Consider the following 72,089-nt stretch of genomic DNA (forward strand, 5'->3'; position numbering starts at 1 on the left):
GCGCGCGTACATCAGACAGAATAAAACCTAAGTAGGTATTCAACGCGTTTTGTTCCAGGGAAGGGATCAGAAAAAAAAATAATCACGAAGAAGCCTTTGGCGTGCATTGTTTTCGCAACGTGCATCATAAATGAAAACGGGAAGAAATACTCGGTGCGCGGTCAATTGCCGTTGGTGTACGAGGCGTTTCATACACGAGTACATGAAAATGCCACAGAAAACAAGTCCGATATATTGGTTGGCCATCATCGTCCGTAAAAGCAGTTTCGCAGCAGCATGGATAGTCGTTCTGGAACATGTATCTGCAGTAACTCTGATGTCGAGGTTCTAGGCTATAATCAACATCAAAAGAATGCTCGATGACAAACGTACTTAAAAAAGCGCCTTCGTAAAAAAAATATGCGGAAAGGTCCTGTGCAACGTGTTTGCATCAAAATTTCAGTAGACGTATTGTACACAATGGTATTTGAACAATTTCTTTTCACCTGGTTCCCACCGTTTCAGTACGGGGGCAGTGGCTCAGAAGTAGAAGGGTAACTGCGCTTCTCACCGTAGGCATTGACCGGGACGGCTGTCATGCCAACTCATCCATTTGTTGGGCTTGTAAGCCACCTCGAGTAAGCTCCTACAACGGCGGCTCCAGTTATGATGTAAACACCACAGCCGTTTAATAGGTTGCGGCAATTAGTGCTCTCTTCGCTGAAAACATTGTCTGCGCTGGAGAATGACGACGGAATGACGGAGCGTCTTTATATAAATTTAATTCTTACCTGTGAACTTTTGCACGTGCACAGATGAGCTTCACGTAAAAAGAAAGCTTGCCCAATGTCAATAAAATTTCCGAATGTTTAAATGAACGGGAATGCTCGAGAATACACAATGCTATTGGGGCCGGCAGCTATAGGTGCAACATGGTTTAATTGTGTACGACGAAGCAGAGTCTTTCAATGCATTGAAGGACTCTGGTTGAAGTTTGCATAGCTGGAAAGCGCGCTTAGACCGGACAGTAAATTCTCGGTGCTGGCCGGTATTTTGGTTGCCGATAGGTGCAATCTGTGCAGATCGGTGCGACAGACCGCTATGCATATTTTCGACCAGTCGCAAGCCGCATTGTCGGCGAAGCGAAGCTGGCGAGGTTGGAGGTTAAATTCAGCACTACCTGACGCAGTGCGCCGCCCCTACACAGCGATTTTTTGGCACGCTGTCTCCTACTGTCGCCGGCTGCTACGGGCTGGTCGCTATCTGCAAAGCCGGTCCTGGGGCACTGCGGCGAGCCATAGACGGTAAGAAAGTTGGAAATACCGTTAACTCGATGAAGAGGTCAGTTATAATATTCAGGGGAAAAGATTACTTTGGCATCGTAGTACTGAAAAAGCTGGAGTTCTATACAAAAGGCGTCGTCCTGTGGTGGACATAGGTATGACGAGGGGGAGTAGAAGGAGAAGGATGAGAAGGATGATAGCCAAAACGTATCTAGAACCGAAACAATCAAAACAAAAGCGCCCTTTACCATGCTTACACTTTTCACATTAACCGACAAAGTTTCCAAGTTTTTTTCTTAATACCAATGTAAATCACACGTACCATAGTGTTTGTGAAGCGGGCAGAAATCGACGACTTCCCTCAAAGTGTCGGTGTCTTCTGATGAAATCCTGCGACTGTCATCTAGTTGGCTTGATGCCGTGTGTTCGAGATTTCGGCGCGCGTTAAAGATCCACAGGTGGTCAGAATTAATCCCGAGCCCTCTACTACAGCGCGTATCCTCGCCTGTGTAGCGCGGCGCGTTAAATTTACGCTGCAATCAATGAAAGAATATTTGTCTTTATGAATATTGAGAGACGATGGAAAGCGTGACCTGTTTATTCTGACACTCGGACGAAAGAAGCCTCCAAGTGGTCATGATTATTATGTACAGGTGATGATGATGCCGAGGCCATGGGAGGCCATGGGAGGCCGAGGCCATTCATGATAGTGTGCTGATTATGAGAAAGTGTCCGTAACGTATTAAAGAGCACGGAGAGTGTGGTCAGAGTGTCTCACAATATCATAACAATGTTTGCTGACTTTCTTTACAAAACAGAGGCCACCTGTTGCATGTATCAAGTACTGTGCTTTGCAAAAGGCATGTTATTGCGTTATGACTTGCAATATCGTCATTTTAGTCTTGGGAACTTACAGTGCCCAGTATTTGTTTCGCAAAGTTGATGCCCGGCCATAGGAACTTGTTCACAATTTTGACAATAAAACGTAACTCACGTAACTCCTCGGTTGAGCAAAAGCTGTAACTTGGATGTTTATGGCTGCCGCATAATGTCAATGCCGAAACAGACTCAGTGGTTGGATGCGATAACAGAAGCCGTGAAACGAGGTTTTCGTGAGTTCGTATGCAACCTTGTCAGCATCAGCGCTTAAACGCGCGTGTGTTTTATGGCGTAGAGTTTTCGGGAAACTACGCCTGGCTTATACACGTATGGAATAGACGCTCCTGCTGTCTGGCACCATAAACGCGGACGTTTAGAAACGACGTGAAATAGCCGTGCCAGCGATAGTTATCGTTTAGTCAAACATGCCCAAGCGCCAGCGGTCACAGGATCGATGCCGTGCAGTCGACACGGCCTCCCCATTTATCAGCGCAGGTCATTTTTCACGGTCCCGTATGGGGGAAGGCAATAACCCTGGACACACTGTTTTTATTTTATTTTTTCTTGTACCCTGCAAATGCATATGCTCAATTTAAGCGGACGTTTTTACAACTTCTGTTTCCCTATAATGATGTGTGTATGTTTGAAGCTTTTACGCTTTATCTCGTTTCGCAGCTTCATTTTTAATCTTTGACAGGGCGATGCCTGCATGGTAAAAGTCAACAACAAATTATGCCCGCTAGTTTTGTTATGTACTTGAAAAGAAAAAAAGAGTTTTAGTCGGCACATGCCCGCATTTAATTCCTTTCGTGTGCACGCTTCCAAATGAACTCACGTGATTTCTATCATAGGAGGCCCGTAACATTGACTAATTAGGAGGAGCTTGGGCGGAGCCATTGCCGGCATATCTAGACAGGCTAACCACGCCTGATCCTACACAACAACCACCACCACCCCCGCCATCCATGTTATTATCAGCTTGTCCTCGTCTTCTTCAACTCTTTATGCCTCTTTACGCCGATATGGGCTTATCATATGCGTGCACAAACAATAATGGTTTTGGCCCGCAACACTCGGCGACCAGTTGAACGTTATCTGTTTAGGACCGGTGCTCCAAATATTAAAAGTCACTCGTGTACTTGTTTCCAAATTAGTGCTTAGAAAATGCAGCATAAGTGCCAGGAAGGCAATGCTTCTTCATTGTGCCTTTTGGGCAGCATTTTACCAGGACACTTGAAACGCTAACACGAGTCTTAGAGAAAATCTAACGGCGTTGGGAGGTAAGTGGATGTCGACATCGAGATAGACCGCGTACGTTTAGTTCAAGATCTGTCGCATACGTGACTCGGTGTAGCCCCGAACAATACGTCACGACGTTCAGGGCCTTAGCACGCAACCTGACAGTGTGGTTAGAAATCACCAAGATGCTGCAAAAATAGTTTCCACCCTGTGATTAATACAAAAATCGACCTATAAGCAAGTCTACAACAGATCAAAGTGTCTTACGAGACAGCGCCGTAGCAGGGTAAGATATGGCACCCTACAAGCGGGCTCAAGACGTAGCTCCAGTCTCTCCAGCGGCGGCGCTCGCGGCAAATTGCTCGTTTTGCCGCTTACCGCCCCTTCATACCACACGACTAGATTTTCCGACTGGCTGCTTAGTTATCCTGTATGCTCATCATCACAGGATTAAGACAGCGGCTGCCAGAGTGGTTTTTTCTGCACCAAAAAAGCATGGTAGTCTCTGACGTGCCGTGAATAACAGCGAAAGGGACGCGAGTTGCAACAGTAAGCATGTCAAACATGACGTCAACTTCAGCATAGGTGTGGTGTATGAAATCAAACTGTCATGCGGCCGGTCCTATATCGGCCAGACACGACGGTGAATGAACAATTGCCTAATGGAGCACGCGTACTGTCTAAATGAGGGCACGGGCACCAACGTTGAGGCGCACTGTTTGAAGTGCAGGGGTTGCACGCTGGCCTATGAAAAAGTCGCCATTCTAAGGCGTTGCCAAGACCAACGCCCGCGAGAGATATTCGAAGCATTAGTCATACGGCAAAAGGGAAACGATTGCATCAAGAGTACATCCTTTGACTTTATGAAACAGAAGATTAGCTATCTCACTTCATATTCACCAGTACTGTTAATATTTGTTGTATATACCCTTTCTGATACAGGTGTTTAAACCCCTTTCTTTTCAATAAATCTTTAGTTGGAAGTCAGTGCGTCGTGTGTCGAGTCTTCCCTTTGCTCTGTCTTTAGCGCTGTTTTTCTCTTGAAGCATTACGTACCAACGTGCCAACACTGAACCGAACTGAATTGAAGTTGCTGAGACCGAATGTGTTCAGTTAATTACGAAGACCGGTCTCGGCCTGTATGATGCAGGTACGTGATGCGAGCATTTGTGGCCCGTGAAGCACGTTTGGCACACGCCCACGGGCCTAAGACGTCCTTCAGGTACCAACGACTGCCCCTCCAGTACGGTTCCTGCAGAATACGCTGACACAAATCATTTGTTATGGACGAAACATTCTCTGAATACAGCGAGATCTCGACAACTTCGCGACCGAGGCCCCGGATCCTCAGCGATGGCGCTGGGGTTCCCACTTCCGCTCTTAAATTTCTGCCTTTCACAGGGAAACAGAAGCGAAGTTGTATATCTATGTCTGTGTTAAGGTATGCCAAAAGGCGTGTTATCGCAATGAAAAAAAGCTGATCTCGGTAGAGATGTGAATGGCGAGCGGAGCGGTAAGAGCCATTTGTATAAAATATTAACCTCCGCAATGAGCTGCCACAGAACGAAGGTGAGCTTCCATTTTACGCAAAGAACAGACATTTAGACAGACATGCAGTCTTTAGACCAGTTGGGCAAACAAGTGTCCTTAGTGGAAAGCGGAATATTGTTATAGTAGCTTCAAGCCGTTGCGCTATTTACACGAGGCGTCTAAAAATTTGGAGAAACAGGTAACGAATGTCGTCTTTGTGATACTGGTAAGGCGGTGCTCAGGTAATTTTACAGGGCCCAGCCAAGACGCTCATGGCGGCTTTCAGAGCTTTTACCACCCTTGTTCGTTCGCCCCGCTTTCTGATCCATGTTTTACGTTGCCTGCCAGAATATTTGATCCAACACATGCGTTCGAACAATTGGAAATAATCACAATAAAGAAGAAAAATTAACTCGTGAAAAAACACTCTCCCGGCGTTATTTAATGCTTGCCGAGGATGTATTCATCACTGAAAATAAGTGTCTTTGGGAAACGGCCATTACAAGCCGAAGAAAACGTTTCATTCACGAAGCTGACTTTTTGCGGCGGCTAGCACGATAATCCATCCATCGCCCACGTTTCCGCATTTTGGTCCGAAGAACTCCAGAGGTATTTTCGCGGGTCTGCAATTCTAACCAAAATTGCAGAGCGCAAAAAAGTCACCTAAGCTTTCGTTTGGCTAATTCCATTTGCAGCATCTGGAGCTTGGCCTCCTCTTGCTTCTGCTTGACGTCCAATATCTTCAACTCTTTCTCGTGCCTTTCCTCTAGCAGTCGCATTTTTGTCTCCAGCAGCCGCGCCCTAGCCAGAAGCACCCTACGGCGCGTATGGTCAAGATTTGATGCCCTCCCAACATGGCGCTTCTGCGACGGACGACTGCAGGGACTTGAGTGACGTTCGTGGTCCGCCACGGAAATTGGCGTCACGCCAGCCTCCGGCATTGAGAAGTTGAACGTAGCAGGACTGTTGTCTTCGGACACGATGCCCCTTTGCTCTCCAAGTGGGAACGCTTCGTTTTGCCTTGCCTCCTGAAAGGAAAATTGCAAGTTACTTTGTACACGTAAACGACAATGCTTGGAAACGATAAAGTTAGGGCACCCGATAAGTTAGCGCACGCACCCGGGGCGTGAATCGGGAAAAATACAAGAGCATTGAAATAAATATTCTGCTCACCCCTCTTTCAGTGATTACAAGTGAGCACCCGCCGCGGTGGCTCAGTGGCTAAGGCGTTGCGCTGCTGAGCACAAGGTCGCGGGTTCGATTCCCGGCCGCGGCGGCCGCTTTTCTGATGGAGGCGAAAAGCAAAAACGCCCGTGTGTACGAGATTTCGGCGCACGTTAAAGATCCCCAGGTGGTCAAAATTAATCCGGAGCCCTCCACGACGGCGCGCCTCATCGCCTGCGTTGCGTCGGAGCGTTAAAACCCTACAATCAATCAACAATCAATCGATTACAAGTGAGACATTTTTACGGAATTACATATAAACACCCATCTGTGGTCCCTCAGTCGTTGTAGAATATAGGCACTATAAGAGCCTCTTATAAGGTGGGAGTAAGGGTTATTGGAGAATACCTCAGTAACCTCAGATTTGCTGATGACGTTGCCTTGCTAAGTAAATCGGGGAACGAATTGCAAAGCATGCTTTCCGCACTGGGCGAACAGAGTAGAACCGTGGCCTTGAAAATTAATATGCAGAAAACTAAAGTAATGATCAATAACCTCGGGACAGCACAGCAGTTTGAGATAGGTGTCGAGGCAGTGGAAGTGGTAAGAGAATATATCTACTTAGCCAAGTTGTGACCCCAGATCCCAACCATGAGGCAGAGATAATTAGAAGGATCAGAATGGGGTGGGGTGCATATGGCAGACATTCTCAGATAATGAATAGCAGCCTACCATTGTCGCTGCAGAAGAAAGTTTATGACAGCTGCATCTTACCGGTACTCACCTACGGGCAGAAACTTGGAGGCTCACTAAGAGGGTTCAACTTAAATTGAGAACGACTCAGCGGGCGATGGAGCGGAAAATGATAGGTGTAACATTAAGGGACAAGAAGAGGGCGGAGTGGGTCAGGGAGCAAACTGGTGTTAAAGACATATTAGTAGAAATTAAGAAGAAGAAATGGACGTGGGCAGGGCATGTAATGTGAAGGCAAGATAACCGCTGGTCATTAAGGGTAACAGAGTGGATCCCTAGAGAAGGCAAGCGTTGCAGGGGGCGGCAGAAAGTTAGATGGGCAGATGAGATCAAGAAGTTTGCGGGGATAAATTGGTCACAGTTGGCACAGGACCGAGGCAATTGGAGAATAATGGGAGAGGCCTTTGCCCTGCAGTGGGCGTAGATAGGCTGGTGATGATGATGAGGAAGAGCCTCCCCCCTCCTAACAACTTTGTTAGCGGTGCTACTTCAATCTGCTCGGTGAAATAAGACAGAAAATAAGGGTTGGCAGCCAACAAAACCCCGAAACGCAAAGGGGAGGTTGTGGTAGGTCATAGAAACAGATGAAGAATTTTTTAAGTCAGAAAGGAAGTGGTGAAAAAATGCCCGCGGGGTGGGAGCCGAACCCACGACCTCCAGAATACCGGTCTAGTGCGATAACCACTACGGTACCGGCGGGGCTGTTTCCCCGCACTTTCTCGGGTATTTATGTTAAGGTATTTTTGTTTCCTGGACTTGGGAGTGGTAGCCAGCGCCACTCGAGCTACTCGGGGTGAAGGGGACCTTCAGAGGCCCTCGCTAAGCGAGGGCTTCTGTTCTGGCAGTCATGGTGCCAAGGGCAGCTTAAGAGCGTTCAACGCTGGTCGACCACTCTCGCCATGTCGTAGACACTCGAGTCTCCACCCGGGGGTTAAAAATAAGGTCCCCTTCACCCCGAGTAGTCCGAGTGGCGCTGGCTACCACTCCCAAGTGCAGGAAACAAAAATACCTTAACATAAATACCCCAGAAAGTGCTGGGGAAAGAGCCCCGCCGGTAGGGTAGCGGTTATCGCACTAGACCTATATTCTGGAGGTCGTGGGTTCGGATCCCACCCAGCGGGCATTTTTCACCACTTTCTTTTTGACTAAAAAAATTCTTCATCTGTTTCTATGACCCACCACAACCTCCCCTTTGCTTTCCGAGGTTTTCTTGACTGCCAACCCTTATTTTGTCTTTTATATATATATATATATATATAGCGAATCAGAATAGGAAATGAGGGACTCGTAGAAATAACACAGAAATAAGAGTTGGCAGGCAAGAGAACCTCGGAAATCAAAGGGGAGGTTGTGGTAGGTCATTGAACAGATAAAGAATTTGGAAAGAAAGAAAGAAAGTGGAGAACAAATGCCCGCCATGTGGGATCCGAACCCACGACCTCCAGAATACCGGTCTGGTGCGATAACCACTACGCTATATGTCAATGTAATTTTTTCCTGCGCTTGGGGTTGGTAGCCAGCGCCACTCTCACTTCTCGGGGTGAAGGGGACCTTTTTTTTTTAATCCCCGCGCCGTGACTCGAGTGTCTACGACATGTCGAGAGTGGTCAACCAGCGTTGAACCCTCTTAAGCTCCCTATGGCACCAAGACTGCCAGAACAGAGGCCCTCGTTATGCATGTAGCAAATCAGAATAGGAAATGAGGGGCTCGTAGAAATAACACAGAAATAAGGGTTGGCAGTCAAGAAAACCTCGGAAAGCAAAGGGGAGGTTGTGGTAGGTCACTGAAACAGATAAAGAATTTGGAAAGAAAGAAAGACAGCGGAGAAAAAATGCCCGCCAGGTGGGATCCGAGCCCACGACCTCCAGAATATCGGTCTGGTGCAATAACCACTACGCTAGCGGCCGAGTGCTTTTCACCCCCGCTTTCTGGGGTATTTATGTCAACGTAATTTTTTCCTGTGCTTGGGGGTGGTAGCCAGCGCCACTCTCACTTCTCGGGGTGAAGGGGACCTTCTTTTTTTTTTAATCCCCGCGCCGTGACTCGAGGGTCTACGACATGTCGAGAGTGGTCAACCAGCGTTGAACTCTATTAAGCTCCCTATGGCACCAAGACTGCCAAAACAGAGGCCCTCGCTATGCATGTAGCGAATCGGAATAGGAAGTGAGGGGCTCGTAGAAATAACACAGAAATAAGGGTTGGCAGTCAAGAAAACCTCGGAAAGCAAAGGGGAGGTTGTGGTAGGTCATTGAATCACATAAAGAATTTGGAAAGAAAGAAAGAAAGCGGAGAAAAAATGCCCGCCAAGTGCGATCCGAACCCACGACCTCCAGAATACCGGTCTGGTGCGATAACCACTACGCTACCGGCGGGGCGATTTTCCCCCCGCTTTCTGGGGTATTTATGTCAATGTAATTTTTTCCTGTCCTTGGGGGTGGTAGCCACCGCTCCTCTCACTTCTCGGGGTGAAGGGGACCTTCTTTTTTTTTTATCCCCGCGCCGTGACTCGAGTGTCTACGACATGTCGAGAGTGGTCAACCAGCGTGATAGAGGCCTAAGCGTCTGGAGTGAAGCCGACGCCTTAACAGGGCCAGCCGCCGCAAAAGCCGACCCCACCTTCGTTTATACTGCGGAAAGGAAAGTGGCGGAGGAGAAACGGACGGGGGAAATTGCTAACATATGTACTTGAGAGGACGGATCTCGAAATCTTGAAGGCTGAGTGAATAACCACGTTGTTTTAAGATGGGATTTTGATACAGTCACACTACGATCGTGCTGGATTGTGTTCCACCTCGCTTTCTAACCATCTGTCGTTAAAGAAGGGGCTTTGAACTTTCATCTTCCGTGTCTTCTCCGGCTCCATCGCAGAGCACACTGGCCTTCAAATCGATGAAGTTCATAGCCGCGCACTGGCGGACCATCTCTGTAGATAAGTAGGCGAGATATTAAAATACCAGCGGCTGAAGTATTAATCGTAAGAAGAAAAGGTGTTGGCAAACCTTCTTGGCGATCACAGGACAGAGACTATTGTGTTGTAATTTGTTATCAAATAGGCCTTCACTGATACTCGGCGCCATCCCTAAAAGTCGTCATTACTCGCCCTGATGCTAAAGTTGCTATTGTCGACGTATTTGTGCGTGTATAACCGTGTCATTTTCCCTGGCATGCTATCACGACTCCTGCTATGGTGCCGAAGCCGACGACCAGTAATGTAACTACAAAAAAAATTTGACTGATCCGCGCTCGAAGGAGGAAAGAGAGCTATTTTAGACAAGCGATCGGGGGTAATTTTCTTACAACAGCTCGCCGACTTATGCGAGAGCAGCAACAGAATTACAAGTTGTGTGGCCATAAAGTAGCATTTTCGACCTTTGAAAATAAAGCATCGCTAAAGCAGACAACACAGCCAAAAGGGCAGACGGGAGGAATACTGAACACGACGATCTGCGCCCGGCCGGCCAGGGTTTCGTCGTGTCCGTTTGCTTTAGCGCTGGCCTTTTTAAAAGGCAAAATACGTGCTGGTTCGAAGCTCCCACATTATGTGTTAGCAACCGTTTATACGGAGAAATGCTCCGTTCCATGCTACATCGCTGTACACTAGTTCGCTTCGTTAACAAAAGTCAACCAGCACGCTGTACACGTCTTGAGAAACCAGCGTCACAACAGGCCCCCCCGAGACCCTTGCTATACGGCACATATTAAACTTTGAAAGTTTTAACAGAATGCTTGTAGGATGTATACGCACTGGGCTTTCGGCCCCTCGGCGGCGCTGCATGCGTGGCGGCGCCGGCGCCATACGTACGGTTGCACTCTGCCGACGCCGAGCCGGCAGCGCGTTTTCCGACGCGAAACGTGGTTTGCGGCGTGATGTTGGCATGAACGTTCGTGTGGACGGTGTTTTTTTCTGCGCGATTTGTGTGTTTGAGAATGCGTTTCCGTAAGGAGTAACCAGCATTGTTGTCGCTTCGAAATTACGTTCAGATCATTCATAAAAGGCTCAAATCTCTATGTTTAAAGCACGCGTTGCAGGGTAAAGAAAATAGATGGAACGAAAAAATTACGCCCACCTCCCCTCGCGGGAACCGTGGTGTGATGCGACGCTGAGGCGGGTTCAAGCGCAAACGGAGAGCAACCGTCGGCCGAAAAGGCCGCCGGAGAGCGGCACAGCGATTATATGCGGAGCGCACCCGAAGGAGAGGAGAACGCGGAGAGAGAGAGATAGTGCCGCGGCTATGACGCAACACAATCCAACGCAATCCACTTTAATCGAATCCAATCCGAATCCAATCCAATCCAAGTCAAGCCAATCGAATCCAATCCAATGCCCCTCGCGAGAGAGTGTTCGCTATCGGAGAGGAGAGGGGGAGAGTGGCTGCGGACAACAACAACGGACGCACGCAGGAAGGACAGGGCCGCCGACAAGAGATGCTCTCATCGTCGCATCTAAAAGTTCCAGCTGCCCGAGCCGGAGAGCGTGCGCCTGCGAACGCGCGCTAGGAAGGGTAAACAGCAGTGCCGGTGGAAGGTGGACGCAGCACGCTCCGGGAAAGGGAAACATGCAAACAGCAAGAGAAACCGGAAATCAGAGCAGGCGGCTGCCGCATGTGCAATACGAGCCCAATTCAGGCGTGTAAAGTTACCGACCGGAACGGATTGATGCTCATGGCGATGGCTGGCGAGCAGAACGAGTTTCGGACAGTGCTTGCTGCCAGGGGGGCTGGTCATGTGATCACGGGCGAGCCCCAAAGTTCATCAGAAATTACTGCAGTAGGTAAACAGGGGGTTAACTAGGCTTTCGCTTTCATATTCTTGGAACGGTGTAAGCATCCCGCCTAATTTTTTTACGTTTACGCTGAGCCGTATTATACTGCAGCCCAAAATGAAAAGCTGCATCGTAAACACTTGTGGGGCAGGATTTGGTCGCGCTGTTGCCTCTATAAGGAGAAACATGTTGCAGGTTTGATTTTTCATGTTGTCGCTTTTTTAAAATTATTTCAGATTGGTGTCTTTCTGCACATAATCAAGCGCGGTGAATTGGTGCCAGTGAGTAAAAAAGGCGAAGGAAATTCAATACATAAATATCACTCTATAATTATACCGCCTCTCTTAAGTAAACACACTGAAAAATATCCTGTTATACGTCTCATAAATTGCGTGGCAAAAACTATTTTCAACACTGGGTGAACTTCTATTCCGCCGAGATTACTCCTACGAACTGCAGCAATACAATTACAGATAACAAGACACGATCTCTTCAAAAGGCCTTTTCACGGGAGCCCCGTCCCTTAGATAATCTCAAATTTTCCACGCTATGAGCCGCGATTTTCTATCTTCTGAGCTAAAGCCACTCGGACCTGGCCTTGTTATTTATGGAAGGTTAGCTGTCAAACCGTCGCCAAGCAGTGAAGTTCCCGTACATCATCTCTCACCCAACTACAGTTAGGCAGATTGTGTATCAAAGGTAAATTGTAAATTCTTTGCTCTCCCTCATATATGCCAATGGCTGATCTAACTGTCTGAAAGAATGTATTGACATTTCGCATGCCCATGACGCCACTGTATATTTATCGACTTCTAATACTGCTGAACTGACTTAAGATTTATTTAATAGCATTGTCCCCTGGCAATAAAACAAGCAATGATAAAGTACTTTTAAGTAAACTGCTGCCATGATTTTTGGTATTGGTACCCCCTGCTCTCGTTGATAACTTTGCAATGCGCCAAAATTTACGCGGTAAAGAAACCAAACATTTCTTGACGCTGTCCTGTATAGACAGGTAAAATTTAATCTATATCTTGCGGTTGACTATTTCGCGTTTTGAGTGAAAATTCGTCGTTATTTTATTATGCCTAAACTTTTTTATTATGACTACTCATTTAGTAATAACCACTTTATATTGCCCACAGCCTTAAGGCACCATGAGCAGCACACATCCATATTGGTTTTATTCCCTGCAAAACAGACCCCTTCACGTCATTTTCACTTCCTTTATATATGCCTTCTTTTGAGTGGTAATATTCACATTCTCTTAATGGACACTGAAGTCGAGTTTAAATTAGGGATGATTTTATTTCATGCGCGAAGTGACTTCCTTCAAATTAATTAAGTTGGCCTTATATGCATCCCCGTTATAGTAAATAAAAACCAAAGCCCCGTTTTTAACAGCAATATGGTTAAAATGCGAAGTTTCCTCCCGTGCAATCCAAGTCAAAGTGAAAGTCCAAAATCCAAACTGCTTCGATCGTGTCGGAATGATGCAATCAGACAGACGCCAGCTTCATAACACCAGAGACCCATGGAGGGCGATTCCGTCAGTGGGAAGTGTTCTTTTTTTTTTCTTTCGAAGAAAGCTTCGCGTTTCATCGTTTTCTGCATGTGCCCTCCCATTTTATAAAGTTGGCTTTCCTGCAGTGCGTTTTCACGTTGAACGCCACCGGTGAGGCATCGAAACTTTCACTTTAAGGTATGTCACCACCTTTTTCAAAATTTTTTTTAATTTCAACACCAAAACTTTTATTTTACATTGACCTTATGAAAGACCGTTATAAGTGGTATTTAAAAAAAAAAAAGAGTGAAAAAAATTATATTGGCACTTGTTAGTGACGAAAAATTGCTCAACCCTAGCTGTTACGCGAACATTCATAACTTACGAAAGCTGTGCAGAAATTGTAAACTATTCGGCACAGGGGTACCCAACTATCCAGGTTGTGCAACTAACTAGGATCTTTGCGACCCGATATGTGGGAATCAAGTTACAACAAAAATTCCGAAGAAAGCGAAAAAAATTCGGCTTTTTTTACTGGATTCTATAAAATAAAACTTGATTATATAAAAACTTACCATTAGTTTTCAATTATCCTAGTTCATTGCATACGTTGTAATAAAGAAACGAGTAGGGAAAGTTTAATTAAAAATGCTGCATTTATTTAGAAGTTACGACTGTTTGCGTAGCAAGAAAGTACAAAAAATCAAGTTTTGAGAAAAACAAGAATAAGGTTTTCCAGTCCATGAACAAACAAGAGAATCACATCGTAGAAAGTTAAAATCCATCTGGTTCATAGCTAGGGCCCTCGTTAGCTGCAACACACTCTCGTTTGGCTTTTGTAGCTGCCCATCTTTTTTTGCGGAGTTGTTTTTCCTCATCCGTTGAGTGACGCTGGGCCTTCACACGGTACCGGTCACTAGTGCGACATGCTAAGAGAGTATGGTGGCCAGGTTCGATGCCTGCTTCTCTCAAAATATCAGCTGTGCTTCTGCTGCCATTATTGAAGTGGCACACAGCGTCATATGAACCAAAAAGTAGGACAGGCAAGCCCACGTGGACCGTCTTTGGGTACCCGTTGCCAAATCATACTGTTGAAACTCTCATTGGCATTTCGGGTTTTTCCGTGCAGGCACTTGCTTAGGAGCTCCTCCTTACAAAGGTCAGCATACACTGGCTTCACTTGGTTGAGTACTTCGTCGAAAAGGCCTCCCTTGTGCTTGTAGCATCCACCACCGAGTGCTTTCTGTCGATTAAACCCGCACCAACTCTCGGGACCCAGGGGACACAGACCATGCCTTGGTGCTTCATCTTTTGAACTGCAATGGAACAGGCTTGCTAATGTTGCTTGCTTCATTGCGTGCAAGTCTCCCACATTCGCTCTGATGGCAATACCATAGTAGTTCTGCAGCCGGTCGATGAGAACATCGGTTAGCTTTCCTTTGACTCCTAGTCCACGAACAGTTGTTTTTTTCAACTTTCGTAGGCGGCACCCTACTCGCTTCTGTACATGTCCAATGCACTCCAGTTTCCGCGCGCTATTTGGCCCGTATATGTCCTTTACTGCCGCGTGGCTCTTGGAGTCGCCATCTCCATAAACGTCTACATACTTTAATTGACGACTTCTTTCTGCACGCTTGAACATATGATAAAGCCCTACGGCCTCCATGCCACCAGCACTACCGGTGTAGTTCGCCTGGCACTGGGTATGGTTTGCCTTCCATTCTATAAATTCAGCACTTGTTGGGTTCAACTTGCTTTTGAAATGGCATGCCCTACATTTACTTGACATACCTTCTACGTCAATAACTTTGCCAGTATCAACAGATATCAAGAAGACGCAGCCGTTCAATGAAGAATGTCCACGCCTTTGCCAAGTGCCATCCCCTGATACACCACAGTCAGTAGTTTGCACAACACAACGCACTTCAGCAGCTGCATTTGCCATTGACTCAGACGCAACAGTCTCTGCCGCTTTACAGAGCTTGGTAGATATCTTTTGGTAGGCAGAATGCCAAGGCGGTGGTGGCATGTTCATTACTTTCGCCAGCGTTACAGCTGCAGAATAACCCTTTCCAAGCTGCCGCATTGCGTAGACAAGACGCAGGTTATTCTCAATAGCACTACCAGCTTTTTTTGACGATTGAAAAGAATGTCCAAATGCGCAGGCGTCACAAACAACGATGTATGCAAAAGATATTACCTGCTGCGAGGATTCTTCCAATCGGAGTGACGTCGTCTTGCATTCTGGGCAGGCCAATTTTGCAAAAACAGACGACAGAACCTTCACATCAATAATCCTATTACCTTGCAGTAAAGGGTCTTGTAGGAGCACTTCGCAATTGTTGTCCATGTCCCCAAGCTTTGCAGCACTCGCCGAAACATTGACGTCCGCATGGTCTTTGGTCGGAGCATTCACCGTGTGCCGATTTCCACGAAACGTTCGTTTAGTCGCCTTTTCACCCGGAACTTGGCCATAACTTCTCATAAAAACGTTCCGCCAATGCTTTACTTTCGCTAGTAAAGAGAATCCCGATCAACAGGACGGCCCCGAAGCACTCACCGCAGTAGCATAAAGCGCGCGCAAAGTGAGCACCTCAGACGCCTCTAGCGTCATGCGTCCCCCTTACGGAAGTTTAAAGCGATGTTTAATAAACAGAAAGCATCGCAACTTTATTTTGGATTATCTTTATGTATTAGACCAGAACCTAACAGAAAGAATTCAATATACACCGCTGATTTTCACTGACTTGTCAATTTTTGCTACCACACCACATTAGTTTCGGTTTCGGAACGGTTCACCAGCTGTTAGAACTTTGGCTGTAACTTTTTAACCTGAAAGGATAGAAACATAATTCTTTCTGCACAACATTTTTGAATATTTGGGTATTCTGGAAATCTAAAAAAGAAAAAAAAGTCAGTTTTATAAAAATATGCCTTTTCAAAGGTGGTGACATACCTTAAAGAAGGCACGCACTGCGTCACGAATTTTACCTTATTACTAACTCATATGAAATGCGAGTAAGGGAGAAAAATCTCTAAAATATTTGACACTCCACGTTTGACTTGCTACCTTGCATCATTAAATAATCACAAAGCAAACGTTAATTGCAGTGCCAAGTGACAACATTGATATTCTTTCATTTTCACAAATTCAACACTTGTTTCTGTGTATGTTACTTTATATGTATTCCGATGCGTCCCTCTCACTGCCAGCATTGTATTTTGCTTTTCCTTTCTATGCGCTGTGTTCTTGCATGCTCTTTCTGGTTCAGCTTATGCCAATCCCGCTTATTAATGCATTTTTCGGATGCGGTGTTCCTCATTAAACAACGCATAAACGACGGCTAGTTGGTTGGAGCGGAATTAGCAGCGCCAGGCCACACTTATGGATTGATAAGTATTCTTTTTAGTACATTGGGCCCTGTGTTTCCCTCTGTTTTTTGTGTGTCAACCCATCTTCATATTTTATGAATCGCATACCCATCACGACATGCCGTGCAAGAAGCTGCTCCTACTTTGCGACACGAACTTATTAACCAACATTGTATCATTGCCCTATTTTTGTACTCTTCCCGTTTTTGGTGCTCCTAATATACACTCTATTATTTGGAACCGTCAACATACCGTCCTTTAGCAAGTCGTCTTCCTGAAAGGTTTACTTTCGGGACCTCCTTCTGCCTCACTTGCATAGCTCGTGAAAGTTCACCAGCAAAAAAGTTAAATCATAACCTTTGCCGGTTTTTCGATACTTGCCGGTCTTTGGAGAATACTTCGTTGTGGGCTGCCCGGTCTCGGCAAGATGGTCAGAGTGCATTCTGGATGAAGCGCCTCGCTATCGCTTTCCTGTTCCACTTTTGGAAATGCTAGAATAAAGGAAGAGAGAGCAGTATAATAATCATTATGAGCAAACTCCGCGTATACACAATACCTGTATAAACAATATGACAAACACGTGCTTCAACCCACGGCCATGCTTGCGTGTGTACCCGCCATTACGAAAAGGCGTACGGGAACATTGCAGAATTATTGTAAACTACATGCGCTTTACTTTATAATCAACATAGAGTAAACAGCAAGACACTTCTGCGCAAAAATAACCAAGCCAAGCAAGTCACGCACATAACCCCATAAAATTATGCATACGTGAGGAAGACTGCTGAATAATTCTGAAACGGCCATAGACTTTACTTTATAATAAACATAATGTTAACACTCAGACATTACAAGGCTAAGTTAACTCAGTGCATTTATCCATTCACGTCACCTCTCATTCCTGAAACGTCCGCCTCCGCTTCTGCGTTGGCGGTGTCGACGAAAAATTGGTGCAAGTCATCGCTGAGACCACCGGTAACGGAGGTAATAGTTGGCATCAATGCCATGCCGTTCCGCGAATCGGCTTCATTAGAATCCGCCGAGCCGTCTTGATCACCAAGCGCCCCTCCAGAGTTTGATCCGAGGCCCATCCGCTTTTTCAAATTCTCGTAGCACTTCCGGAGCTGCTTGCAGTCCCGCGCATTGGACGGGCACTCGATTCGAAACTGGCGCGTGATTTGAGCCCACGCGCCGTTCTTGGCAAGGAGTGACGCGGCGTCGAGGCTTCGATTCTCGATGGCGTCCCTATGCGCGTCGACCAGACTCAGCAGCACCGCCTTCTCGTGCGGCGTGAAGTTGGCGCCGCGGCTTCGAAATGGCACCACGGCGGCTGCCATGGCGACTGAGCGCCGCCAGCTCCTCTCGGCTGAGCGAAAGAGCCGCCGCGTCCACTTGTACGCTTCGCTGAGCCTCGCCTGCGCGCCGATCAGACGGTAGCAGCTCGCTCGGAAGACAGCGGTGATGCACGCTGCAGCTCGTTCCACTGGTAGGTTCCTCCTTATTTGCGAGGCTGTCGATTCGTAAATCACACCGATGAAAAGACTTGGCACTGCTCACGTCGTATTGTATAAGCGATGTTTCAAACAAGCGCACAAAGCGAATAGTCAGGACAAAAGAAAGGCAGACGCGGAAGCCACACGGACGAACCTCGCCTCCCGCTCAACCGGTCGGCAGGGCTCCCTCACCCAGCTGCCACAACGATGTCACGTGGACGCAACCGACGAATCGCTGCGCGGGCTCCGGGAGCGTCTGTTGAGGCCGGTTCTGGGAGCGCCTGTCCGCCGCGGCGATCTATTGCTTTCTTTTTTTTTTTTTTTTTGTCGCCGCGTAGGAGCTGAGTGAGAGCTGCCACATTAAGTGGCGCTTGGTCGCGCACTAATCAGCGCTTTTCAAATGTAGGCGGCTAGGTCTGTAACATCCGGCGCCCCAAGCTGCTACAATTCTACTCCTTTCAGCGTGGTAATCGACGGCTTTCTAGCTTGGGATGTTTTCACAGGATTTGTACCTATCTATCAACGCGTAAAATGTATTTTCTTTTGAAGAGAAGTTATGTCACGTCGGCCGTTTTTTATTGCTCACGGTTATCGTTTGGAGCTGTAGTAGCGTTAAGAATCACACGAGTTACATGTTGATCCTACTCATATCATTCCTAGTCCTCAGTCTTGCCCCTATGGCACTGTTACCGTCATGGTTGTGAGTTTGTGGCGACAGAAAAAAAACGGAAGGAGAAACAAACTACGGTTTCATGCGAAATCTGTTGAGCGAGGTATTATAGTAATTCTTTTTGAAGTACTTCATGGCCGCTGTAGCACTCTTTCCATTTTGTTCTACTGTTGAAAAGAAAATGGAGGCGCTTTGTGATAGGGCGGAAAGGAAAACAAGGCATGGGAGCGGTGGGATATAAATAAATCGGCGTTCAACATCGGCATTACAGGATCAAAGAGAGAAGTGGCTTCACATAAGCGACTTTGTTCCGAAAGGCACTCCATTCCTGCTGCACGAAAGGAAATTGCGACAGAGCGGTGGCAGGAGTGCTTTGGTGAGTTACACAGCACTTTGGAACTTACCGTGTAACTCACCGCGGCGGTTCTTCGGCTAAGTTCTCGTGCCGCTGAGATTGGAGGACTAGGGGTTGGATACTGTCAGCTGGTGCTGACGTTTGGATGAATGCGGGAAACAACAATGCCCCTCCGTCTTGATTTTGGAGTACGTTGAAGATTACCAGAGGGTCTAAATTCACAAGGCCTCCTCCACAACGGCACGCAACATAACCAAGGTGCAGCTTCCGCAAGTTAAGCTTCTTTTTAACAGTGCTATTTCAGGCAAAATTCTTGAGTAAAGCTTCCAAAACCTGTGAACAGTATGCTGGATTTCAAAACCTATGCATTGATGCAGTCACATACCTGAGATTACCAGGAGTATTTGACTTGGTCTTACTTAACATCCAAAGATTGATTTAATTATAATAACAACCAAGTATCACCTTTACTAATTTATCGAAACGATTTAGATGAAAAATGGGAGAACCGTTTTAGATATCAAGGTGCATGATAGGCAATTTATGTCGTGTAATGCAGCAAAATTGATTGAACAAATGTTCATGGCAGTGTAAAGAGGGCTGGAATTTGCGGCTTCGTAAAAAGGATATTGCTGATTGCTCCGCTCAAAAATCCGCAGCAAAAAAGTAAAACCCAGCTCACGTACGCCCGGAAAAAATTATCAGGAATATTTACTACTAAAGACGCATGGTAAACATAATATAGAAGAACCTCTGTGTAGAGGGCACGGAGTTTTCTTTTTCAAAAATAACATTAGGTGGAATTCTGGAAATAAGCTGGATTCTGGAATTGGTGACAACGTGGTTAGTTTCAAGAATTGGGTTGTTATTAAGGTATAATAGAAACGTGGGAACTCACCTAGTTAAAGGAACAATGAATCTCTTTCGAACTTTTTTTGAAATCCTGAATTCTTTCAGAACGTTGTCAACAAATACGCCCAGTACTTAGAATAAGAGACCAGAAAGTATATCAGCCAAATGCTACTGCTCTATGCTTATCACATCCTTTGAAACCTGCTCAAAAGGGCCTTGGCGTTCTTTCAGCGCTTGAATTACGTCAATAAAGCAGTGTAGCTTCTCTTGGCCGCTTCTTTTGTGCTGCAGCAATGAACGCGCTCGGTAGCCAAATTAGAAAAAAAAAAGCCACAAAAAAGCAGGAATGGAAGGCGGATAGTTCTGCTGCGACGAGCAATGCACAAAGTGCCGCTCCGTGCTGTTGATAACTAGATCTATAACAAGGCTTCCTGACGAGAAGGAAAGAGTGAAAGCGTTTATCGGAAGTGTTGCAGAGTTACTTTAATCAATTCAGTCGTATGCCACCAGTCACAACACTATCCCAAGCCGACCGACTCGGGCGAGAGGCGTGACAAGCTATTGTCTCTTGCGCGCAGATACCAAAAAAGTGACTTGGACCTGCTACCCACTCATGAGTCTGCGCCAGATCGGCCACGGGCGGGAGCAGTGCCGTATTAAGCTGGGGGCTGTGGGAGCTGCAGCCCCGGGCCCACCATACTTTATGAGGCCGGCTTGATAATTAAAAAAAAATGTCTGCTAGTGTGCGACATCGGCCACGGGGCCGCGGGCTCAATTTGAACTTCATATTGAAGCTGAGTAATACGTGACAGGCAGGGACGAGCGGAAAGCCCCGTGCCTCATTGTTGACAGAATTCGTGTTCCTTTTGGTGAAGGTCCCGTGCTCTGCTCCGCTCTTTGCGGTACGAGGCATTTAGGTACAGCCTTTTCTGTGCGCGGAAGTCTCGGCACACTGAGAAGCGCCGGCAGAGGAGTAACCATTTTCGGAAAAACATGAACCGTTTGTGCACGAGAAAAGTTCGATGTAATTATTGGCAACATGAACACGTACTAAGGGGCTTGAAAATGTGTGTACACCAGTTTCCATGGGCGTCTGCAAGGGGAGCAAGAGCGGCACTTGCCACCTCCCCCAAGCTACATCAGTCAACACCACCTAGTCAACACCACCTAGTTCGTGGCCAGCCCTCTCCCTCTACTTACACGGTGTAACGGGTTTGCTCCCCTCAGGACGAAATCCTGCCGACGCCCATGCCAGTCTCTGCCTGAAATTTCAGTGCGTAGCAATTGCCGAGGAGGTGCGCTGTTACAACGACCAGGTCAATCAAGCTAGTGGATTATTGGAAGTGTAGGAGGAGGATCTCCACTCGTATTTGTTTGCTGAATCGCGCCGGTTCCTTCACTACACGAAGAGTTGCAGCTGCCACGACATAAACGCGAGCTGTCTACTTAAAATATTAGAGTCAGGCGATGTTGTTTTTGTTTTACCTAATTGTTTGCATTGTCATAGGCTATGTATAACTATTCCTGCAACAAGACGAAAAACGGAGCGCTCGTTTCAAAACTTCCCTTAAACAAAAACTACTTGCACACCACTCTCGATGAGGAGTTGTATTCCTTAGACGTTATGTCGGCACAAAGGGACCCCCTGAGAGATACTTTTTTTGATGGAGCAATACGTCAATTTGCTAGATAGAAAGGCCCCAAAATACCGTTTTGGGTTTATTTGTTCATGTTTTTGCTTAGTGGAGGTTTTTCTGGTTGGCTTGTTTTCGATCCATGTACAGCTTCAAAGGGACCCCCTGAGAGATACTTTTTTTGATGGAGCAATACGTCAATTTGCTAGATAGAAAGGCCCCAAAATACCGTTTTGGGTTTATTTGTTCCTGTTTTTGCTTAGTGGAGGTTTTTCTGGTTGGCTTGTTTTCGATCCATGTACAGCTTGAAGGAAGTTCTTCTTTGTTCCTATTCTTTGACGAGTGATGGAGTTTGAGTTCGAAATGTCTGCGTTTTTCTATTGTATTTGAAGCACAAATTACCTTAAAAAAGAAATCGTTGCAACTGACTCACGTGGTTATTTCAATCATGAAAGGTTGAAAACGGTACAGTGAGTACAAATTAACTGCGAACACGAAAATGTGAACCGGAACATACAAATAGTGCGATGTCTTTCCGTACAGATCAAACTAGCGCGTGGCTTAGTTAAAAAAAAAAAAAGTAGGGAAATGTGGCATTCCAAATATACCGATAGCGCGTCATTGCTTCAACTCCACGAACGGTATATTTTCCAATTTTGCATGTTCCGCTTCATATTGTTCTGTTCGCATTTAAATTGTCGATAACTGTACATACGTTTTGTTTCATTTTATGCATTTTTAACGTTAAAGTTATGGGCTAAGTATGATGTTTATTTTGAAGACAATGCTCTGATGTTCTTTGGCCTGTGCTGCATGCCCAGGCGGTACAACTATTAATTGCAAAATCGCCGTGGACTGCAATTACAACATAGCAACGGGAACGTGAGACAATAGTCTTTCAATAACATCACAATTGAAGCAAAAAAGAGTAGTTTCTCAGGTCCATGACAACTATGTTTATTATAACTCATCAGCGAGCTTAACAAGCGGGCATTGAAAAAGCCAGCATCTTAAATCAGTCGTCGTCATGGGCGTTGTTTTCTTAAGGGCCCCAAGAACGCCGTTAGCCTCGGGCCCTGAAATTCCTTAATCCGCCACTGGGCGACATGATTCCAGACTCTGGAAGCTCCGTAACAAAAAAGCACAGTTAACCTAAATGCGTACAAAAAATAAACTCACGGCAAGAACAGGTAAGTGCACATTGCATGCAACAGAGATCAGTAGACAACAAACAGGGGTCGGACCTATAGCAGCGACAAATCCCGCATACGTTACAGATAAATAAAGAAACAAGCAGCTGGAAGACATGAGCTGCAGAACGAGGCTGCGACAAGCGGCGGCGGGAGCTGTTACAAACGCACAGCACACGAAATGGGAAACTGCCCGAATTAGTATAGAAGAAAAATACAACATGGCTGCGCCAGAATGTTCGCTGTAAGATTCCATGCAATTTACTTAAACAATTAAAGAAATGAATTGGAAAATGACCGGCTAGGCTCCTTGCAGGAGTACTGACATGAACTTTTCGTGTTAGGTTTTTTTTTCGCTTCTGTGGTTGCCTATCGGCCCAACAATCTTAGAATGGCACACGACATCATCGATCAGAGCGTAAATAATTTTTTTACAGCCTCGTTAATTCGTGCAAGTTTCGGTTACGATGAAGCAAACACCGAAGGGGCCGCCATGGCAGGAGGAGGCACTTGACGTCATTGTTCCCGTCACCCCACGGCAGGTTAGGAAGCAAGGGCGTGCGCGCGTCCAGGCGGCCGTGGTAACATGCGCCCGTGCAGCTTGACGTCACTCCTAAAACTTTGACGTGTGGCCACGGCGAAGCAGCGCGTTCCAACATGAGCCCGCGCTTTGGATACGCCACGGAAGCTCTCACGTCGGCAGTTACGGTTGAGGAGCAGATGGTTTCATGCTAATGCCGATGTCGAAAAGGTATCCGTCCTAACCTTTCTGTGGTGTGAAGAGAATAAAATTGATTTAAAATATGTTATACTGAACGGTTAAGGTTGAATCTTCGTGGGTGTTTTTATATACAAGGGAACGGTTTGCATGATTATTTCAGTTTAGAAATTTCTTGTCAGAACTGCTTTAAAAGAGTGGAGAAGAGGGTGAGAGTAATTGCAGTTCTCGAGGTCTTGTCAGGAGCCTGTCAGCCGTGCACACTAAACTTTTTAACACCCTTAAAGGTGCTAAAAGGGTGCACTCAACATTTTGCACCCTTTTTGCACCTTTTAAGGACTAAAACATTGCTCCGGCACCCAATCATGAGGGTGCCACATATTAAGGGGTGTAAATCTTAACATTTTTACACCCTTTAAGGTGCAAGGAGGGTGTACTGAACATTTTGCACCCTTTTTGCACCTTTCAAGCACCCTAATATTGCTCGGGCACCCCACCTCGAGGGTTCCAAAATTCAGGGGTGTAATCAACAGTTTCATAGGGTGCTACGACCGTTAAAGGGGTGCTAAAAAGTATTTCTTCTCGATTGGGGTGTTACCACGGCACCTTATCGTTAGGGTGCCTAAAAGAACGGTGTGTGAATGCAAGCATGCAAAATTGCACAAAAACAGGCTGAATGTTTAAACTGCACATTGCACTATTTCACCGCCCGTTGAGAGAATAAATATGAACTCTCCACATAGACCAGGGGAAAGGCTCTAAAATTTCTGTTCGTAAATTGAACAAAACGTGCTGAATGTTTAAATTCCACTCTGCACTAATCTACTGCTTCGAGTGTATCACAAGGTTCGTTTCGATGTCTGGGTGCACGGGAAGGAAAGGCTACAAAATGCCTCTTGTAGTCCTATAAATAAAACTTTTACGCGAGGCATCGGTGTCCTCAACGAAATCGAATTTACCTAAGAATTTGTTCCCGTATTATTATGCCCCGGGCAAAAATTCCAACAAGACTTTCTTGTTGGGCTCACAGCACGCCTGTGGGGCCAATACGAAGTTCTGTCGGCACTCTATCGTTCCAATAGCCTAGTCTTCCAACAGGGAGTTTAACCTTGATGGCGTTTGTGGGGCCAATAAGAAGCTCTGTCGGAACTCTATCGTCTCAACAGCGTAGTCTTCCAACAGGGAGTTTAACCGTGATGGCGTTTACCGGCTCGCCAACACGATAAGTCAACGCCAACAGACGCCTCGTTCGTAATCAGCGGCGCGAGCGCGCCATCAGACAGAACCGACAGACGCCTTGAAGGTGGTTTTTAGGGCCTAAACAGCAGCGTCTATGTCTGGCATAGACGCTAGACGTCAACGTTTGTGTTCTGAATTTTCCCTTCAGTAAGTAACAGTCAGACGTATGATAACATAACTATGTGAAGATATGCTTTGGCTCATACCACGGCAAGCGCAATCGTTTGTGGCTGCAGCCTCGGTTGCTCTTCGTCCACAACAAACTGAATCGGCTGTACAGCTTTCTTCGAGGGCGTGTATGCAGGGGTTCTATCTTCCTTTTTTGCGCAGGCCGACGGGGGCGGTCGTGTAAAATCATTTTCGCTCGTCGCTGCCGTAGGGTTGCCACCATCCTGGTTTTGGACCGGCGCGACCGGTTTTTTAAACAGCGGGCCGGTTGCCGGTCCATATCTAAAACCAGCCGGTTTTTTGGCTTTTGTGCCGTGATTATGCCCGTTTTGGCGTTTTATAAGCGTCAATTCAACAACTAAGACGATAAATACGTGTCGACAAGCATAGGCGTGCGCACAGGGGGGGCAGGGGGGGGGGCGGCCGCCCCCCCTAATCATCTGAAGGGGGCGCCAAATTTGCCCCATGCCTTGCCGATGTAACACATGAAAGTAAAATTTCTGCTCAGAAATATTTTGTGTGTGTTGCAATTCCATCACATTGAAATAAAAATTTTATAACCATCCCTCTTTGCACTGCGTTCGCACCGCAAGGCCTTCAGTGAGAAGAGGTCGGGAGTTGCTCTGGGGGGGGGGGGGGGGGGGGGCGCAGCGGTAAGACTATGCCCCCCCAAATTGAGAACTCTGCGCACGCCTATGTCGACAAGCTGCGCAAAGACACGCGAGCAGAGAAAATACGCGGGCGAGCGCGCTGCCTCAGATGGAGGGGGACCTAAGGGAAGAACAAAATAACGAAATTCTACCGCCGCGGTCAGCAATTGCGGTTACTTTTCAGTGAAGCACATGCAGAGCGATTAACCAAGCTCTCAATCACTTTCAGTACAAACGTTATGTTGATTTCTCTCTAAGAAAACACTACAATAAATGGCACTGCATGTTAAAAAACATGGCGTCTTTTTTTAACACAATCCCCCCCCCCCCCTCCCCCCCCCCTCCCCCCCCCCCGGAAGGCCCGTTTTTTTTTTCGGGGAAAGGTTGTAACCCTACGCTGCTGTTCTGCCTACCTGCTTGCTGTACCTATTACGTCGCCGCCACCGCAAATCCCCACTTGTTACAAACTCAGAGGTTTTCGCACTGTTAGCAGTCGTTTTACACGATGGGTTTGATGCGCCTGACATGCCAGGAGTGACATCGCTTGTAGTATTAGAGCGACGTTGCTTGTCTGCAAGACGGTGCCGGTCAAACAAGGGTTATCAACGCCATAATTCTAACGGCACATTCCATTTATTTCGTGGCTGCCGTGGCTTGCGCAGAAAAGGTCGGGTTGACTGCGATAGGTTTTCTTTAGTCAAATAATGGAGCTTTGGCTCAATCGCTTGCAGCGCTAGCAATGCGGCCTCGTCTGCAAGACCGGTGCGTGAGAAACAAGCGTTAGGACAGCCAGAATTTCAAAAATGCAGCATAAACTAGACCATCGTTAAAGAAGGCGATGACTAGACACAAGCAACAATATTCGTTGACAACTTACGTAAGTATAGAGTTGTTTTAGGCGCCTCGAACACCGCCCGCCGACATAGCTGTTTGTTAACGCGTCCGTTTACTGTTTTGTAGGTCAATGGTTCGATTCCTCGTCAAACGTGTTTTTTTTTTTTTTTTACGTGAGGGTTTCATTAGCTCCTTTTTTAACGACCAGGGTAAGCACCTGTTCCTTGCTTTCTATCACGCCGACATTTACCGCCCTCTTCCTAAACCCAAAGTAGCTCGTTTTCTCGCACGTTCTCTCTTGAGAAGCCCGCCGTGAAAACAAAACCAAAACAAACGTCAAACCTCTTTACAATATCAGTATATATGTCAATTACTTTATGTGTATTCACTTTTTGTGTTTAAAAACCTTAAATTTAAGTTATAAACACATTTCAGACTTTGAAAGCAGAAAGATAATTACCAACATTACAGTAGTAACACAATTTTCGTCAAACATAGAGGTGCTGCATTTGAAGTCTGGCAACTATCTCTCACTTTTGTGTGTGTTTTTTTATGGCGTTTTGTGCCGAGTGGTTGGTGGCGTGATTTAATATGTTTTATCTATTTCAAGCTTAAATCATAGTTATAGAAGCTGTATGGGTGATGTCTACCCTTCTAACCTACGCGTGTGTTGAACATGGGGACCCCGGAAGAACAATCATCGCCGGATAAAATACTGCGCGTCAAAAGTGGATGACATTGCATCAGAACAAAGCGTGTTCGTGTGTCCGCGAGATGAAGACGACAGTGAAGGAGAATTTTACGTTGGAAACATCGTTTTTGCTCGGGTAAGTACGCATTTTTTATTATTCTGTATTTGGTTGGAACGAGTTCTGGTGTTTATGGGTCAGTAATTCGCTAGACCCCCATCTCGTTTGCTCTGAGAGCCTACGTGAGTTAGTATACTTGTTTGGCGCCCAGTCCACCGTTTCCGCAGAAGTCAGCATCAATTTACGCTGAAGCTAGACCTTGGCTACGATGCTCGCGCTATGGTACACGGCTGCTAATAATTTCACATCACGCAAGGCTCTTTAACACCGGGGCGTTTGTTTATGTGTCTCTCAAACAGTGCCTTTGCGGTTGCAGATCGCAGTCGCAAATTCGCGTGAGTGGCACAACGCTGTGATTAGTCCTCCCTCGTGAATACCCGCGGTATACCAAGAAATAACATGAACAGGAGGTTCCCTGGAAGTGCATGTGAAAACGCGTACACGTGATTCCATGGCTGGCGTCTCTCCCCCCCCCCCCCCCTTCACGAATTCCGTGCAGTGCGCTTCGCAGCTATTGCGCTCGCGAGACCGGCGACCGTACGCCTCGCGGTCTTCGGGCCGCGATATTTGTGCTGTTCTCGTGAAGCTCGACAACAGCGAAATTGCCGTACTCGCTCGCCAACGCGCCCCGACAGCGTACGCGTCGACCGGGTGCTGACGGAGTTGTGCTGGAAGAAAAGCAGGCAAGAGATGAGGGCGCACGAGGTGTAGTTAAACATGAGAATTTACAAAGTGCAAGGTGGAGAAAATAGTATGCAAGGGCCGGAAACGGTGAGAGAGTTCGGGCCGCGCGCCAGCGAGCGAGTGCGGTAATTTACGTTGCCGAGTTTCACGAGTCCGGCACGAATATGACGACGCCCGTCTGAGAGTTCATAGAGGTATAGAATTCACATACGTGCAAATTGAAGGTGAAATGCGCGCATGTGGCCTCGCAGGGAGTTAGCATAGTATCGGGGTAGTGGGGGAGATTTCACAACGCCTACGAGGCGCCTGCCGATTCTGTCAGAGTAGCTCTCGGGAAGTCTGGGGCTTGATATCAGAGGCATATGTATTGTTTAAATTAGTGCAGAAAATTGAGCCAATTCGCAAGTTCTCATTTTCGCAAAACCGCAGGCCATACAGAGACTAACAAGAAAGCTGTAGGCACTCACTCAACTCGATTTATATTGGAGAATTGAACGTGCAGATACAAGTCAGACATTGAAATGGAGGAGCCTCAACTATCACACACCAGTTCCGATTGAAAGCAAGGGATACAGATGAGCTGCTAGCATGCGTTCCATGCAAATTAGCTCAGTAGCTAGCTTTGCATATATCATGCATACCCCACTCACAGTACCTGCGGGTCTAATAAATACATTCTTACTGTGACCTAAATTTCACTTGGGGTGTTCCGGGAATGTTCTTATTAGTGCCTTGGAGGTTACTGTCTTTAAACGATTAAAAATCTACTTGATGTAAGCATTCGTGCTTTGTGTGTGCTCTTCTTGTATTTCAACAAGTGTCAGCACACTCACAGATTATGCACCTGCAGGTGCTGCTGCTGGCTGTCCTGGGTCAGCTGCCTTCCAGTCCAGTTTCAAAGGCTTTGCCAGGGCCTCCCTTGGCCAACCGACACTGCACCTGCTGTACCCAAGTACTGCCTGGCCTTTCGTTGGTGCTCCGTACGCTTTGCCGCCAGGAATGGTCATTCATCCATCATCTGGCCGCTTGGACCACCCGTTCAGAAGTCAGCGCATTTGCTCGACACATCGGTCCAGGCACTGCTGCCATATCGGTGCACCCACCGATTATGTATTTTCAGGTTAGTTATTGCATGTTGTGGAACTTGCCATGATGTATACCTGTTAGCAGTGCTGTGGCCTCTGATTATTTGAAACATTTTCATGAAGCAGTGCTGTGCGTATGGAGCGTGTCATTGCTTAGCAGAGATATTGAAGAGAATCTGGGGCTGACGACTAAAGGGCAAGAAGAGAAATTGAACTGACTTTGAAGCAAGTATTCGTATGTAATCAAGCCAAGCAAACATTTAGGATCTTTCGATATGGTTTTAAACTTGCAATACAAACTGGTCTACTTCAGATCATACTGGTAATAATCATACTATACCGAAAAGTACATCCCGCAGTCTAGAATTCTGACAGCGCTTTTTTCGCAGTCTCTCTGACAGGCACTAATCTCAATGGTTGGAAGATAGTCGAGGTAGCACCAGTCTTTAAATCAGGAGACGGTACTTCACCATTAAATTTCCCTAACAAGCACCATATGCAAGGTCAGGAAACATTTCATCCACTCTCAGGTCGCTAATTATTTATAAAATCACAATATCACATTCGAGTATCACCACGGTTTTCACAAGGGTTACTTGAGAAACACAACTTTCAGGATTTGTTCAGGATCTACATTGATCCATTGACACAGGCTTACAAACTGCGGTAGTTTTTCTCGATTTTTCTAAAGCATTCAATCGCATTGCACACCACAGACTACTTCTCAAACTTCACCCTAATGTCCTCACTTGAGCAAAAGATTTTCATTCTTCTCAAATGCAGTTTACTTCTAATAACTATATACTTCTTTTGCTCGTGCCACTTTGTTGTCCCCCCAGGCAGGTTGCTTGGTCTATCTTCCATGTTGCATATCCTCCCATGTAGGTCTATTTGCAGATGATGTTGTAATTTATCACACAATTTCTTTCAACTACTACTGTCAATGCTTTCAATCTGATCTTAACACAATTAACTCCTGGTGCTGCAAATGGCTAATGTCGCTTATCTCTAAAACAAAGTGCATGACTTTAACGGTGGCAAGTCTCGGATTGTAAATACTTACTTCATTAACAACAGCCTGATTACCTCTTGAGACAAAGGTGTTTTGGTAGGCCGGTAGGGGAGGGGGGATTGCATGGTGGATTTCAAAAGGTACATCGATTGGGAAAATAAGACGTGTGATTAATATTTTCATTTGCACTCCAAAACTCGCTTTATTTCATATGTTTAACCCACTGCCGTGGCTAGGGTGGTGTGCTGTGGAGGCGAATGTCGGTTAGATACCGCTTGGTGTAGCCGCTTTTCAGATGGAGGCAACACGTAAAGACGCCCTTGTTTGGAGATTTCGATGCGCACAAAAATACCCAGATGGTCAAAATTAATGCGAAGCCTTCCCCTACAGTGCTCCCCATATCCCAAGTGTAGCTTTGGCGTGTTAAACCACCGTTTTTTTTTTTCATGTTTTTGGTATAGTACCAGCTGCTGTAGCAGGTGCAACTTAAAGGTAAAATTATACATAATGTTTTCAAGAGCTAAATATAAAGGCCATATTGAAGTGCGTTTATGGGTCTATCTCATAGCAGTAGTGAAAGGTTATATACTCTGGTGCAGGTTAAGAACGCCAATGGCTCATGTGGTGTAGTCCAGTGTTTGACGGAATGCCGTGTAGGCAGGTAAAAGCATTATTGCAGTGATGAAACGTAGGTCACTGACCAAGTCAAGAAAGCCATTTAACGGTTTGTTGCTTGTTCACGGTGAGCATGTGTTGTGGAAAACGAAGCTATATATTGGGCATTATGCGGCGCAATGAGTTTGCATAGATATGGTGCAGATTGCCATCCATTATGTTGATAATGTTGGGCGTCGTCTGAACAATGAGGGACTCGAGCAGTAATCGAGAAGATAGATTGCACTCAGTTGTCAGTAATTTTGTCTTGTTCCAGTCGACCACGTGTCCCGTCCTCTCACGGTGCTCTGCCAGTGGACTTGTTTTTGCATGGCCCTTGTTCACTTCGTTCCAGTGCTGCATTAATCTTCTGTGCAGATTGCCCGTTTCGCCAATGTACACTGATTTGCATTCAGCGCATGGAATCTAATAAACAATACCCGGAAGCTTGGAGCGTGAGAGGGGGTCTCTCACGCTGACAATGTCAGAACGCAGCTTGCTAGTGGGCACATGCACAATGTATGCACTGCGTGTCTTGAAAATGTGTGCGAGAGTTTCACCGATGTGTGGGACGTTTTGATGCAGTCGTTGTCTTGAATATAATGCCTAAAGCATTATATTCAGAAAGAAGCGAAGAGGGTGACTAGCAAGAATCCACATTGACATTAGCAGGCAGAAGCGTCCACAAGGCCTGTGTCAAAACGTGCTGCAATTCTCGTCCTACACATCAATCAAACTTTCGCACGCATTTTCAAGAAACACATTGTGCACATCGTGCAGGTGCCCACTAGCAAGCTATGTTCTGACATTGTCAGCGTGAAAGACCCCCTCTCACGCTTCAAGCTTCCAGGTGTTGTTTATGTTTTGAACAAAAAAAGTGCCATTTAAACGTGACACCTCCTTCCTTGCCGATTTCTGATGCCTGATTGTTCAGTTTGTGGGGATACGTTTAGCAGATTGCTCACATGTCTAACCTGTATTTGTGCTTGAGCAGTCAAACGCTGATGTTAGCAGTGAAGTCGGTGAAAATTGTAGTTTGATTGTAGTTGTGTGCACATTACCTACATTGTGTTAATTCGTAGAAAAGCAAAATTGAGGTAACCCTGCTAACTGTTCCGCATTGCAGCATTTTATTATGCGAACGTTAAGGAGTTCAGCTGCTTGTTAAAGGTGAAATAAACAGTGGTACAAAAAGAAGAGCATCTACTAAACAGAAATATCTTCACAATCGCAGGATGCCAACGGTCCGCCTACCAACTTGTGTCCTGCATCGTTTCTGCTGGCTGGAGTGGTTCATGGAGCATTTTCCAGCTTCTCAAAGTTTGTGGTCAAGCGCTCCTCCAAGTGAAAGATGCCGCAGAGGGATCTTTTGTTTTAATGCCACAATTTCACGTGCTCAGCAGCAAATTTACTCGTAAGGCTTTTTAAATATTCATCACCCAAGAGGGCATGTTACCTTTGTCTTCGGTGGAATGTGTCTGCACTCAGGTTATTTGTGACAGAAACAAGTGGACCACGTCATGAGAGTCATTGAGGCCTTGTTGATTGTGCATGCTTCTGAAATGACATTTTCATTAAGCTGAATACTTTCCACATATTACGATTTGTGAACAAATTATGGTAAAAGTCATGATTAGTTGTACTATACTGCAGGAAGGAAATGCCAACATACGTTTTAAGCACCTCTGATATTTCAGATCGTTGGCTGGTGAGCAATAAAACAAAACTGAAATTTTTTTAAAGTAAAATCAAATATTCGTTGTCACCAGTGCATGACCATAGTAAAAGCTATCTAGTCACCAAATTTAGAATTAGACACGAAATGCCAAGAAAAATAGGGAAATAAGCTAGACAGCTGGCTACAATAAACCAATTCGTAAAATTCCTCAATGTCTATCAAGTGATGATTCAGGCGGGTTAGTTAAGATGTCAGTGGGTTTACACACCCAACTTGCAGGGAAGCACATGAGCTCCCAATATTAACATGTTTTTATTGAAGACCGTCTTCCTTCATTAAGCTGCTTTGCACATTGATGCCAGTCTGATAAATGTCCTGAATTTTTGTTATGATCAATCTTTGTATGGGAACCATATATTTTTATATGATGTCGCTGTGTATTTCTGAAACTGTATCTAGTCACTAATTCCAATTTGTCGTGGTCAGGTTTTTTCAACTAATTTGTAGCTTTTTTAACAATTATGGTATATTTTGTGTGCCTAAAGGAGTGCCTCATTGCATGTTTAGCCTATGTAGTGTTGAAAGCGGACATTTTGCTTCAAAGTGGAATGTCGGGCTAGCAACAAGGTACTTCGCGTGCTGCTCACTTTCATTCATGCCATTATTTTTTATATTATCATTTAAAATTAAAAGCCAACCAATTTGCTGTCGTTTTAATTTTGTCACCTACTTTATACTTTCTTTTTTTTTTCAACTTTGTGTAAGGATTGACTATCCATATTTTTATGATACCAAGGCGTTGGACTGGGCTAGCTGGTACATGTTTGAATGGATGAAAAACCATAGGAAAACCCAGGACACAGAAGAGAACGACGGGACAAACTTGTGCCGTCATTCTGTTTTAACTGTTTCCTGTGTTTACCACTGGTTTTTTATGCATTCAAACATTTTTTATGAGTTTGTTGAACAGTGATTAGTTTAGGTGTGTTCAAACAATTGTTGGCTGCGAAGGCTCCCTGTAGCATTTGTATAAGTGCTCTCTGCTTTTTTTTTTGAGCCAATACCCCACCACCAGTCTTCATGAGGTGGTCTTTTGTAGAAATAAGTTGAAATAAATATTTGTTTGCATTGCTTTACATGTTTTGAAAGACTTTCTTGTTCATTCTTGTTTAATTCAACCCCGTTTCAGAATCCTGCTTAAGGCATTTCCTCTGTTATTTTTTTTCAGAACCAGGAAGGGTGCTCATCCTCGGTTCTTGCTGAAGCAGCAGTATCCATACTTCACACGTGAGCTCTGAACACACAGTAATTATGGTATGAAACATTCTACCAGTATAAGCCTGCTTTGTAGACGTCATTGTAGATGTCAAAGCTCTTGACAGTGTAGTCCAATGTCTGGTGTAACGGGCAATGTCTACAACTTGTAAAAATTAATTTTGTGGCTATAATGTTTGTGATTATTTTAAAATGCACGTCAACTACTATTTAGAATCGCTGTCTCAATTGGCAGCCATTTTCCTGGTGGATACAGCAAGTGAAAAAGCGCATGTGTAGAGATTTCAGTGCACCTTAAGTGTCCCAAATTTGCTAAAGCTAATCCAAAGCCCTCCTTGTGGTGCACTTCATATCCCATGTACAGTTTTGCGTAAAAACAGCTAAAAATTTATGATCAATTTAAACTTATTTTAATGTTTTTAAATGCAAATATTCTCAGTTTAAGCTGCCATATTTAGAGTAAAATATTTTGTAACAATTATATAGCTACCAAAGGTTTACAGAAAAGCTTTTTGCTTTTGGTTGTGCACCTTCTTATCAAAAGAAAAATGTTAAGAAAGGCAGAAGAAACCCAACTATGGAAATTAGCAAACCCTAAAGCTGCGGATAGAATGAATGTTTTGTAGAGAATCTTTTGCTGATTTCAGTTCTAGTCAACTCTAAAAAGGTCTATCGACGTAGAATGCTTACCGTGAGGCACCTCGTAATACTAGCCAAAACTAATGGGCCCTGGCTGTTGGCTTTTCATTTGCAACAGTGACAAATGACCCTACATCCACCGGCAGGGACATAATGCAAGGCACCATGTACAAGCTAGCCTCATGATAAAATAATGTTTTCTGAACAATGGCATTACATTTCAACCATAGGCTTCACCAGGGAACTTGTATGCATTGTTCTGTGATGTTTGCAGTTCTTGTTATTGCTATGTGGGGTCATTTAGTCTAAAGGTATGTTTATAAAACTCCAAATACCACCAAACCTTGCAAGTGCTGTACCATATGAATATTTTTCCGTAAAGCAAAAAGAATAATGCAAACGAAAATAAATGGCTTGGGTACCCAACTTTTATAAGTAGATTATGAGCAGCAGTACGGAGGGAACTATATTATGAGCCGCATTACGGAGGAAACTATACATTTTGCATTTGGTCTTCCTTGATATTGAACCTTCCTGCTCAGCTCAAGAATAAGGCACTAAACATTGCAGGTAGCTACCTTGATTGGAAGTTTGATGCAATACTAAGAAGCCAAGGGTTTTAAGGTTCAAGGAAGTTTTGTGTGGTTGAAGTGTTGCACACCTAATTGCTTTCACTGCACAGCATGGTTAGGCTCTGCAGTGAATCTCGAAGGATGTGTACTGCAGTTCGGCAAAGTGAACATATAATTGGTTTTTTACGAAGTTTTGGGTAATCAACTACCTCTAAAGTTATAACTGTACTGAGATGTGGCTCCTGACTTTAAATTGATGTTTTAACAATCGGTGACACAAGTTCAAGGAAATTATCAGCTGATGTTGAGCTTCAATGGAATGTCTCACAGAACCGAGCTTGGAAAGCACGAATGTTTCATACCATAATCGTGTGTGATATTGTGCAATATGTGGTCTCACACCTGCTGCACCTGTGAACCGAGGATGACGCACCCGTTTTGTACCCCTTTAGGTGGGTGCTTTTGCAGAAGATGCTCCTACAGATTGGGGTGCTAAGTAGCACCCTAGGATACTTTTAGGCGGAAAAGGGTGTTTATAAGGCACCTGTCTTCTGGGGTGCTTCACAGAGGGTGCTCCTGCGGCGACAAAATCCAAGCACCCTAAAGGGCGTAAAATATTCAGTTTTTAGGGTGCTCCTGCGGCGACAAGCTGAAGCACCCTTTTGGGCGTAAAAATTTTTAGTGTGTGGTGTCATACAGCTATTCAGCAACGTAATCCGGGTTTGCTTCCATGGCGCAGTGTTAAACTCCGTGAAGCTTGATAAAGCAAAAGACACCGCGGTCATCGATACAGGGCGAGGAATTCGGATTCACCCGGGCCTCGCATGGTTCCCCCCATTAGGAAAACTTTGAGTCCCGGAGATCACATCCGGCGTCTAGCCGGGACCCCCACGACAGCGACCACCGAGGCTCGGCCGCCTGTGGGAACCCCGTGTATTCATGTTCCCTTCTGCCTACAACCAGCACGGAGTCCCTGCGCTGAGTTTCTCGAGCCGCCCCCGATTTTATTCTGCGATTTCGAGGGTGCCTACTTCGGTTGGCCGCGGCACTTTCGCCTTGTCCACAAGGCGCAGACGTCTCGACCAGAACTGCAGAGGGCTGACGAGAAACATTTCCTTCTACATGCCCTTGCTTGGTACCAAACGGCAAAAGTAGAGGTAACACAGCAGGCGGGCACAAGATTCCCCAGAGTGATATGGCGGAGCTCTTGCCAGTGTAATGTTCCCGATATTGTTCAGGCTGCCTGGTCAGAAACTTCATTGAGCAGGCTCATTATAGGATCACTTATGGTGTGGGAGTAGCTCAAGAGAAGCAAGTACATATAGAATAAAGAAGCAGTAATCTTGCGTTTTTTTTTTGTAGAAAGAAGGAATAGTGTTCTGAAGATGGTCTTTGGCAAAATGCAAAGCCATCGAAGAGTGTACAGAGCTGAAGCCTACTTTAGGGCTATTTCGAACTCCTGTATCCCGCTTCGCTCGGCCAATTGTTTTATTATTGCCTTTTTTAAATTTTGCTGAAAGGCAGCAATGGTCCATTTATAGTGAAAAAAAATACGGTGGAGCTGCCGGCATGCAAACCTAGCCTATCAATAGGCGTTGCATTATTACGAGCGCAAAATATGCTCTTTCTGGTCGAGCTACGGCGCGCCATCATTCCCTTGCAGTGGAGAAGCGGTTAGTCGCACAAAAAGCAAGGTTTTTGTAATGGAACTTCCAAAACAAATACGCACAACCAGAGCATAATATAAGCGTATACGCCTCGAGCTTCGCGCTCGCTGCGCCGCCTGCCGCCGCTTCTCCGCGGCGCTTACGGGATGTCGGCAGCGCAGCTGATGGCGGCCCATGCAGTGTTTTGGTTCTCTTTCACTTCTTTTTTTGCCTTTCCGCACCCTAAACATCATGTTATTCTGATGCCTGTAAGCAAATAGTACGTTTAGGGCACTTTAAAAAACAGCTGCGTCATGATTAGAGTTGTTAGAGTGCTCCAACACCGACAAGAGCTAACCGGGGACGCGGTACTGCGCGCTTCTTCGCCGCTCTTACGGGCGTCGGAGGCGGCAGCGGCATATCACCACTGTTACCTCCAAATATCTCAGGCGCAAGTGAATTCTACTGACGATTCGTTTAGACCTTATATTGACACAGTGAGAGGTAGGTTTCGTTTTGCATCGCGGACAACGAATTCGGCCTTGTTTTGAATGTATACGTCGTCCAAAAATATCATTCGGGGAGGTGATTACCTAATATACCTGGCAATAACTTGCGCGTTTTATGAAAATAGAGGCCACGCGAACATGTTAAGTATAATCCAAGTCTATGGGTCGCTAAATATGTGCCCACTCCCGCCTGATAGAACGGACCAAGGGGAGTTAATGAAACCACGGAAAAATAAATGGTCTGCCAAGCCCGGAAGCGATGTAATAGCTCGTGCGAGAATGAAAAAAAAAACAGTGCAGCTTCGCAAATCCTAGAGATGTTCGTCTTAGTTTATAAGGTTGCACTCACTAGACCAACTAGATGCGGAATGTACTGATGTTATCCAAGACAGGGGCAGGTGGAGGAGGGGCGCTTAACTATCGTTGTGTACAAATGCGGAGCGAAATCAAGGAAAGACCGTTTTGGAAAATCACACACAAGCTGCGCGTTCTCCCTTATTTTGTTTTTCGACTTTAACGAACAGCGGATCACTGGGCGGACACATTTTTTGAAGTACAGTAAGGAAGTTCACAAGCGATAAAAGGTGTCGTTGGATTGAGTGGGGTCCCCTGATTTCACTTTATTGCTAAATTCGGAAGGCTCCCTCTTTCATATGATGATGTTTCGAAAAAGCGTTTAGTCACACGCGGTTATAAGGGGAGGATTATGTAACCGATGACTGTTTGGGGAAGCTCTCCTCGCGACAAGACGACCCAGCCGTAAATTTTTGGTGCTTACTCCCACATGTAACTTTGCATTATCAATATTACTTATTGCGTGGAATGACCGTGATATTTATGCCACATTGGCTTGTTCAGGGTAGTGATCAATATCCGAGATATGAAGCGAACTGGCAGGCTGTCAGGTATGAGTGCTCCGCTAGATTATGAAACCACACGAAACCGATTTACATCGCAGTGTAAAGCCGTAGAATGAGCATCTGAACGAACGCTGCTTACGGAGTTACTGCTAGTAAATTTCAGGGCAGTGTAATTACAATAAGATTCATGCATATATGCCGGTTTCGTGAGGCCAGCTTGTGACACACACCTGGCGCTTATGCAGACCGAATGTACCACAGTAAGATCGCGTCAAAAGCATTTACACTCTCGTAAATGTACCACGTTTGCGAACAAAGTGACTGGTCCACATAAATATGTATTTCCAACGCATACAAACGGAAAATATCAGTCGCGAACGTGCCTCAAAAGCAACGACGACAGTGGTGAACGGGCCGGCTACTCCCGCGACTGCTTTCGAAACGGGCCGCTAGGGGGATTTCAGTGGCGCCCCTACAGGCAGCGCTCGAGGCATACGCCTCGAGCGTTGCCTGTAGGGCTTCGAGCGCTGCCTGTAGGGGCGCCACTGAAATCCCCCTAGCGGCCCGTTTCGAAGGCAGTCGCGGGAGTCTCCGTCCCGCTCCCCATTTTCGCCGCTGCTTTTGCGGCATGTTCACGACTGAGATCTAGCGTTTGCGGGCGTGGAAATCCATGTTTATGTGGAGCAGTCGCTCTGTTCGCAAATGGGGTGTGTTTACGAGAGTGTAAATGTTTCTGACGCGATCCTAAAGGGGTCTGTATAAGCGCCAGGTGTGTGTCACAGGCCAGCGTCGCGAAACCGGCGTATACAGAGACGTGACTGTAGTTACACTGTCCTGAATTTACTAGCAGTGTCTGCGTAATCACCGGTTCCTGAGATGTTCATGCTACGGGTATACACTACGATGTAAATCAGTTTTGTGCGCTTGCATATTCAGCGGAACACTCATATATTAATCAACGCCATTTACAAGGCAGTGTGTGTTAATTTCGGGAATATTCAACGTACGTACGACGGATAATGCAGAATTATACTCGGGGATTAGCACACGACGAAGAGTCGCCTTGTCGTAAGGTGAGCCCCCGCAAACATTCATCTGCTACATATATCCTCTGGGAGCAGCATGCAGACGGGCTTATAATATAATCGGCGTCCGCGGCTAAACGCTTCTTCGAAATATCGTCACATGGCACAGGGAGCCTGCAGAATAAAGGAGAAACTGAAATCAGAGGGCCTTATCACATACCACATTGTTTGAACGACACCTTTCATGGCTTGTGAACTGCTTACCGTGTATATATGCGTCCGCCGAACGATCAGCTGTTCGTTGAATTCGAAAGACAAACCGGCAGTGGACACGCGAGATTTGTGTGTGTGATTACTAAAACGTTCATTGCTTGATTCCGCTCTGCAGTTGTACACAGTGTCCTCCTCCCGCACGCCCCCCCCCCCTCCCCCCCTATGTCTCGCGCGAAATAGCAGTGCATTTCGCGTATAGTTGGTCTGGTGAGCCCTACCTGGCTTAATTTTTGACGAATGTCTTTACCATGTCATAAGCTGCACTGTATTTTTTTATCTGCGTTGGAATTATTATGTTTCTTCCGCACTTGAACAGCATGTATTTTTCCGATGTTTCATATTAAATTACCTTGGCTCTTGCTATAAGGCGTGTGTGGGCACATATTTATGTTGTTGTTGTTGTTGTTGTATCCGTTTATTTTAGACAATTAAAACTGCCTTGGATGGCATGGCAAAAGGCAAGCAAAACTGCCTGACGGGGCCCTGCCACCCATAACGACGTACAGGCCTAGAATATACTTAACATATATTCTTTATATTCTAATGAAATGCATAAGTTATTGTCCGGGATTGGCTAATCACATCGCCGAAACATATTTTCCTGCGACGTATATATTTGAAACGAAGCCACACTCGTTGTTCACGCTGCAAAATGTAGCCAACCCCTTACTGTGCCAGTATCAGGTCTAAACGAGGCGGCAGTAGAATTCATTTGGGCCTGACGCATTTGTAGGTGACAGGGGTGATATGCAGCTACCGTCGCAGACGCCCGGATGAGCGGCGACGATGCGCGCAGAACCGCGTACCCGGGTAGCTCTTGCAGGCGATCGCGTGCTCTACGAAGACGCAGCTGCTTTTTAAGTGACCTAAACGTACTCTTTGCTTATAGACGTCACCATAACAAGTTTGTTTAGGGCGCGGAAAAGCAAAAATAAGCGAAACACAACCAAAACACTGCACGAGCCCCTATCAGCCACGCAGCGCACATCCCGTCAACGCCGCAAAGAAGCGGCGGCAGGCGGCGCAGCGATCGCGAAGCTCGAGCCGTATAAAGCTGATAAATTCTCCTGGAACATGATATTTGCGTGAGAAGTTGCGGGGGGGGGGGGGGGAGTACAATTGCTGCTGAGAGTTACTACTTATGAGAAACCGAAGAACGTCTCAGCGCTCGTCCACATGAAAGGTCGGGTTTATGACCTCTCTTAAGGGTTTTTTGTAGTGACAAAAGGAGACCGCCAGGCATCGGGTTTCGGAATCTGTCGTAATCGAGGCGAGCGAACGGGCAACAAGTTGAAACAAGCAATCATGGCCTGTTGATCATCTTATCTCGAATATAACAGAGCGGATTTCTTTGAATGTCTTGCCTTTGTGTTTTAGACCTAGGATACGCACCTTGTGAGTGCTATCGTTACGCAAAGTGGGCTCCTACACGATATTTTTTTGCCTTTTAGTGACACCTTTTCAAGTAAGGGAACAGGCCAAGCTGATCGATTACAAGCCGGTGCAATATACTCAGAGAATATCGCATCTCAAAGCCAGTGCCTTTAGGTGTTTTCCATCAATATGTTATTGCCTCCGGAAACAAGTGCGTTATTCATGCCCGGCCAAAGTAAGGAGTGCTGACAGGAGAAGCGCGTGACGCTGGAAGAGAAGAGGTTTGTTTCTCAATCCCGCTGCTAAGGAAAGAGAGCTGTCTTACAGCATCAGCTGTCGTCCGAAAAGGACGTTCAGAGCGCATCGTTCATAACTCTTTGGCGCTTACGCCACCTGGATGACGCAAGGCACTGTCATATCAATCATGGTTGCGCAAAACATTCACGTTCCCGAACTTTCTTGTCCTTTGATCTACAAAATTACTATACACTAAATGGGGTGCAATAATCGGTCAGCATGGGCATACTTAATGGAAAAATTGTTATATTATTAGTTTTATTAGCTGCGTATCGCAAAGAATTAATCGCGATCATTTGGTTGCCTCCGTCGCTCACGTGCACACACCTTTTGAGCTGAGCCACGCGCATGCCCATGTTGATCGGCTCCGCACTGAATTAAAAATGGCGTCGCTTTCTGCCTGCACCTAGAGTTTTTGTTACAGTTAAATAGTTTTGACATCTGCAGAAATTTGATATACTCTGATATTCTTAACGCGTTCACGATCCTTAGATTGGGCTGTATTATTTCTGACGCGTTCATGATCCTTTGACTGGGCCGTATTCTTTTCAAGCTCCTCTCGCTTTTACACGTACTACTGGTTATGTGATTATAGAAACTATGTTGGTATTCAGTATGTCTAGGCTAGATGAACTGTGTGTGATTAAAAGTTTGAGTTCGTCGTCAAGTCTTATTTTACACTTGTTAAACTTATTTTAAACTTATTTTAAACCGGCGGCCAGTTCGGTTGCAATCGTTGTACTATAGGCACCGGACAGCGCCCAGAGGGCGACATGGAGCCCGGGACACCCAGCGCCCCCTTCGGCAGATATGCGCAACACTGGGTCGGTCCCCGCAAGCCGGCACGCTGCTGGTCCGGGGGCGCTCTCCTTTTTGCAGCGCGGATGAAGCATATTAGACCCCGCTTTTGGGCTTAAAACGATGCAAGAGATTGTAAAGTAATCCTGCCACATAGTGCATGTGAATGAAGAAGGATTTATTCGGTTGAACTCGCGTATAGGAAGGCATATAGAGGCCAAAGAAAACGTAATTTATATTGTTCAATCCACAAAAGAGGAGGTTTGTCTGCAAATATATTAGACGTTGCGCGATGTTTCCGCGCGGGGTATTCCATTCATGTGAGTGCACTTGCATGCGACTGCAGAACTACTAACTGGACCACATGGGAGTTACATATAGGTCTTTGATCCGAATGTGATGCTCCATACATGTAACAGTATGAAATTCACGTCTGTTGGGGTTTAGCGAAAGTGCGTACGTTAATAGGCGCCCGCTTCGCCGAGAAACTTTTGGGCTTCCAGTTGTAGCCCAGTACGCTAATTGCATACATGTAAACACGCCCCGAAAAAAGAAACTCTTCACGAGAAGGCTATCACAAGAAATTCTTTTGGGCAGGGATGGGTGGTGGAGGGGTAAGCAGAACATCTAATAGGCGTATCGGAATAAATTATGCAATATTCATATTCGGGTATTTTTTTTCTCTCCACGCCAACGCGTATTCGGCAGGAGCCTGACCTCCGTTAGGAAGGAATAGTAGCGCTTGTATTACCGTCAACAGCTTTGCAACAAAAGACACGGGAGAAAAATTTAGTTCCTTGAGTACACTCCTCACTGGTCCAGAGTGACAGCAATCACAACGGATGGGATAAATAAAGTTTGTCCACCTCCTGTTCCTCCTCCCCAAACGCGAAACTTTTTTTCCTGTGTACCTATTGCTCCAACTTTTATTGCGGCACGTCTTAGCTCTATTTTTCTTTCCTTTTCAGTGGCTTAGACAACAATTTCATTGTTTCTTTTGAACGAAGAGGCGGTGGTTTTATGTTATCTAAAAGCTCGCGAAACGTTTGGAACGTTAACGCCTATAAGTGCCCGCGCCCTATATGTAATTATATGTGTTTAGTACGGTGGAATAAGCACGTGGAATGTTAGATGGAGCAGAGTAGAACCACTGGGTGATAAAACTACAATGCTATAACTGTGCTTGGGGGCCCTCTTAGTTACCAAATTTAAAGCGCACTTATGTGTATTGACCGCCTGCTAACCAGCCTGCTAACAAGCTGATCGTACACCACGGCAGCATGTAATCCGCCCGCTTAATGTGGGCCTTTCAAGATTCAAGATTTAGTAATCATGCTTGGTATCTGGAAAAAAAAATACAGTGAAGAAGAATCCGCGGGAGAATAGAAAGCCTTGAACACATGCTTCCCAGTTGTGTTAGCCTACGGCGAAGAAGAATCATCGGGAGAATACAAAGCCTTGAACACATGTTTCACAGTTGTGTTAGCCTACGGCTCGGTAGCGAGGCGACAGCATTTTATCAGCGCCCCGTTTGATTTAAAGGCTTCCCCGACTTGCATGACTTTGTTGCACTATGTAGTACATATACGCGCAAATAGCGTTATAACACACGTTTTTTGCAAAGTTGCGTTCACTGGCGCTGAAGGCGGTCGGCGCGGCGGGACCGACTCAGAGTTGCGTGTGTCTGTCGCGGCTGGCGCTGCGCTCGCGCGGCAAACTTCGCTGTCCGGAGGCTATTGGCGGTGAGCGCGAACACAAGCGGCGCTGCGAAGCGCGCCTCCGTGACGTCGGCTTAGGGATTCTGGAATTTGTAGTCTGCTTCACTTAGTCTCGCTCTCCCTGCTGTTTCCTTGCGCTCGGTCAACGTCTGATGCTTCTCCGCACAAGAATTGTTGTGTGGGTAACTTTTTATCGCAATAATAGTCTTAATATCGTGTACACTAGCTCATGGTGTGAGTTAAAGTATAGTTTTGGATACCGCTACGGAATAAACATTGCCTACGTCGCCCCATTCCTCGCGAAGCCGGTCCTGTGCGGAGCGCGAACAGTCGGAGCTAGGCGTGAGCTTCTGTATTAAGCCATCTTTCGAACAAAGGGAACAGTCAGCTGCTAATAACTAGCAACAGAGAAAATGGAAGACTAAAGCAAATTCTAGGCTTTCAAAGCTGCCGGCTTTGGCAGAAGGCATTACGATTCCCGGTAATCACATGTAAAGTGAAACAGTTTTTGCAACCTTGCCGAACGCTCGAAAGAATTGTATTAGATCACTTTTTATTGTCATGGCATGGACGTATGCCGACATGCACTGTATGCTGCAAGAACTTTAGATTGAGTTCCAAATTAACCCCCCCCCCCTCGTGTGTATATGCGCGTGCTGGTTTTATACCAGGCTTATAAACAGTATGGAAGTTTATTGAGCAAAACGAGTCACGTCTACGGTAAAGATAGAGTAACACTGTGTTTGTTCAGACCTGGAGGGATATTTCGGTACATTTTCCACAGCCATATCTTCCACATTCGGATATGCGTTATAGGAAAGCTGCACTCAAGAGGAGGAGGAGTAGGACGAAGAGGAGAAAACTTTATTGGACAATGAAATCAAGCTGTGGTGGGCCCGGTCCTCACTCCAGGACAAGATAGTAAAATCTATTTTCTTCGATTCATAGAACGCCATCCCGAGTAGAGTAGGATTTGTTGTTTGCGCATGGAACAGTTAGAAAGGGCTAAAGAGTTGCATAGAAATATTATTTGGTTGCGATTCTTTTAATATATGCAGGTATACTATTTATTCCGTTAGTTAGCGAGTACATCATGCCTTCAGTACCATAATCATGTCATCATTGTTCGGGTTGAGAGTCAGTTCGTTATGATAACGATAGTTATGATATAAATTCGGAGTACACAAGACGCCTTCTAGTACTGTGGACAACGTTGTTTGGGGCGCGATCGCGGTGGCGTACGCACCACAAACCTTCTCATTGTATTTGTATGTGGATAAACAAAGCACGCTGCGGATATGCACCTTCTTGCACGCAGGCTGAAAAAAAGCCAATTTGTGAAGGTGGGAATGTATGCCATACAACCTGAAGAAAATATGCACAGCATATTTGTGAGCCTCCCAAACATCTCCAAACCTCCTAATAAGACGCTTGTGACGGTGCAGAAAAACTAAAACGTTGGGAACAAGAACAAAACAACAAACATTAATCTGATACAAGAGAACAGCAACGAAAGAAATAGAAGACAGTCGTTTTATTTCCTGCTGTGCGATGCTTGCGTGTAGGGCCCCGCTGCTTGGTACGTATTAGACTGTTGATTCTTCATAAGAGTATCTCAAAAATACTGCAGGGAAGCCTACGCATTTTGAATACTTATCGAGGAGCTCTGAGTGTTGATCCTTGCGAATAAGCTAGAAAGGACGAGTTACACACGCTCTTCTGACCGATGCTCTGAAGAAAGTTGTTCTCTATCTCCTCGTGGGTTGCAAACTTGTGGGGGATGCAGCTTCAAATTATTCAGATGCGTCAGAAGTTGCTAAAGTAACTTAATCACTATCAATACGATTATTAATGCAGTACAGAAACAAAGCGCGCGATTTCTAGCACATACACCACTGCCTCTCACAAGCGGAGTGTAGCAGATGACAGCGGCGCGAGTCCCTAAGCCGACGTCAGAGCCAGGGGGCACCACTCAAACATTAACCGCCAATACTCGGGAAGAAGTTATGAGCGCTGTACGGTGTCACTCAGCCTAAGCGATGGACCCGGTTGTCAACGGGTGCGCGCGTTTTTAAAGAGAATGCTATGAATGCGTGACACTGTCTGCCTTTTCTCACGCAGTTTGTCGTCGATGCTGTAGTTTAAAAGCATATTAAGTCCAAAAAATCCCAAAAACGGCTCGCGCAATGCTCAAAATATTCCTTGTAACGCACTACTTGCGCCGCGCGGAGAAACATCCGGCTGCGGCGATGAGGCACAGCGGCAACTTCCATTGAGGCTTTTTGAGGCTAGAGCAGGTTGCCTGCGAACTAAGAGTTTTGTGGGGAAGTATTCACAAAATGATGGGGTATGCGTGGTCTGCGGAAAATAAACAGAAACTATGCGGCACATCGTGTTAGAATGTGAGGGTATCCATCCAAATCAGTGTTGTACGGAACGGCGTTACAAGGAACGGCGTTCCTGGAACTAGTTCCTTTTTGGAGGAACGGAGGAACGCCACCGTTCCATTAAGGGTCGGTGGAACTGTAACGGTAACTCGTTACGTTTTTGAAGGAACGCCAGGAACGGCGTCCCTGCCGTTACATCGCTAGGATTTGGCTGTTTTGGATGCCAAGGTCCGAGTACAAAAATCCACAAGTCGCTACTGCGTTTCTCTTCCTATAAGCTGGTCAATTTGCCCGCCTTTCAGCCGTATACGTAAGGGCTTCCTCAAAGGTCAAAGGCAGAAGAATGACCACGCAGCAGGCCGCAGCTTGTGTTTGCTTGCATGTTGGTTGAGCTTACGCGGCGTTCGACGGGTGAATGGCGTAGCCGCTAGAATGCTTTTCACCTTTCATCGTTTGCCTGGGGAGGCCAGGACGCGCGTCTGGCCTATAGAATTGGTCCCTGGCGGGGAAAGATTGTCTAATACGGGATCCGGAGATTTCGGTGTCGGACATTTAGGTACAGGACGTTTCGGTGCGGACATTTCTGTGCACGGACGTTTTGGGGAACGACGTCTTGGCCCAGACATTTTGAGTCACGGGATGTCCCAGGCATTCTTTGAACCTTTTAGCTTTAATATTTTAATTTCGTGACCAATTGATATTATTTTACGTTCGAGACTCGTGCTTGCGCGCCGCCGTGTGTGGAAGCGAACGCTAAACCCTAGCGGAGCATTGCCACGTAAAACCCAATTTCTGTAGTAGATGGTAAAAATTAACATTGTTAATTTGCATCCGTTGAACCTTTTTTTTATTTTAACATTCATGTGAACAACCCGACTACTTTAAGTGTTACCAAAGCACTTTGCTTTCACTTCACCCAACGGTGCGAGACGCTGCTGCTTTTAGTCTCCCCCACTGCAAAACCGAGAAAAAAACAACAGAAAAACGAGGTAGATTGTGTGCATTCTGTTTTAATTATTTTCTCAATCAATATCGTATTCGTTGCATTCGGTGTCGGTTCTACTTAAAACTAACCAACCAACGATCGCACTTACGGTGGCGTTACTTAGGGGAGGGAAAGGCTGAGCCCCGCCGGCTACCAGCCCCCTTGGTAGAGAGAAATTAAGGGGTGTCACTTGTGGTTCACCATTGCGTCAACTGGACTTCGAAAACTTGAAGCCGACTGTTGCCGCTCTCGTCACACAAGCCTATTCAATTTTTTTGCGCCTTATATTGGGAGAAAGCAATGTATGCCTGGGGTGTCCATGATATGCGTGACTTGAAGGGTTAATTCCCAATGAGGAGACTGAAGGCGAAGAAAGAGCGATTCCTGGAGTGGGGGCGCCGTCGGTGTCATATCCAGAAATCTGGGACACGAAGCAAGGACGCCCCTGGTGGCCACGACGCGAAGCACGCGCGGTTTCAATGGGAAGAGGTGTTTTTTGAATTTATCTAAAAATACAGGGCATAAATTGCATTTGTGAGAACGGGGAACGCTTCCAGGAATCACTGCGAACATTTTAAAGGCCACAGCACGTTTGCGCACGCAGCATTAGTTGTTCCCACAGCGAATGAAGTTTAAACAATGGGAGCCTATGGAAGCAGCTAAAATTTGGGGCCAGTTTCAGCCACAAAAACGCGCCTAGTGACAACACAGTGGCTGAAGTGCAAGTTGTGTTAACTCATATAGCTAGAGCAGGGATTTGGCTTCCCTTACGTGCAAACGACAAGTCATCACGCGGATGATAAAGCGTTCCAAATTGACAATTTCTGAAACACAGTCACCGTTATCGCCTAGCAGCTACATAAACGCGCTCTTCCTTCAGCGCTTCTGTGTGCCGATGGCCGAGCGGTTTCGCCTCGGGCAGTTCGCGTTGGTTTCATTTTGCCGGGAAGGGATGTCGATTCCGGACTTCGGAGCTCTTTTTTTTTCATTTAGTTTGGTTGTGAAAGGACGACATTTTTGGTGACAAACGTTTGTACGTCTACTGTACCTCGCTCGTTGGCTTTATAAATTTTGTCCACATATCCTTTGAAAGCCTATTTTCTCTGCTTATGAGAGGTGAAAGTTCGTCGCGAAATATTTTTAGCACAGTTTCAATGTTTTTTTTGTGTGTGTATATCTTAAGGTAGCTGGCTCTGATTAGTTTATTAAACGTACAGCAGTTATCAACAAAAAAGTTCAGGAATGGCAAAAAATATTACAAAGTTCAGGAATGGCAAAAAATATTACAAGTGACAGACGTCCCTGCGATAAATGTGCTAGGTAGCGCCATCTACGCAGTTCACGTGAAATAAAAATAGTTGAGGAAAGTTACAAGGGCGGCGCTAAACAACAACTCGTATCATGGGGGTACGTGCGAGAGGGACGATATCTCTCCGTTGTCTGCATTTTGCCTTTAGCTTTGACCGTACAGACGGAAACTATTCCCTGATGCCTGTTGTTTCATGACCCACGTGCAGCGAAGGCGCGCATGTTTTACATCTTGGTGCTGCGATCGCAATTTTCTTTTAGAGGAGTAAACAATCGTGACAGGTGACAATATTAGATGGAAGTCATGGCTAAATATCCTAACCACCTCCACTAAAGGAAAAAAAAATTGGCCGCCACCCCGCCCTGCGAACGTGAATGTCCAGCGAAGCAGTATCAAACACCGCACATGCTGATGGGGGGTGTTTTATTGTTACTTTAGAGTAATGGTAGTGATAATCGCTTTATGGTCACTGTGGTAGACCGTCATTGGCTCTGCGACCATTTTCCCTACATTCTTATGCAACCGGGAAACACACGCGGGGTAAGGAATGTGCTCCCATTGCCGCAGGCGTGGTTATAAACCATTTTGCGGATTGCACTTCACACGAGAGTTACGAATGAGATCGAATGGTCCTTTCGAAAGCAGCTGCAGCCTAACCTTTACCGGGAACGCGTGCGAGGGTGTTTCCATTGTTCACAGGACCTCATCATCAATATTATGTGGTTTGATGTTTATTGAAACGAATTTTAAACCATCGTCGTCGGTTGACTGAGGGGTGCATATTTATGTTTAATTACTTGGTACGTCCATGTACCCCTCTCCAAATCCGAACTGCTTCGACCGTGTCGGAATGGCACAATCGCATTGGCGTCGGCTACATATCGCGAGGGACCCAGGTTCGAATCCGAACACGAGAACCGTTTTTTTTTCTTCAAATCACCATCTATCATCACCGCTGCCACTGAAAGTTGGCTTTTCTGCAGTGCGTTTTGGGTTTACACCATGACATTTTCCCACCAACGAGAAGTATACAGCTTCGTTGTAAAAAGACCGAAGGTTCGTCGAGGAAGGACCAGACTTGCCGTGGGAGCTTGTTGGAGGTAAGCCTTTCGCATGGATTAGATTTATTTTCGATTATAGATGCCCTGTAGCTAGTATTGCCTGCCCTGGCTATTATTTATGTAGCAGTTACGGTCACTTCGCGTTTCGTGCAGTGCTCTTTCTCCCCCTTTCCCTTTTTTTCAGACACATGCGTGAAAGCTTGTTCGGCAGCGTGCGACGTATCGTTGTCTGCGGATCGTCCTGGTTCCCACGTGTCAAGTGTTGCGCCCACGCACACTAGACATAATCGAATTAGCAGTTATCAAGCCGCTGGCGGTTTGTGCATACTCAAGGTCTAGTCATACAAAGGGCCGGATTCTGTAAACTGGCGGCCGTCTTTGGGAATGACGGGGTTTTGGCGTTAGAAATGCGTGTTTTCCTTGGTTCGGCAGTCCTGTTATCGTAGACAGACGAAAAAAAATAGCGCCGCTCCTGACGAGAAGCAAAACGACAGCTCGAAGCGACGCGACACTGGGCGCAAAAAAAAAAAAAAAGAAAATAGAAACAAAACAGAGAGCCATTTTGACACGAAGGAAACGACAACAAGGAACGCGACGGTGTGGCCTTTGAGTCACTGTTATTTGCCTTTGTAAATATACCTACAAAATTTCGTCTTTTATTGCGGAGCTTCTAGGTGCTTTTATCTACTTTGCGTGCAAACTGAAGCTACTCAATTTTCGTCGGTAGACGGAAATATCGCAATCCTAAACGCCATCGGCATGCTTTCTGCTAGCGCGCGAGAATTGAAAAGCAGGCGCTGGCTGTTTAACGAAGAGCCATTATAGCTGTGCTTGAACCATGATCATCTTGTCCAAACATACTTTAGTGACAATGTATAATTGATCATTTCCTGAAGCAAACGCCCCATGCAAAGACAGAAAGCGCCGAACTGTTACATGGTCCACCCCCCCCCCCCTCCAACTTTGATCTCAGCATATGAATGACAATTATTCACATGTTTAGTAACAGCGTAGTGCGGACAGGATGCAGAAAAAAACATTTTTTTTGTGTGTTTCAAGTAAGCTCAATGAATGGGCACCCGAGTTGCTTCGTCCAGCCCTGTTACAGACTTGAGTGTGGAAGTTCCCAGTGACTATGAATAAAACCCTGTAAGTACGCGTCATTTACAAGCTATTTCCTTTTTTTCTTTCATTTCGTTTTATAAATTATCAAAGTCATTTTTCTTTCATTTTTTCAGTCCGAAAGCTCCCCCTCAGGCTATGCTCCTGGTCGAATAATATATGCATTAAAGAAGGGAAGATAGCAGTTTGTGAACCCTGTTATTATGACATGGCTTGACATTTCATGCGTACAAACTGGTCCGATTTTCCACTTGCTATGGGAATCACATTTATTTGCAATGCGCTATGCATCAGTGTTGCGGAATGGGCGTCCCCATTCCATTACAATTCAATTCCGGGGAATTACAAGTTGCCTAAATTCCATTCCTTTCAATTCCTCGGAATGCAGAAACATAGCCCATTCCCACTCCGCGAATTGCCGGGCAGTTCACTTCCATTCCTTTAATTCCTCAACGTTTTTTCGGGTGAGTATCAAGTTACCAATGAACCCACCATTAAGCTGATGTTATCACACGCGTTAAGAAGTGCTAAAATACGCAAAACACGTAACCATGGTCGAGGGATAGTGGCTTTGTGGCATATCTCGTTCAGTGCAATCACCCTACTAATTCCCACAGGGGCAGTTCTCCAGGTAGTTATTGCATGGTTGCATGGTCAGCACGTCTTTACGAGTTGTGATGCTTTAATATTGTTTAAGTGTGAATGTGGTATTGCTAACGTGACGACATGTTCTATTTTTGTGCTGACAAAAGTATGGTTGAAGAAGACATTATATTCCTTAAGCAGTTAACACGCGTATGGAGCGGTCGTGAGCATGGTTAGAACTATAATTTTGTTAACGAGGAACAGAAGCTCCGGATCTGGTGGTATCAGTTGGAAGAATTACCGCTCGAGCACCTTGTCCTGCCTTTGCACCAAATACCGATCACGGGCCGCACAGGTCATCAGGACTCACGCATGTCAATCGCGCCTTGATAGCACGGATAGGTTCAGAACTTCCTGTGTTTGCGTGTGCGCAGGTATGCAATGTCGCCCTTGCCGAAAAGCTTAGTTACGTGCGTCAGGTATCATCCAATGCGCAAGAGCGAAAGTTCAGGCTATGCTTAGAGTATGCGCGACCTTTGTATGGGTGTCTCGATGAGAACCAATGCACAGGGAGAATTCTTTTTTCTCTCGTTAGTGTATACTGGGATATTGCATTTGTTCATATACTAATCTGCGTCTTGTTTTTTTTTCTTTTAGAAATTGGGAGATTGTTCACACTTTAGCACCACGCAACCTTTGGCTCTAGCTAACTTAAGAAGGACTTAGAGAATTCGTTGCGGCCTTGGACTCAGCAAAACTGAGTCCAAGGCCTGCATAACTAATTGTATAACTGAGGCCTGTATAACTAGTTTGAGGAGTTGCATGCAGTGGAGTAGCAGTGAAGGTTCCCCCAAGTGTCCTCTGGTCTGGGCGATCAACCGAAAGAAAAGATGTAAAGAAAATGATAACAATAATAATAGAAGGACACGTTCGGCAGCCAGTCAGTCTAGTGTTGTGGAAATTCCTACGCCAGAAAAAAGTGCGTAGGTGTCCTCGTTGATATATTGTAGGGTTTAAAGCGCCGACGGAACGCAGGCAATGAGGCGCGCCGTAGTGGAGGGCTCCGGATTAATTTTGACCACCTTAGGTCGAAATCGCGTACACACGGGCGTTTTTGCTTTTCGCCTCCATCAGGAAAGCGGACGCCGCAGCCGGGAATCGAACCGCGACCTCGTGCGCAGCAGCGCAATTAGGTCTCCTCGTGAATTTTATATGCTGCAATAAAGGTCTCAAGCTGCCGTGAAAGGTCGAAAAAAAGTTGTATTTTAGTTTCATTCATCAAAATTACATAACAAAATGGTGTGAGCCAAATGGGCGCTTCGCCGTTCAGTTCTGAAAACACGAAGTGTAAATGACGGCTGCTTCAACGATCAGTTCTAAAAACAAAAAAAGTAAACTAATACAGTTACCTTCTGCCTGTGTGTTGCGTTTGACAAACGAGCTGCTTAAAAGAGGTGTTTGAGAGCCGGTTTCGCTTCGCTGTCTGTCATTAAAAGAGATTCTGAAAACACTCGTTCCACGTCAGCTGACGTCACATTTACAACGGAAACTGCCCTTGCGAGTCGGGAAAGCAAGGAAAAGCGGCTAGCGTTCGCTTTCCGTTAGGTCGGAACCGTTTAAGAACAAAGCTTGCAGCGTGCACCATGCAGGCGCAGGCGTGACCGCAGTTCCTATCACATAGGCTCTCCTGTTTCGGGTGGATTCTCGAACCAATATTTTAGGCCTTCGTAGACGCTGCTTCGGGCAAAGGCGTCCGAGTGACTAAACAGGAGGGCCAGTATTGCAAAACGTCCTGGAGGAGTAGGGGGGAGCGCGAAGGGAGATTGGGCGTAAGCTGATATGCGAAATTTCGCAGTGGACACAAGCACCGCGCCAGCGTCCCGATGACGGCGAGGTGGGATGCGATCACCGACTGTTCCGGACGCAAAAAACAAAAGTGAAGCGTGGGGAGACCGCTCGCAGCCGGGGCGAAGGCGCCGCCAAGGTAAAAAATCACAAGGGGAAGTTGGTGGGAGAGATAGGGGGGGTGCCACCGCGGTAGTTCCCCACGACGGATACCAACGGATTAGAGCCGCGGTTATTAGGCGAAGAATCGCGACGAACTTCGTAGCAGCGCTGGATTTAAGAACATAATTGTAGTAGAATCGCTGCTTATAAATATACCGTGCTTGTAATGAGCCAATCGATTTTAACAGTACTGAGTTATTGTTAAATTCAAGGCTCCGGCTTACTAATGTTTGAACTTGGGCTGGTGGGATCTTTTGCGTATGTTTGCATATTTTGACAAAAACAGCGCGTAGAAGGAAAAGTGCGCTTTATTTTGGGAAAATACATGTAATTCCATTCCCATTCCATTCCGGACAAAAGGCTGTTAATTCCATTCCCATTCCATTCCTTCAAGTATTGCCGCCATTCCATTCCCATTCCATTCTGGGGTCGCGAAAATGTGGAATGATTCCGGATTCATTCCAATTCCGGACTAGTAACTCCGCAACACTGCTATGCATAGAAGGAGAAGCTGAAATTTTAAGGATGTGCAATGCCGTCAGGATTTCCATTAGGGCATGAACCTTCCATCTGCTGGGAAAAATAAAAAGAATATTGCCGCTTTTAAGAAAGTGCAAAAGTACAGTTTTAGCTGAGCGGGTTTATGGCCAGCGGAGCGCAGACGCCAGTGTGCCTGCGCCGAACGTTGAAGTCGCCAGCGGTTTCCCGGAGCGGATTTCACGCGCGCTCAACTGCCCACCCAACCGTGTCTGTGCGATATAAACGCTTCGTTTTGTTTCTAAGCTAGGGGTTATTTTTATCCTTTTTGACTGAAATAAGGGAATGTACCGGTCGGATAGGGAAAATAATTTGTCTCTGTAGAGCACCCAGTTATCACATGTTACGACTGTAGAAAGATGGCAGGAATGTGTCAGTGTAGAAGGTCTCGATTTTGGCGTTAATTTTGCTATAGTCACCTTTACTGTAACCGTGATTTTTTTTTTCGTTTCAGTGCCACTGAACGCAAGCCGAGTGTTCAGGGTTACTTGATGAAGGTTATGATCGCAAAATCTATCTATGTGTATTACGGTACCAACTGTTTCAGAGGCGGTCGTCAGAATGCGGTCGGGGATGTTGGAACCGCGAGCGGATTGGTTCACCATTTGAGATATAATGGCTAAGGCTAGGTTTATAAACTCAATAGACGTCTTCTTCAAGCTACTAAATTTACTATATTTAATAAGCCGGTAAAACAAACGCAAAAAAAGCTTTAATTGAAGGTCAACGCCGGTATTGAATTGAAATTTAGCGTGCGCTGCGTCCTTGGACGAATGACAGGCACATGTGGAACAGACAAAGCTTATGTTGGTGCGCAAACTTGCAACTGGTTGAATCAAAGTGTTGATCGTTACATGTATGCATGCGAGGTAGTGGTGGGGGTACAATCGTGGTGAAACAGTGCTCACGTGTGCTCACGAGACATCGGATTTTTTCTTTAGCATTGCGATCTCCCTATCAGTGCGCGCTATTGTCGGCACATTTAACACATTCGCCATGTGCCTCCGAGAACATTATAACTAAGAGCCTCTACTACCTCCCTCACTCTCTGGTCCCGAGAGCATGACAGCACAGTTGCATTGCATGCTACAGCCGCGCATCCACACCTAGCACAGTGGGCAGCTAGATGGACTGGCGATTGCAGTCGTTTGCAAGTCTTGTTGCGCTCGAAGTCTATCATTCAAACACCGGTCAATCTGGCCGATGTAAGATGCGCCACAGGAGAATGGAATTTTATAAACAACGCCAACTGCGCATTCGGCGAATTCGCTGACATGTTTTACGCCGCAAGACCATATGACGTTTTGCGTGGATTCCTTCAGCGAATTTACTTTTTTGAACATCGCCTTTAGTTTCGAAGGCGCAGAACATACCGCATAAATATTGTGCCTGCCTGCCACTTTTTCAGTATGTAAGAAACTCTGTGCGCGTACGAGAGCACTTCGAGGGCTTTTTTATCCAGTTTCGCTTTTTACTTTGGTCATGAATTTTTCTGGGGCATTTTTCGTGAAGTTTGAGCTTTCAAGCTGAGCGCCTTAAGTCCAGCGGATACACGAAGCAGGTGGTGGTTTCCGCGGCTAAAAGTGCCTCAGAATACATCATGACAAACCGAAAGGAAATGCAAAACTACACAAAAAAATCCCTCGTACCGCTCCCGTACGTGCACAGAGTTTCGCACAAACTGAAAAAATTGGCAGGCAGGCACAATATTTACGTGGCATGTTCTGTGCCTTCGAAACTAAAGGCGATGTGCGTATGATTTGTCTGTCGCACTGTTCCTGTCATTCGTCCAAGGATGCAGCGCACGCTAAATTTCAATTACAGGCCATACCAACTACCCCTACACAAGCCTTTGTTGGCTTCAACGCTGCTGTCATGCATTTCAATCGCAGTTTTTTTTATTCTGAATGTTATTTTCCAGTGTCGATAGTAAAGCTAACATGCCGCAGTCCGAGGGGATTTTCATTAAATTTAGCAGAACGGGAAGTGGCAAACATCCACGTGGCACAGCCCTCACACCTAACACTCAGGAGGAATCAGTTTTTGAAACCTCTCCCAGCCCCCCAGAAACGCCATCGTTAAGCAGCGTCGGTCGCGACAGGGTCCGGCCCTTATCATTCTCAACCTGGGCCGGAATCATTCATCATTCCACTCCGGCGCAGGCCCATCCTTCTTCTCAACGCCTACTACGGCGGAAGCTTTAAGTGCCCCATTCTGCGAAAAAGTGCCATTGTCGTTGTTCGGTACAGAAAAGGGCCGCCGCTGTAAAGATTAAATAAATAAAAACACTTGTCTTCCGATGGGATTTCAACCCGGGCCTCCAGCGCCGCAGAAAAGCGCGTTACCAACCACGCTATCTCCGCAGTTTGCCAGCGGTGGAACAAAACTTGTTAATCCTTTCTCCATGGCACATACCCGCTTGGGGTATTGGCCAGGAATCGAGAGCTTTGAGGGGCTTATGTGCCCACTTCACAAAATTTACAAAATTTACAAAAAAATTGGCTGACGACTACGATACTCCCTAATGGGAAATCTGAGCGCATATGTTTAGCTGGTTCGACTTTCCAAAATATGTTTGAGGCAAATAATTTCGGACAGACGTATATGTATGGTTCCAGACCACTTTTATTCTTCACATATTACTCCTTCGCGGTGCGACTGCCACGCTAATCCGGACATCGCGGGAGGCAGCGAGTTGGTGTGGTCCACAGCCGCGCCGCAGACACCTCCTGGGATGCAGCGCTTTGTTTCCACATTGATATCGGTGGACGTACTACGCATTAGTGATCGCGTCATCGGCGAACACACAACAGCACGCGCTACAGCTTTCCTCTCTCCGGTGTTCTCTTCTTTCGACACACGGCGGCTCGCGGCGAACACACAACGGCACGCGCTACAGCTTTCCTATCTGCAGTGTCTTCTTATGTCGACACACGGTAGCTCGCGATGCCGCTTGCCTCGCTTCGGTGTCATCTTCGTTCTCTCCACACGCGGCGGCTCGCGCCACCGGTTTCTCTTCGGTGTCCTCTTCATTCTCTCGGTTACACAGACGCCAACGCCAACGCCGACGCCTACGCCGCCAAACCCCGGAAGCGGACGCATAAGAGCTGCGCTCTAAAATGTGAATTGAACGGCAAAAGTTGTAACATAGTGTGCGCCGCGTGACACCTGAACGTGATGGCACGTGAATACAACAGGTGCACACCAGCCCCACAGAACCCTGATTCCCGGAAAGCTGTGGCGGGCACCAAGCAGCTTGCTGACGTAAGCAGTGAATACAACAATGCGATAATGGTAACGCTAATAATGAACAGTACTTCCCCGATATATTGGTTCGGAACGTGTCGAGGCAGGCACTCCGCATTTAGCGCGTGTACGATAACCAGAAGCTGAAGCAAGAGCAGCTGCGGGCGATCTGACATCGCCTTCACTTTTTAAACAGCGGAGCTGTTTAAGCTTGCAATCAGTTCCATCCGTGCCTGGCGTCGCTCAAAACTCGGTGCAGCAAAGTGGAGAGGAGGAAAGTGCTAGGCCAAGAAGTGTGAGGGAAAATTGCGAGGAGGCAAGGAGCAGAGGAGTGCGCGCCTCAAGAAAAAAACCGCTTCCCCCGGTCGGAATGAAACCTGGGTCCCTGGCTTCATGAAACCGGCGTCAATCCGATTTCGCTATCATCGCTTTCTTGGCGCTCAGCACTTCCTTTGGGTTTGTAGAGTGGGCGTTGGCTTTGAACTTTGGCTGATTTGAAGTGAATGGGCAGACCTAAGAAAAGCGAAGTTAAAGCTAGTGTAGTCCACCAGCTCCGCTGTTTCCTCAGTCTTCGCATCTCGATCGCGGAGGTGGCCGAATTTTTATCATAATCGGGTTTCAATGGCAAATGTAGTATCGCAGGCGAAAGCACGTTTCCCATAAAATATTGCATGATTGATTGATTGATTGATTGTAGGGTTTAACGCGCCGACGCAACGCAGGCGATGAAGTGCGCCGTAGTGGAGGGCTCCGGATTAATTTTGACCACCTGGGGACCTTTAAAGTGCGCCGAAATCTGGAACACACTGGCGTTTTTGCTTTTCGCCTCCATCAGAAAAGCTGCCGCTGCGGCCGGGGATCGAACCCGCGACCTGGTGCTCAGCAGCGCAACGCCTTAGCTACTGAGCCACAGCGGTGGGTATTACATGATTAGAAAATGACTACAGCAGCCTCAAAATACGCGGTGTAGAAATAATAAGAGCTGTGCGCAATGTTCACAGACGCACGCGCACGCTTTTTTCATCGTTGACTGAAGTATTCAGCACGGCGGTCAGTACACCAAATAAAGGCAAATCGGCTTAGACGGGCGGGCTACGTCCACTAGCACGCGCTGAAAAAAATCAGGAAAGACATTAACATATATAATGTAGACGGCGCAGTGGAGGATCCAAATGGGATAGCAGGGGGACGCCCCAAGCGCCTACAAAACTAGCCCCATTGGACTGTAATTTTGGCAATGCTCTTGTAAAACGGCCTCCTAATCCCTCGCCCCTTCCTACAATGTTAATTTGCACCGCCTGGTCAATGATGTGCATTTAAGTTCAGGTCAATTCAATTCAATGATGTTTTATTATAAACACAAAAAACATTACACAATGATGCATACAGGAGGAGATCCCAAAGTCGGAGATTGCATTCAACTTTTATTTTTTCTGTATTTTTGTTAACCTTGGCGAAATTCGGGCTACGTTGATCGGAACTTTCTGCAAGCAGCCTCCACATTTCCGGCGAACATTTTTTCTAAGTGAACAGGAACACATTCCTACACCCTTTTCCCTCTCCTCAACATTTAGGAAGGCGGGGTGGTATTCTACTTGTGACGTTAGGAGGAGCATGTGTGCGTGTTTTTTGTCTAACCAGCCATGTAACTGTAATGACATTCGATTTTGTTAACAATATCTCTGAAATAAATCTGAAGCTTGCATTTATGAAACCGATAGGCTATAGATCACAGACTTGAACAGCTAATACACCTGCGCTGTCTGGGATCCGGCGCAGGTATCTCTTAGTGATAAGATAGAAAAAATACAGAACAGGGCGGCAAGATTCGTCCTGGGACGTAATCAATGGTGGGAAAGCTGTACCGCTATGAAACAAGAATTGAATTGGGAGCTGCTTTCTTCACGTAGAAGAAAATTGCGATTAAAAGTTCTATATTTAATATTTAATATTAAAACTAGAATCAACAAGGATACGTATTTACAGACGCCATATTATTTCTTAAATCAAATTGATCCTTCCTTTAAATTCAGGGAATACCGTCCCAGGGCTGGAATTTTTGCAAATTCATTTTTGTCAAAACGATACATGAGTGGAATGGGCTCTCAAATGTACAAGTGTCTGGTGTGAATGAAAACTTGATTTTTTTCGAACATGTAACCCCCCCCTTGTATAACGCCTTCGGGCGCTGCAGGTATACGTTGAATAAAGAATAAAGAATAGCTAACGTACCCGTTTCTTCGCCAAAGTGTGCCTTCAACAGTTCTCGCTTCGCCTTTATTTCCATTTGTGCAGCGAACAAATTGAAAACTTGTACCCTCTCTTGGTAAAGGAAAAATAAAAGATTTGATTTTATTTGAAATTACATATTCATCGGTATGTTCTATAGGTGGGGCTCCAATATACTTCAAGTAAAAATCTCACCGACTTTTCTGTATTGTGGCTGTTTTTAAAAATCCGACCATGTGAAATCAAACCCCTGCTCCCCCTCCACGCCAAATACCTATGCTTGGAAGCATTTGTTATAAAAGAATGAAAAACGAAGTAAATATGACGTGACGTTATGATAAGCGCAATGTACCAGATGACTTTCGCGTGTACTGACATCTTGCTGCGTTGCTTCGTGCCAATCGGAGCTTTACTTACTAAAGTGAGCTGTGCCTTGCAAACGGCTTAGTTTAAAGACAACACATGTGCAGAGATTTATACAAAAAAAGACGTCACTGACGCATTTCAAACAGTAGCTATAAGCCGCTCTTCGCATCGATTCACATGCAGCAGGATTTTTTTTTCAGCGTTTACTAATTGTGGGTAATCTAAACAGCAGCTTTATTACAGTAATTAGGGTATCATTTGCTTGAAAGTGAACCGGCATAATTATAATGGAATGGCATGGTGCACAATAGCGTGCCTTTTATGTAACGAACATAGGACGCAAACTTATGCAAACCAAAAATGATGTAAACAAAAACCAGAGGTAAGGAGGTTAGGTAAATAAATAATCTGGCTTCATGTAAGTTTTCACAAATCCTTCAACACCTCTTCAAACCGTAAGGAGGGAAAGGTTCAGTTAAGCCTGAAGCTAGCGTTGGCTTTCAGTGCAGGGATTGCTCTCGCTTCCGCCTTTGTACATATGAAAAAAAGGCGTACAGATAACAACTGCGAAGTGATTTTATTAGGTGCTTTATTTTCCCCAGATCTTGTTCCCGCTGCTGTAACCATCACCGCGTTGTCACGACTAAGTTGTCACTTATCGTTTCCTATGGAGTGCACGGCCCTGCTGGGGCGGCACTGTTCCCGTCGTGAACGGTGGCGCGGTACGATGGAAATGGACCTGGGTCTTGATACCAGCGCATACTTAACACATGTCAACAGGCGTTCCTCCCGAGCCTTTCACACTAAAAAGCGAGCCGAGATTGCTTGTCGAACGTCTTTCAAAATTCATTCTTTCCACAGACTATACGCGAGTGGAACCGACTACGAGCCAGCTTGGTACTACTGCCCTACTACTGCATCCTCTGTGCGCATGTTAAAGGAAATTTAAGCTTACGTTTTCTTGCTCATATACGTATGAGGAATATATGAGCATGAGTCATAGACACCATGTCTTGTCGTTACGCTTTTCTTCTTGTTGCCGTCGGTCCTGACGCGCATAGTGCCGTTACGCTTTCATATAAGACTCGTGCAGTTTATCCGCGCATTGCGTGTGCTTGCTTGGTTGGCAGCACTCTCATGCATTATTTTTGTATTGTTCTGTACTTTTTCACTCGTGTATTATCATATAATGCGCTTCCTGATGTGCCGTGCGTATGTCCGAGGTTTTCTTTTTTTTGCTACAAACTTTTTCAGGGCCCAATGCACCCTGTGTTTTCCTGTTCCGCATTGTCTAAATTTCTTGTCTCTTCTGCCCACGGCTGCCCAAGGCCTTGTTCCAATGCTGGCAGAATTCCATAAATAAATAAATAAATAAATAAACACCCCATCATCGTCGCGCTGTGTTCGTCGGCCATTGTATTATCAACTGCGATTGTGTGAGAAAGGCCATATGAAAGGATCCAACGCTTGCATCAGATAGTTCGCGCATTGAATTCGAAGCACATAAAACGGGGCGCCAAAAGGTTTTCACGGCTCCTTTGCCAGCGCAGCGCAGCAGCGGGCCGCTTCGAGACAGCTGCTGTCCGTGCAGCAAAGCGCACTACACTGTAAACGCAAACTAGCCGGAAATGGAGTTTTAATCAAGTAATGTGCCCTGAAAAGTACTTATAGCAAAAAATGTACTCCCTAGGCATGGTCTAAACAAGTGGACGAACCTCCATGGTAGTACCGTTGCCCATCCGTGTAGCAAAAGGGAGGATTTAGAACGACATAACACCATTTGTGAGATGGCGTTCGGTCCCTTGTAAACAACCACGTCCACAATAAACTCCCCATCTGGGGTAATCATCTGAAGCGGGCGGTCGCCATGTTAGTCTTGTGTTGTTTCCGTGTGTCAGCACTTCAACCGTGGACTAATGCTAATTAGAACGACAAAGCAGGACGCGACGGTTGCATGCAGCTACAAAACCGATACCGTACGTATACCCGTATAGATGCTTCAACCAGCGCGATCACAAGCAGACAGCGCGGCCGTGTTGTTTCAATCTGTTTATTTTGGCGGTAGGTGTTGTCAAACTCTGCTGCTAACAAAGAGACAGTTCTCGCCGTTGCAAACAATTGCAATGTTCATCTGCTTCCTTCGCTTGCTTGCGCATATATAGACAATTTAAATTATCGTGCCAGCGCGCCAACGCACCCGACTGCAGCGACTCAACTTGCCCTGGCGGCACGACTTGCTGCCCGGATGTAAACAACCTCCGTCGCCTCCGTGATGCAGCGCGGCCGGTGACTTGGTGCGGCCGGAGCTTCAAGCGCCTCGCCTTGGGCCATAATTTTTTCTTATTTGAGAAGGACTGGTAGTGCCATTTGGTGGAAAGATTTTTATGGGCCCCTGTCACACGACGAACGGCCGCTAACAACATTTGGATACGGCGACAGCTGTGGACAGCTCGCTGGTAAGTGCTCTTTCATCAGTCGATGCGTTTGTCAAACGTTTGGATAGGGTTAACTGCGAAGTACCCGTGCCCCACACAGCACGTACACGCACGGGGAAAGAAAAAAGCGCACACTCGTTTTATTGTACTTGTTTGTGGCTTTTGGGGTATGCATTCGCATTCTTTTGTAGGCCGGTTTGTAACAGGGCATTCGAGATGAAATCGTTTGTCGCGCGCGGCGTCGTTTCAAAGCAACGTGACGGTTACTCAGGTAGCCGAATCGCCTCCGACAGCGGTGCATCGTCGGGCCCGGTCGGTGAATATTGTGGGACTCTGTCTCTCATATGCATCGAACTGCTCGTGTTCTTTTTAGTTATCTGCTCTACTTTGTAATATCTATTTGTTAACGCTCCTGATGGCTTGCCTGTCCAAATATAAGTCTGTGTTGTTTTCGTTCAAGGCTCTGACTCATTCTTAGCGCTCTGGTCATCGAAAGCCGCAGATCAGACGGCCACCCCCTTCGAAAACTGTGCCCTGTATATTCGGTGGGGTTGTTTGCTCGCTTGAGTCGACTCTTCACATCTAACAGCGTACCCTATTAAGGAAACGGTGACATGCGTAAAAGATGCTATGAGCCTATCGAACGATTAAATGCATATAGTGTGGACCACGACGGCGACGTGGTTCGAAACCGAAATGTTTTTATTCCCTTTCGGATGGTAATGAGGGGTCTGTATATAATCGGGGCCCGTCAGTCGCCAGCTAAGGCCACGTAATTAAAAACACAAATTCATGCCCTTATGGAAGAGAACAGAGTTTGCCGTAGCATGACACAAGTCTGCCGGGCATAAAAAAGGATATCATTTTTTTACAAGAACAATGCACACACTCTTCTTTTGTTGGTAATAAATTTGTCATAATCAATAGTAAGACCATACACAAAAATTACTCGATTCATCTGACACTCGATTTTGACACGGAGCTTGCAGCTCCAAAAAGTGCACTGTGGTTTTGCGTGACGGAAACTTCTACAATCACGGTAAATTAGCTAAGGCAGGTGTGTGTGGCATGCAGCGTTGGTAAGTTGGCGAGAATAGCGTTTCCATTTCAGCTGTTTTTTTTTGTTGCCATGCAATCACAAGTAATTTGGTGCCATGAACGAGGTTTACGTTAGCTAACAAGGCTGTAGTAACGGTTGCGGCTACAAATGACCTTATGCACCAATCACGCTTGTCAGCTCGGTGACACAGAATATTAAGGTGTCAGAATATACGAATGACTGAGTCGCCTAGTTTATTACTACTGTAATAAAAGAAAGTGTTTTCTGACCCAGTGAAGGACTTTCCTGTATGACTAGCTGTGTTATGACAAATGACCATACTTGATGAGACAAGCCTTAACAAATTAGCTTTGGATGTAACACCAGGAGGGAAATAGGTGGAGGTATCTGCAAGTATAACTGAAACAGTGGGTGCCTGTCCGGCATGAATTCATTATTTGCTGACACGATTTTCTTCTGCAGATCCTGATACATGATCGAGTTGAATGACTTCATAGATCTTAAGGCAGGATAGGCTGTGCTGTACAAGGCAAGGCTGCATTCGGAAACCAAGTTGGCCCCTCCAGCAGAAGTGAGTATTGCCACGGCTTGCAACAGCCGTCCAGCTCGCAAAAGCTCCACTTTTTTTTATGAACGTGAGCCACCATGGTAGGGGAGAGGCAGTGTAAGGGTTTGCATCTTTAACTGTGTGCCCATTCACTTGAATAGATGCAAGCTGGCATCTTAAAGCAAGAAACAGCAGTTAACAAAATCATGCAATACCAAAGTGTTTTTCAGTCAAAAACAAAAACTAATCTATCAACCTACAGAGACTTGCATTTTATCTTCACTGTCATTTAAAGTTGTGCTCGAGTATATTGTGCGGAAGTAATATCTTTTTTATTGCTGCAGAAGCCACGACGGTTAATGTACTGGCACTTGGTTTTATGAAGCCTTTGTATTCCTAATTTAGGTACTGGAATTCGCAGGGAACCTGGCCTTACAATTTTATTACTGTACCGAATTATTAAGTTCATTTAACCATAGTGTCTGTTTTGAATTTTACGTGTGGGGCATTTTTTTTCTTTTTTGCTTTTTCAGGCAGATGTTCCTCTGACTCCCTGCCTGCATTCCGTGAACGGGGAAGTTAGCCTCCACATCGATGGCCAGCGTGTCTTGACTGCATCATATTTACTGGGAGGACTGTGTAGTCTGTTTGCATCGTTCTGGGTTTTCAACATTCAATATCCCAAGAAGGCACACAGAGCTCTAACGTTTGTGGAACATGGATTTTTTGACCTTGCCTGCACCAAACCACGTGTGAAGGATTTAGAACTAATTAACTTTTATCGCATCAATATCGCTCACTAATATTTGTTTTCAATCCTGTAATCATTGGATAGTAGTCAAAAAGAATTCCGTATTATATTTCTGACTTTTTTTTTTTACTGAAAAGGGGATATTTGATGGGCCGTTCTGTATGCTCATAATACAGCTATCTTTCAGTGAATAATATTAACCAACTAATTTAACTTGAAACAATTATCTAAATTATATTGGCAACTGGTGCGAAATGAATCAACTAAAAATTATCCGAAAAACACGAATTTCATGGCTTTTTGTTCTCACTCTAAAGAAGCTGTCGCGATACCACCCATTCTTTTCTATATCGTTGCAATTAACCCGTCAGACTCGGTCACTTTTCTTGGCGCATTTGTGTCTTTATCAAAACGCACTGGTATTTTCCGCAGAATATTTTTCGTTCTTTATATTACTCATTTATCCATAGCCATCTCACTGCAGTCTGTCTCCTACATCATTTATCTCTTGTGCCTTTACCACCTACAAAATGCTTGTTACCTTTCAATATCAAATCGTTGCACAGCTCGCTTATTTCACGACAAATTGAAAAATTGTTTTGTTGTTGTAAACCACTGCAACCATTTTTTCTTCACTTTGTGTACTTAGTACTGATGTGTACTGATAAGTTCTGATAAATACTGACGGGTTCTCGATCTTCTAGTATTATATAATGATTTCATTTACCATGCGGTTGTGTTTGTGCCTATCTGTTTTTCAAGTATTTCCAGTTCTTGTATTATTATTGTTTCTACAATTTGTTCCACTAGCAGACAGCTCTCGCTCATTTCACCACCTACTGAATTTTTTTTTTGTTGTTGTAAACCACTGCAGCCATTTTTTTCACTGTGTACGGAGCGCTGATGCGTACTGATAAGTTCTGATAAGTACTGATTTGATTGTTGTGTTTAATGCGCCGACGCAACGCAGGCGATGAGGCGCGCCGTAGTGGAGGGCTCCGGATTAATTTTGACCACCTGGGGATCTTTAACGTGCGCCGAAATCTCGAACACACGGGCGTTTTTGCTTTTCGCCTCCATCAGAAAAGCGGCCGCCGCGGCCGGGAATCGAACCCGCGACCTCGTGCTCAGCAGCGCAACGCCTTAGCCACTGAGCCACCGCGGCGGGTCTGATAAGTACTGACGCGTTCTTGATATCCTCTAGTATTCTATAATGATTTCACTTACCATGCGGTTGTGTTTGTGCCTATCTTTGTTTTTCGCGTATTTCCAGTTCTTGTAGTAATATTGTTTCTACGTTTTGTTCAACTAGCATCGTATTGCTGTCTTCAATTCCTAACTGGCGTGTTATTTAGCAATGTACCATTTGTGATTTCTAATATGAGGTCGCCATAAGTATTTATTTCGGAACCTCCTTGTGTACACCATGTACCATGTAAACTTGTCTGCGATAGTTCGTTTGAAATAAACCTGAAACCGAGAAAAACCGTGTGAAATCAGTACTCCCGCAGGGAACTAGAAAGTCTCCCTTGTGGCCTTGAAAACCTCCTTTCGGAAGGCCTACAAAACTCCCCAAGCTTTCGTCAAACTCCATTCAAAAGAAGTAAATGCTTCCCTTGAACCTCCTAAAAACGCCCCTAAACTAACATAAGTACTTCCAAAGGGAGCCATAATAGGCTCCTATTCAACCGCCTAAAAATTCCATAAACATCACTTAAAAACGTCCTTCAGTAAGTAAAGAATACTCCATTTTGACCTCCTTAAATTCTCCCGAACATTTCTTAACACTCCCTAAATACCTCCTTTCTATAAACTAAAAACTCCCTGTTTTGAGGAGGTAAACAAACCTCCCTGTTCCATGTAGTAAAAAAACTCCTACAAGGAGGACCACTAGAGGACAGGCGAAAAAGAACCTCTATGGAGTACTCTTCCCTGTGTCCGTGTGTAAACCGCGCTGTCTTCTCCTAATCATGTTAAACCAACACGCCCAGATAGCCACGTTAGTGCATTTCATTTAGAGCGAAAATAATATTGTATACAAACGAACAAAGAACCGCACACTGTAGGCTAACCCCACGCCATACGCACTTGAAACTGTGGTTCTTGTCCTTTTTCACTTTCACTTACCACTCCCCCGAAAAAAAACTGACCCAGATCCTCCGGTTTAAAAATCAAGTTTATTTATCTGCTTTTTCCCCCGAATGCTGCCGTTAGAAGCAGGCGGTGAAACAAAACGGGTGAGGCCCAACTTCGTGCGCAAGCGCTAGCGCATGCGTTTCCTTCTTTCGCGTACATCGTGCAAGGATTCCATGAAGCCGGCGCTATTGCTAGCATCTACGTTTTCATATCGGCTCTGTAAAAACTGAAGGAGGCATGCAGTGGTAGCTTAGTTAACAGAAACAAGTCGTTCGAAATCTACGTGGTGGCGGCGGGGCAAGGCCGACCGCATATTTCGGAGTAATTTCAAAGAATTCAAGCCAATTTCCAGTAATTAATTTCATTCTCCAAATTTGCCACATAATAAACGTTTACTCTCCCTCCACGTAATTCCAAAAAGGACAATTAAATTGTGAGTAATATCGAGTAATGTCAAACAATTCCAAGTAATGTCAGGTAATTCCAAATAATTTCCACCAATTCAAATTATATCCCAATAAATTCCAAGTACTTACATGTAATTCCAAGTGAGTACAAGTAATTTGAAATTAATAAAACGAATTATGCAGTATTTTTTCAAAGCCTCATCTAAAAAAATCAGAGGTTAATTCTGCCTGTAATTTCCTTTCCACGCTGCTTCCGGGCCTCTCAAGCACGAAAGCGATGGTTTTTAGAACCGCCGTGAATTGTCGGTTACGGAAAGCTAAAGCGCGGTCATTTCAGTAACTTCCATGCAAGCGGCGGCGGCGATAAGAAGCCTTTTTGCGAGCTTCGAAAAAGTGATAACGCTGCTCCTCCGGTCGCGGGCACGAAACAAAACATAAACATACTTTCGCGGCAATATCGACTACTGGCGCGTGAATTTTGATCGGCAGGCATAGAACAGTTCGTTCCTAAGAAGGCTTCGTTTAGAATTGGATATAAGGTTTGTGGGAGACGTGGTCGATGACAAAGTCTCGTCCCGTAATCAAAGAAAACTTATGACGCGGAAATTTAAAGTCATTAGGGTCTCGTAGTGTGATACATAGCACGGGATGGACGTCGCATTAAAATAAAACATTAATTTCCGTGTCTCAGTAGGACGCGAGGCGCATAATTCAATTTTGTAGTGCGCTTGCTTCAGACTTACGGTCAAGTATTTCTATGCTGGCGATGCGGTGAAAACAAAAGATCAAGGGTTAGTGTGTGGAGAGTAGAAGTTTTGTATTCCAAATATCCCCTAGATGGGATTACTACCTACAGCATAAACTGGCCCGAGAAAATCTGAAAGACGTAGAACATGGTAGAATCCCCTACCTTTCTACCACTAGTCCCCCTTCCCTCCCCCCCTACCCGAGCGATGGGATATCCTAATGTGCATCCCCGACCTGTCGACGCAGCAGGAGCTTGCGTTCAGGGGCCAGGAGTTATTGCACTCGTATGGGACTCGTGAATAGGGTTCCACCCCGTCTCACGCCTGCGGGCGTCACCTGAAATGGGCTCAATAAAGGTTGTTTCTCCCTCTATATATATATTCTTCAGTCCCGAAACCCGTCCTTAATAGTCACCCTGCTCCTGCGAATACTGAATCAGTTTCATCTCACACGATAAATTCCGTCCGACGATATTGTGGTCGTACGCAATATTTCCCGACATACGGAATACAAAAAGTGACACACGAGATAAAAAAAACGTTGTTAATGAACGTGACAGATCAACCGAAAATAGGTTAATATTTATTTGCCCCCAAAGTTTTCAACTATAACTTCGCGCTGACAGCTGACAGCTGCCCTGCTACTTGGCCAGGGAATAACAAAAAGATAGAGAACAAAATCGTTTCCGTATTTAAAAACCAGCTGTGTTTCACAACGATGAGTTCACTGTGGACAGAAAATGTTTTGGGCGCTCAAGCACGCAAGACAAGAAAAATACGGCACAGGAGGACTCCAAACTAAAATTTTGCTGCCCGTAAGCGTGGAATAAATGCGGCCTGAACAGCTAGCAAACCACCGCTGCTCGATGAAAAAATTCCCCCGCATTTCCCCGAGGGGGAGAATGTGAAAGTGCGAATGCACGGTTGTCGGCCCGCTTGCGGCGCTTGCGCTCGGCCCCCGCAGCCCACCGCCTCGCCGCCTTCTCTTCCATCTCTTCCATCGGGTTTGTAGTATCACGTATACACCACGCAGTTATCAAGCCGCTATAATGCCGCTGAGTCGCCAACGCACGCCGCTGACGACGTAGTTTGAATGCGTTAAAGATATAAGGCGCGTCACTAACACTGATATCACCGTCGCGTCCGTGGCTTGGTCGGTAGAGCGTCGCGCTGCGGCCGCAAAGTCCTCGGATCGAAACCTGGCGCCGGATGCTGTTTCTTTTTTAAATATAGAGGAGCACTGCGGACGCCGACGCCGCCGCCGCCGCCGCCGCCGCCGCCGGCGGTGGATGGTTTGGGGTCGCTTATAAAGTGCATTCGCACTTAAAACGAACAAGAAAGATATCCCGTCGCCCGGAACTAGCGTTCTAGATATGCGCTTGTCGCCGCAGCATCTGTGGCGGCCGCGTCATTCATGATCTAGGGCCGCAGACAGCATGATGAACGCAAGGCAACAGACACAAAAAGCGACAACATATAACTATCTCTTAGCTGCCTTATCCCCGGTTAGACATCCGCCCGTGGCCCCTAATGCTATCCCTGGCAAGCCGCGGCCAACTTTATATTATAGCGAAGCTGTATACCTCTACCAACCACGGTTCTTTCGTGTGCCCAGCAAAATACTCCGGCGCATGCGTCGTATGGCGCGTGCCATCGGAAAATGATTATCGCGGTGTCTCTCCTTCTGGACGCCGGAGCCAGCGGGTTCGTCTTGCGCGTGCGCCGTTATGCTGGGAGCCGTAAAACTTCAACGAAAATGAGAGCACGCGGGCGTGCTTAAGAAATGAAATACAAAGAAATGTAGCGCGCCCATTGATTGCGACGCGTTCTTAGCAAAAACATGGACAAAGGGAGCGCGCTAACGCTTTCGCGTTCCACTCTTAAAGGCGAAGCTTAAACAATAAAAACATAAATAAACGAACAAAAGTAATTTAGTAAGTAATAAAGAATAAAATGAAAAGTAAAACAAATGAAAATTAAGTCATTCAAAAAATAAATAAATGAAAGTATATCAAAATAAATGAAAATACAAGCATAAAATAAAGAAAATAAATAAAAGTAAAACAAATGAATATCAATACATAAATAAATAATATGAACATAAATAAAAATCAGAAAAAAAGACAAGTAAAAGATGAAAGTAAATAAATAAAGCATAGTATAAAATAAATGAAACTAAAACCAAATTGGAAATGAGTATAAATAAATAAAGGAGGAGGAATAACATTTATTTTTTTAAGGGAAAGGGGAGGGGGAAAGGAGAGTGGGTGGTGGCCTCAGTCCAGGCCGCCTTCACGCCCCCCAGCAGCCCTCGCCCGGGAGATCAGGTACTCCTGATCCTCGAGCTGGAAGCTGGTCAGCCTGTGCTCCCACTGCTCCAATGTAGGTGATGGAATTGGGTTGGGATGTTTGGCGCACTCCCATACGAGGTGATAGGTGGTGTTTGGTGTATTGCATGTTGTGCAGTTGTAGGGAAAAGCAGTTGGTGAAATATGATGCAAAATTGCCATGTTGTAGTAAGTCTGTGTTTGGATTCTGCGCCAGATTCGAGAGTCTTGTGTATTGAGTGATGGGTGAGGAGGAGTGTAAAGGAGGCGCTCCCGGCGATAATGATATAAGAATGTCCGTGTATGTTTTTGGGACTGACTGGCTGGGCGAGGCGATTGGAGGTGTGTCGTCGGCCTCCCTTGGGAATGCCCGGTGTAAAATGTCGCGGGCAGCGGCGTGAGCCGCCTCATTCCCCGGGAGGGAGGCATGACCAGGCGTCCGAACAATGTGAATGGTCGGGAGAGTTTTGGCGTGTTTTAGTAGTGTGAGCGCATGCAGAGATATTCGTCCTGATAGGTAATGCCGGCACGCCTGTTGAGAGTCAGTAATGACTGTAATAATTTGCTTTTTGCTGGAGGTGGCCGCTAGGGCGATGGCTGTCTCTTCTGCGACATCGGTGTCGGTTGTTCGGACTGTTGCAGCTGAGATAGATGTCCCTTCGGAACCCACGACCACTGCAACGTGGGCCTGGCGGTGGGGATTTCTTGCGACGTCTGTATAATATACATCCGGGTTGTCGGTGAATTTATTGATTAAGTATCTTATTCTCGCCTGTCTTCTCCCTTTGTTGTATTCCGGGTGCATGTGTCTTGGAATGGGGGCTACTTTGATGTTAGTTCGTATGTTTAATGGGATCCGGGTAGGCGCGTTAGATGGTGCAGGGATGGGGTAGCCCAGTTTGTCCAGAACCACCCGGCCCGTTGGAGTTATAGCTAGTCGATTTAGTTGGCTTGCTCGTTGCGCTTCCAGAATTTCGCTCAAGGTGTTATGGAGTCCAAGCTTGAGTAGGTTGTCTGTAGGTGTAAAGGCTGGAAGTCCCAGGGCCAGCTTATACGATTTCCGAATTAGGGCATCTATTTTAGAGTGTTCCTTGGGGCGCAGTTGGACGTATGGGGTGCCGTAGGCGATGCGGCTGGTCAGAAGTGCCTGGACGATGCAGCAGGTGTCCTGTTCTTTAAGACCGCTCTGCTGGGTGCAGATCCGTCGTATTAAGTGCATCAACTGCATGACCGTGGTGTTAAGTTGTGGTAGTAAGTCGGTACCGGAGCCGTCTGCATGAAATGGCACTCCCAAAATGCGAAGTGATGTGACTTGAGGTACCGGGCTGGACGCGATGCTGACGGTTGGGTCGGGCGTTGGGTTGGGTGGTCTGCCTCGTGTGCGTGCCCGAAGGACCAGTAAAGCTGACTTGGTAGGGGCGCACGCAAGGCCCCGTCTTTCCAAGTACTCCGTCACGCAGTCTATGGCCTGTTGAAGCCTGTCCTGCTGTTCTCCAGCTGATCCCGTGTTCGTCCAGATTGTAAGATCACCGGCGTAAAAGGCGTGATGTAGTTCGGGGATCTCTGAAAGCTGGGAAGGCAGTTGAAGCAGGGCAATATTAAATAGTAAGGGAGAAATAACGGAGCCTTGAGGCGTGCCTTTCGACGGTGTTGAGAATGTGCCCGTTTGTATTGGACCCAGTCGAATTTTAGCGGTACGGCCTGACAGGAACGCTCGTACAAAGTTGTACGTCGCGTCTCCGCAGTTGGTGCCTCGGAGTCCTTGGAGGATTGCGTCGTGGGTGAAGTTGTCGAAGGCGCCTTGAACGTCTAAAGCCAGGATGGTACTGGGGGTGGTTTTGCTGAGGTTGTCTATAATTTGTTCTTTCAGCTGCAGCAATACGTCCTGGGTAGACAGATGGGCGCGGAATCCGAACATTGTGTGAGGGTAGAGGTTATTATCGTCAAGATGTTCTGTCAGTCTACGGTTCACCAAGTGTTCGAAGAGCTTTCCAAGGCATGATGTAAGCGAGATTGGTCGAAGGTTTTCAATGCTGATTCGTTTGTGAGGTTTCGGAATTAGCGTTATGTCGGCGTGCCTCCACTGTGGTGGTAGGGTGCCGGCTAGCCAATGTTTGTTGAAAAGTGCCAGTATGGACTTCTGCGTGTCCTCGTTCAGGTTTCGTAGAAGTTTATTGGTAATTCTGTCCTTGCCTGGCGTGGTGTTACGGGTCAGACGCGCAAGTGCCCCCTGTAGCTCTTGCATTGTAAAAGGGGCGTCCATGCATGCGTTCGGTTCGCCTTGGTACGGAGGGTGATTTTGTTGCCGCTGTTCTGTGCCGAATAGTTTGTTTTGTATAGTTCGCAATATTGGTCCGGTGGGTTTGGGTGGTTATGCACCAGGCGTTGGATCTGCTGTTGCGTCGTGGTCTTGGATGGTTTTGAGCCCAGTAGATGTCGTAGTATTTTCCACGTTCTTTTAGTGCTCAACGTGCCACTTAATTCAATACAAAATGTTCTCCAATTTTGCTTTTGCAGTGTTAGGGCATACTCTGCTGCCTCTTTGGTAATTCGAGCTATTTTTAGTTTTAGTTTTCGGTTGGTTTTTCTGGTTTTCCAGCGTTTGATTAGTCCTCTGCGTGCAGCCCATAGATGGTCGAGGTGAGTGTCAATAACCGGTGTTTGAGTAG

General features: G+C 46.0%; 1 protein-coding gene, 1 long non-coding RNA gene and 1 pseudogene across 2 annotated transcripts; 1 reads left to right on the plus strand and 2 right to left on the minus strand.

Annotated features, from left to right (window-relative positions):
- Positions 1-13,868: 13,868 nt before the first annotated feature.
- Positions 13,869-15,579, minus strand: LOC144179993 (uncharacterized; annotated as a pseudogene).
- A 1,232-nt stretch (positions 15,580-16,811) lies between these two features.
- On the minus strand, positions 16,812-18,151 carry LOC144179994 (uncharacterized). The gene is made up of 2 exons (XM_077708405.1): positions 17,359-18,151; positions 16,812-16,957 (listed from the first exon to the last, which is right to left on the minus strand). The coding sequence occupies exons 1-2, from the start codon at positions 17,801-17,803 to the stop codon at positions 16,812-16,814; spliced, it is 591 nt and encodes a 196-aa protein (XP_077564531.1). The 5' UTR covers positions 17,804-18,151.
- An 8,056-nt stretch (positions 18,152-26,207) lies between these two features.
- On the plus strand, positions 26,208-33,327 carry LOC144179369 (uncharacterized). Its single transcript, XR_013324209.1, has 3 exons — positions 26,208-27,096; positions 28,613-28,882; positions 31,748-33,327. It is a non-coding gene; the product is annotated as an uncharacterized LOC144179369 (long non-coding RNA).
- The last annotated feature ends 38,762 nt before the right edge of the window (positions 33,328-72,089 follow it).

This window comes from Haemaphysalis longicornis, unplaced genomic scaffold, assembly GCF_048455015.1.
Source record: "Haemaphysalis longicornis isolate Haplotype H1 unplaced genomic scaffold, Haemaphysalis longicornis Haplotype H1 scaffold_4, whole genome shotgun sequence".
NCBI classification, from domain to species: Eukaryota; Metazoa; Arthropoda; class Arachnida; order Ixodida; family Ixodidae; genus Haemaphysalis; species Haemaphysalis longicornis.

What these genes read in the sequence shown, in the direction of transcription:
- LOC144179994 (XM_077708405.1), bottom strand. Translation starts at nt 17,803, where the DNA reads ATGGCAGCCGCCGTGGTGCCATTTCGAAGCCGCGGCGCCAACTTCACG. An exon ending in GGACGTTTCAGGAATGAGAG is followed by an intron (nt 16,958 to 17,358) that starts GTGACGTGAATG and finishes CCTTTATTCTAG; the next exon opens with CATTTCCAAAAGTGGAACAG.